This window comes from Arachis ipaensis, chromosome B8 (genome assembly GCF_059453495.1).
Source record: "Arachis ipaensis isolate K30076 ecotype BB chromosome B8, ASM5945349v1, whole genome shotgun sequence".
NCBI classification, from domain to species: Eukaryota; Viridiplantae; Streptophyta; class Magnoliopsida; order Fabales; family Fabaceae; genus Arachis; species Arachis ipaensis.
The window spans coordinates 111,722,434-111,794,522 of record NC_142443.1 but is presented as its reverse complement, the minus strand read 5'-3'; the positions used below and the strand labels follow the sequence as shown (position 1 = coordinate 111,794,522).

The 72,089-nt window shown below is 39.1% G+C and overlaps 2 protein-coding genes and 1 pseudogene across 7 annotated transcripts; 2 read left to right on the top strand and 1 right to left on the bottom strand.

Moving 5' to 3' along the window:
- Positions 1-24,868: 24,868 nt before the first annotated feature.
- On the top strand, positions 24,869-25,765 carry LOC148549272 (uncharacterized; annotated as a pseudogene).
- Positions 25,766-27,408: 1,643 nt separating this feature from the next.
- Positions 27,409-28,497, bottom strand: LOC148549271 (uncharacterized). Its single transcript, XM_088495708.1, has 3 exons — positions 28,051-28,497; positions 27,880-27,954; positions 27,409-27,831 (listed from the first exon to the last, which is right to left on the bottom strand). Exons 1-3 carry the CDS (start codon positions 28,495-28,497, stop codon positions 27,409-27,411), a joined length of 945 nt encoding a protein of 314 aa, XP_088351834.1.
- A 5,102-nt stretch (positions 28,498-33,599) lies between these two features.
- On the top strand, positions 33,600-51,739 carry LOC107612541 (callose synthase 1). Of its 6 annotated transcripts, none has more exons than XM_088497521.1 (44): positions 33,600-33,687; positions 34,123-34,192; positions 34,568-34,784; positions 35,452-35,552; positions 35,820-35,938; positions 36,084-36,177; positions 36,328-36,438; positions 36,809-36,931; positions 37,007-37,099; positions 37,193-37,284; positions 37,773-37,899; positions 39,010-39,147; positions 39,317-39,393; positions 39,475-39,574; positions 39,844-39,966; positions 40,059-40,176; positions 40,971-41,305; positions 41,472-41,524; positions 41,617-41,677; positions 42,178-42,259; positions 42,340-42,389; positions 42,476-42,562; positions 43,298-43,435; positions 43,782-43,876; positions 44,027-44,111; positions 44,203-44,363; positions 44,456-44,579; positions 44,659-44,756; positions 44,835-44,964; positions 45,106-45,257; positions 45,818-45,927; positions 46,471-46,590; positions 46,718-46,786; positions 46,879-47,068; positions 47,151-47,307; positions 47,853-47,972; positions 48,053-48,168; positions 48,277-48,360; positions 48,855-48,967; positions 49,054-49,283; positions 49,355-50,152; positions 50,257-50,307; positions 50,893-51,078; positions 51,238-51,739. In XM_088497521.1, the coding sequence occupies exons 3-44, from the start codon at positions 34,595-34,597 to the stop codon at positions 51,484-51,486; spliced, it is 5,850 nt and encodes a 1,949-aa protein (XP_088353647.1). In that variant the 5' UTR covers positions 33,600-33,687; positions 34,123-34,192; positions 34,568-34,594; the 3' UTR covers positions 51,487-51,739. The 6 variants fall into 6 exon arrangements, with proteins under 6 accessions (XP_088353647.1, XP_088353650.1, XP_088353646.1 ...); XM_088497524.1 differs by having other exon boundaries at positions 33,602-33,687; positions 34,565-34,784; XM_088497520.1 differs by having other exon boundaries at positions 33,608-33,802.
- The last annotated feature ends 20,350 nt before the right edge of the window (positions 51,740-72,089 follow it).

Sequence of the window (72,089 nt, the reverse complement as noted above, 5' to 3'; positions counted from 1 at the left end):
ACCTACAGTTCCATCTTCCCGGTTCAGAATCTAGCAATCCGGATCAGACACAACCGGAGGAGCAGAGGAGGTCGACACCTTGGCAGAGGACACAAGGGGGGATCAACATCATCATCACCCTCGTCATCAGGGACAATCTTGCCATCCCTGACAACATTATCCAGACTGAAGAGGGCAAGGTCGGCCTCGGGAGCAATAACCCGAACTTGCTCCTTCAGGTTCTCGTAAGCAGCAATCACGCTGCCAACGAGATGACCTTGAAGCTCAGAATAATCTTCTCGGACACTCTCCAGCTCCCCCCTCAGGCGCATCACCTCCCGATAGGACGTAATGTAACTATCCTTATGCATCATAGCCGTATCCTCGGCCAGCCTCACAGAAGCCGCCAGGGAAAGGGAACTCGTCTTCTCAGTCTCCAAATCCTTCTCCAACTTGGCAACCTTTACCTTAAGCTCCTCTTTAAGGCCCTTCATCCGATCGAACTCTTGCTTTTCCTCCTCCATAAATTCTTTGGTGGCATGGAGAGGAAGATTCTGGGCAGTTCGGTACAGAGCAGCTCCCATATACGCCATCTTAATGCTGTTTTAGGTCATGAATTCCAGATGGCGAAGGATGGACACATCATCCATGGGAAGGGAACCATAGGGACCAATTTGCTGATCCACGAACTCAATTGCATTAAAGTCAGGAGCATCAAGGTTAAAAAGCTCAGCTGTTTTCTGTTTCTTATTGGGAGGAGCGCCAGAAGGAGCGGCAGAAGTTGGGTGAGGGTCAGCCAGACGAACTCGGGGAGTGGGGATAACCTTCCTCGCCCCAGGAGAACTCGGCATGGACAGCTTCACATGCACTTGGGAAGATCCCTCCCTGGTCGCCTTGGCCAAGATGTTTTTAGCAGTAGTCGCCTTCTGTGTTCTTTTAAAAGCCTTCATGGCTTCATTATTCTTCATTGCCTCTGCAAAGAAATACAACAGTAAGAAATTAAGCTGCAAGTCGGAAAGGCATTTATGAGCAATATAAATAGATAATAAAGGGAAAATCAGGAACGCAAAATACCCAGCTCAGTTTGAAGAAGAGAGGGATTGGTTAAAAATTTTTTTGTATCGAGATGGAGAGTTTGACCCCAGTGTTCTTCCAAGACAGTCACGAAAGCCCGCTCAGCTTCATCCAACATTTTCCACGTGTATCGGGACACTCTCACATCTTTTTACCATTCTAAGGGAAAGGCGGGCTCATCATTTTCATCCAGAAAAAAGGGCCGAGCTCCTTCAACAGCTCGGACCTTGAAAAAGTAGTTTCTAAAATCACAAAACGATTCGTCAAACATGGAAAAGACCTTCTTTCCCTGGGAAGATCGAAAGGAGACCCAAGCCGCCTTCTTTTTCACTACCCCAGGTTTCGTCAAAACGAATAAATAGAAGAAGAGAGATTGCGAGGCGGGAACACCAAAACCATTGCACAACAATTGAAAAATTTTTATGAAGCCCCAGGAATTAGGGTGAAGTTGAGAGGGAGCAACATTACAAGACCATAACAGGTTGGTCTCAAATTCAGTAAAGGGAAGGGTGATACCCAGCTGACCAAAAAAGAAGTCATAAGCATAGGAAAAAGGGCGATTTCTAACAACCCGAGTAGAGAAACAAACTCTCTCTTCAGAAGAGGAAGGGACAAGTTCATAATTCTTCTCATCGCCAGCATTACTACAGACCCTATGAAACTGCCTAAGCTGCGCACAAAACTCGGAATCAGCCAAAGAGACACACATAAGAACCATTGAGTCCACCCAATCGGCCATCCCCTCGGGAACCTGGGAAGACATCTCTACAATGTTATGGCGAGAAAACATGAGGCCAACTAAATCCTACAATAAGAAAAGAAGATTGGATTACTAAAAAATATCTCGGATGAGGGGCAAAACAACTTGACAGACGAACAAACAGAAAAGGAAAACCCCAAGACTCAAACCAAAGTCCTGGGGCATCCTTTGGAGGCAGCAACAAAGCAAGGTTTCAGGAAATTTCTACAGTTTACATCCCGGCACTCATCAAACAAAGAAAATAAAGGTTTCAAATAAAAACACAAAGACATCTAAGTCACTACCTTTCTACAGTCTATCAGCAAAAAGCATTGTCAAACATCAAAAACGCCAGAAAATCATCAAAGACGCAACCTTTTTTAGAATCAAGCAAAAACCATTGAAGGCGCAAGCAGAAATGGCGACAACATGCAAAAGCCCTAAAAAAGATTCAGGCAACAAGAAAAGCAAAAGATTCGCACAAAAAACGAAGAAATCCCAGAACACGCAACAATCAGGCACAGTGAAAGCAGAAAAGATCCAAACTTTCTCAAAATCAGACATAAAAAGTGACAGACGAAGAAAAATCGAACCTGGAGAATAGAAGAAAACCTCGAAAGAAATCTGAAGAGCAGAAGCAACAAAGCCACCCCTCGAAGCGGGAAACTGCGAAGATGGAAGGAGAAATCTGGAAATCGCCCCTCTTCCCCAGAAAGCAGTAAGCAGAACAGACGCCGCGGGAAAAAACTACGAACTTCAGGCAAAAAACAGAAAATGAGAGAGTAAAGGGAGAAGTTACGAAGAAGAGCGAAGAAGAGAAACCGTTTTTTGAGAAATTCAAAATAAAAACCAAGAGAAAACGGGGCAATTAATACCAATTAAATGAAGGTATTAAACCCTCTCACGTTCCCAAGAACAAAGCGCTGATATAAAAGCACGCATTTTTAGAGGAAAATGTTCTACATTTAAAAGATTCTACAAAAGGAAGAAATCGACAAAATGCTTGAGTTTGGCTTCGTCAGAGAAGGACCGAAGTCAAAGACTCGACCTCAACAAAAAGACCGAGCTCAAGCAGGGGCACTGTTCATACCCTGGGTCGAGATACCCGACCTAGGATGATTGGCGACAAAGCGACCGACCTCTTCAGGTAAGGCTACCCGACCTCTTCTCAAAGAGGTCGGCCAAACCAACAGGAGAACCCAATAAAGGCCCAAATAGAGGAACACGACCCAAATCCACAGGCCGTACGAGCCTATGGAGATAAGGGCGGTTCCCTTGAAGATAAGTTGACCTCAACTCAAAGGATAAAGATAAGATAAGATAACTAACTTATCTTATCTAAAAAGGTCACTCCACACCATTATAAATACACTGGAGCACCCAGGTATAACTCATACTCTGATTCTACATAAAACCTGCTTAATACCCGTGCTAACTTAAGCATCGAAGTCTCTTGCAGGTACCCCCACCCTCCGGTGGCCAAGGATCAACAGTGCAGCAAGTCCAATAAGTCGGACACAACAGCTCCGGCCGCCACCAGCCAGCCAGACACGCCATCTCCGACCAGTATAGAAGATCTCATCCGAGATCGACCTCCAGTTTCAGGTAACCCTCGGAACAGCTTCCGACATGCCCGGGATAGACCCCGAGCTCATGTCCCATAGGCTCTCGGTATATCCGGGGTCACGACCTGTACAGCAGCGAAGGCGTAAGCTCGGCCCAGAACGAGCTCAAGCGGTGGAAGAGCAGGTACAAGCTCTCCTGGAAGCTGACTTCATCAGAGAAGTCAAATATCCAACATGGCTTGCAAATGCAGTGCTAGTCAAGAAGAAAAACAACAAGTGGAGGATGTGCGTCGACTATACCAAAGACCCATATCCACTTCCAAGCATTGACACTCTAGTAGACTCCAGCTCGGGGTATCAATACTTGTCGTTTATGGATGCCTACTCGGGAGACAACCAAATCCCGATGTACAAACCGGACCAGGAAAAGACATCATTCATCACGCCCAAAGCGAATTATTGCTACGTGGTCATGCCCTTTGGATTAAAAAACGCAGGGGCCACATACCAAAGGCTGATAAACAAGGTGTTCGCTCCCCACCTCGGGAACTTAATGGAGGTCTACGTAGACGACATGCTGGTGAAAACTCGGGAAGAAGCCAACCTCTTAACAGACCTCTCGCAAGTTTTTAACACCATAAGGTCGCATGGGATGAGGCTAAATCTCGCAAAATGCACCTTCGCGGTGGAGGCTGGAAAATTTCTAGGATTTATGCTAACCCAAAGAGGGATCGAATTAAATCCCGACAAGTGCAAAGCCATCCTAGAAATGAAAAGCCTGACTTGCTTAAGAGAGGTTCAACAACTAAATGGCCGACTTGCAGCCCTCTCCAGGTTCTTGGCAAGGTCAGCATTAAGATCTCTTCCACTGTTCTCTCTACTAAGAAAGGGATGCCAGTTTGAATGGATTCCAGAATACGAAGAAGCGTTCCAGGAGTTCAAAAGGTTCTTGAGCCAACCTCCAATCCTAACCCGACCTCTAGTTGGGGAAGAGCTCATCCTATATTTGTCTGTAGCAGACAAAGCTGTCGCATCAGCCCTGATACGAGAGGATGAGGTCGGACAGCATCCAGTGTACTTCACCAGCAAAGTTCTACAGGGCCCCGAACTAAGGTACCACAAACTAGAGAAGTTTGCTTATTCCTTAGTAATAGCCTCACGGAGGTTACGGCCTTACTTACAAGCCCACACAATAAGAGTCCGAACGAATCAACCTATGAAGCAAATCCTCCAAAAGACGGATGTTGCAGGGAGAATGGTTCAGTGGGCGATAGAGCTCTCCGAGTTCAACTTGAAGTACGAAACTCGAACAACAATTAAAGTCCAATGCCTCACCGACTTCATAGCGGAGTACGCGGGAGACCAAGAGGAAAAGCTAACTACGTGGGAACTATACGTAGATGGATCCTCAAACAAGACAGGAAGCGGTGCAGGTATAATACTAGCCAATGAAGGGGGAACACAGATAGAGGTTTTCCTTAAATTTGAATTTCCAGCTTCTAATAATCAGGCGGAATATGAAGCCCTGATTACAGGATTAAAGCTATCAGAAGAGGTCGGTGCAACCAAAGTGCTGATATTCAGTGACTCTCAAGTGTTGACCTCCCAAATAAATGGAGAGTATCAGGCCAAAGACCCGAATATGAAGATATACTTGGAAAAAACTCTGGAGCACCTCGGGCGCTTTGCAGGAACCGAGGTCAGACACATAACTCAGGATCTTAACAGCAGAGCAGACGCCCTCTCCAAGTTAGCAAGTACCAAACCGGGAGGAAATAATAGAAGCTTAATCCAAGAAACTCTCCAAGAACCCTCCGTGGTGAAAACAGAAGACAAACAAGATGTTCTTGAAGTAACCGGGCTAAACCTCGGATGAATGAATCCCTTGGTCAAATACCTAAAATTCGACATCCTCCCTAAAGAGGAAAAAGAGGCCAAGAAAATCCAGAGGGAAGCACAATACTACACTCTGGTAAAAAATATCCTCTATAAAAGAGGAATATCAACACAACTACTGAAGTGCGTACCGACCTCAAGGACATCTGAAGTACTAGAGGAGGTTCATAATGGGATCTGCAGAAACCACCTCGGAGCCAGGTCACTTGCCAGAAAGATAATTCGAGCTGGATTCTACTGGCCGACCTTGCAAAAGGATGCCACAGAATTTGTGAAGAAGTGCCAGCCATGCCAGATGCATGCAAATTTCCACGTGGCTCCCCCCGAGGAGCTCATCAGTATAACTTCTCCATGGCCCTTTGCAAAATGGGGCATAGACCTGTTAGGACCTTTTCCCCAGGCCCCAGAACAAGTCAAATACTTGATTGTGGAAATAGACTACTTCACAAAGTGGATAGAAGCAGAACCATTAGCCACCATCACAGCCCAGAGAAGTCGGAGGTTCCTCTATAAAAACATTATCACAAGGCATGGGATACCTCATTCCATCACCACAGATAACGGGACCCAATTCACCGACTCTACCTTCAGAAGCCTGGTAACCAGTATGAAGATAAAACACCAATTCACCTCGGTGGAACATCCACAAGCAAATGGACAAGCCGAAGCAACCAACAAAGTCATACTGGCAGGACTAAAAAAAAGGCTACAAGATGCAAAAGGAGCCTGGGCTGAAGAGCTCCCATAAGTGTCATGGGCTTGCCGAACAACGCCTCAATTGGCCACAAGGGAAACACCCTTCTGACTTGTCTATGGTGTAGAAGCCATGATACCAGTAGAAATCGACGAGCAAAGTCCAAGGGTAATCTTCCATGACGAAGTCAAAAACATACAGGGGCACAAAGAGGAGCTTGAACTGCTCCCCGAAGTTCGAGAGCAAGCCCAGATAAGAGAAGCAGCATTGAAGCAGAGGATGACTACCAGATACAACAAAAAAGTCATTCGAAGAAGTTTCACCCCAGACGACTTGATCTTAATCAGAAACGACATTAGAGTCAACAAATCTGGGGAAGGAAAACTCGCTGCTAATTGGAAAGGACCATACAAAATTAGTGAGGTCTTAGGAAAAGGTTATTATAAGGTGACCAACTTAAATGGCACCGACTTACCAAGGTCGTGGCATGCTTGTAATATGAAAAGGTACTATAGTTAAAGGCGAACTCTACTCCCTGATGTACTCTTTTCCCAACTTCATGATTTTTTCCAAAATAAAAGGGTTTTTTCTGAAGGAGGATTTTTAACAAGGCATCACAGTAGAGACTAAGGGACAATAGACAGTTAAAGACCCTTAGTAGCAGTAAAGTACCTTCACAAATAAATAAAGATCTTTTACAATATCTCTTATAAATTCCTTCTTGCTTTCTTTCTTTCTACGAAACGCGCCGACTTAAGCTCGACAAAGCGTGAAAATCCCATGAACCGACCTAGATGGTCGTCAGGATAAAACAACGAGGTACAAGTCGGTGTAAAGAGGTTATAAAAGTCGATCGTGGTAAAACTCGGAAATTATCTGACTTACAAGTCGGAAAAACCGAGAAACAAAGAAATGCATCGCAAAAATAACCTAAGTCATAGGAACTCAATAAATCAAAAAATTGAGTATAAGGAATACCAAAAAGAGATGGAAAACCTATTAAAAGCGCCAAAGCAAAAGACTGTCCCAAGTTCTTAAAGAAAAAGAAACTTAAAAGGAGGGACAGTCAGCCAAGAAAAAGGGGTTTTCAAAATAAGGATCAAAAGGGTTTTTCAAAACCTAAAAACAAAAAAGCATGCACATAAAAAGACAAAGAAAGGTAACTTAAACCCTTATCCAAAAAAGGGTATTTCTAAATATTTTGTTTACGACCTTAAAAGGCTAAGAAAAATGTCAACAGACCATCACCACCACATAAAAACAAATAAGTTTAAAAAATTGGGGGACCCACAGGCCAGGCCCCATATAGCCACAACAAATTTTTTCAGCTAGGAAGGTCGTCACCACCAGAGTCAAGAAGATTAGTCGGAGCACCACCAGAGTCAGGGAGAGTGGTCGGAACGCCATCAGGGCCAGGAAGAGAAGTGTCCATAGGAGAAGAAGTAGAAGTTTCCGGAGCCTTCGAGGAACTCGGAGCATCCTTTGATCGCGGAGGGGACTCCATTATCCTTTGCCCCTGAGTCTTTAGATCAGACTCGGTGACATAGCGGGGAGAGGGAGGAGAAACGATAGCTCCGTCGACCAAAATTTTATCCGGATCCAAAGGAGAGAGATCCAGGTCGGGAGCAAGAACCCTGACGAATGGATTTTTGATGGTTTAGAATTTCACAAATGAATTCTCGTTGCAAGTATAGTTCCTAAACCAAACAATAATCCTTTCTTACAAAAAGTTGTTTGTCACAAGTAACAAACCCCTAAAATTTATTAAACCGAAGTATTCAAACCTCGGGTCGTTCTCCCTAGGAATTGTAATGAAGTGTCTTGTTATTGGTTATGAGTTATTTTGGGGTTTTGGATAAGAAGCATGAAAAGTAAATGGCAATGAAAATAAACTAACAACTAAAAAAGGCTCTTGGTAAGGTGTGAGAACTAGAAGTCCTATCCTAGTTATCCTTCTCAATTGTGATGAGAATTGTTCATTGCTACCACTTAGTTAACCCTTGCTAATTAAAAGAAAGTCAAGTGGATGAATTGTCTTGAGCCACAAGTCCTAGCCAACTCCCAAGGAAAGACTAGCTTTAGTGCACTCCAAACCAATTAGCAATCTCTCCAATTATCAATCAACAAAGGAATTAGATAACTCAAGTGTCACTAATTACTCTACCTAGGCCAAGAGGAACAAAATCTACACTAAAACTAAAAGAGACATTTCAACAAACACATAAAGTGCAATAGACGTAAACATTATTAATTGCAAGAATTAAAGGAATCTACAACTACAAAAACAAGAGATCAACAATAGAAAAGCAAGGAAGACACATTTATTATGAATTACCTCTTATTGAATTGGTAGAATGTAGAAAGAACAATACTAGAGATCTACAACAAAATATAAGAACAACATAAAGGAAATTACAACAAAAGAGTAGAAGAAGATTGAATGTAGCAACAAAGAATTGAGAGATAGAAGTGGAAGAAAGCAAAGATTAAAACCTAGATCTAAGAACTAAACCTAATCCTAATTCTAGAGAGAAGTGAGAGCTTCTCTCTCTAAAACCCTAAACTAAAGTGATTAGTTAGTTGGAAGTGATGGTTATCACAATGATGATGCCTTCCCCTTAATCCTTCATCCTTTTATTCCTTTCCCTTAGCAATTTGGCGCCAAAAATGGGTTCAGAAACCCTCTCAAATCGCCAGGCACGTGTTGCATTAGTGAGGTCATGTGCCCTCATCGACGCGTGCGCGCACGGTACGCGTGCGCGTCCCTGGCTAATTCTGCGATGTGCGCGCGAGCGCCTTGTGCGCGTGCACGTGCATGACTGACTTTGCTTCTTTGACTTTTTATGCTTCTCTCCACTTGTATGCTTCCTTCCTTGCTTCCTTTGATCCATGCCTAGCCTATTTCAATCCTGGAATTACTAGCAAACACATCAAGGCATCTTATGGAATCAAAGAGGAACTAGAATTCATCAAAATAAGGCTTAAAAAGCATGTTTTTACACTTAAGCACAAATATGGGAGAGATAACAAAATCATGCTAATTCCTAGGCTAAATGTGACAAAAGGTTATCAAAATACTCTAAATTCAATGCAAAACAAACCGTCAAATTGGGGTTTGTCAACCTCCCCACACTTAAGCCTTAGCATGTCCTCATGCTAAAATAAGAAGGAACTAAGGGTTATGACATTTATTGAATGCAACTAAACTATATGAGTCCTATCTAAATGCAACTATCTAAAGCAATTGGAAATGCTTAGTTCAAACGAATCAATTCCCAAGAGAGCATGTGTAAGCACAAGAGCTAAGTAATAAGGACTAAGTCCAAACCACAATTGTATTGAATTGTCAAAAGAGTTCAACTTGCAAGATTATAGATAATATGGGTGGACACATGTGATTGAACTTTTGAACCCTCACCGGATGTGTATCCGCTCTATTCACTCAAGTGTTTAAGGGTTAATTCACTCAATTCTCTTCTAATCGTGTTTTCCAAAATTTGGTTTTCTTCTAACAATCAACATTTATTCAATGCATGCATACATTCATCATGAGGTCTTTCATTTAGGTTGTAATGGGGTCAGGGTCAAGGTAGGATCATTTATGGTCAAGTGGACTAGGATTTGAATCTTTGATTAGCATAGACTTTTCCACCTAACCTATTTAATGACCTATACAAATGCGAGCTATTCTAACTACCCATTCTTCACTTTTTCACATACTCATGCATTTTCTTTTTCATTTCACAACACTTATGCATTGACTCTTATTGAGCTTCACTTTGGGGCATTTTGTCCCCCTTTATTGCTTTTCTCTTTTCTTTCTTTTTTTTTTTCTTTTTCTATATACATCTTCTTTTTTTTTTCTTTTCTTTTCATTTTTTTTTCTTTCCTTTATATATATATTTTTTTCTTTTTCTTCTTTCAAACTAAATACAAGAACATCAATGCATAAGGTCTCTACATTTGATCAATACATGAATATGTGCCCAATTCCTAAACATAAAAGTGTATTGCCCCTTTTTATCCCATCCAATGTTCCCAAGCCTCACCAACTTGAATAATACACACTCTCACTAGCCTCGGCTAATCAAAGATCCAAACAAGGGCTTTTCATTGGTTTTCCGCCTTGGGCTTGTAATGAGCTAAAATAAGAATGAGTTGGTTAAGCATAGGCTCAAAATTGGCTAACAATGGAGAATAAAAGGTTGGCTATTTGGGTAAGTGGCAAATGAAATAATGGCCTCAATCATATAAATGCACAAACACAAGAAATAAACGGATATATAGAATCAAGCAAATTAAGGATCACAATCATGGGAAGAGAACAAATTCACACAAGAATGGAAAATAAGTGGTTATAAAATGTAACCACATCAATAGGCTCAAGTCTCACAAGCTTGTGTTCTCAATTCAATACATGCTTCACAAGGTATGAAATTCAAGCAAGTTTCAAAAATTCTTTTTCAATCAATTGGGTTAATGCCCTATATTTAAACTCCTTGAAAAATATCAATGTTTGACTAAGTATTGTTGTGATTGAAAAGTTCAAAAATTTTCTTAGTTCACCCTTTCCTTTTTCACTTAGAACCAATATATTATGCAAAAAGGGTGCCTAAGTTTCACTTAAAACATGATTTCTGATCACAACCGCAAACTAAAAACAAAGATAAACAAAATGTATAAAGAGGAATCCAACTAAAAGTACGGAATCTAGCATCCAAAACATCTAAAAATATCCAAAAGCATCAAAATATCTAAAATCCAAGATAAGCAATAAAAGTATCCAAAGCAAACTAGAAATGGCATCAAAATATATACAAAGAGGTGCAAAATAGGATAACTAGGCTGAAAAGTTCACCGGTTCCCAGATAATGCTACCGGTGCCCTCCCCACACTTAAAATCAAGCATCGTCCTCGATGCTAAACCGGAGGATCAGTGGGAGGTACAACGATAGGCTCTGGCTCTGACTGTGGCTGTGGGACCGGCTGAGTCTCCTGTGTCTGAGGTGGCTCTGTAGTGTCAGGGGCATCCTACTGAACCGGCGCCTCTGCGTCCTCCTCCTGATGATCCAGCTCATCGGAGGCCGGAGAATCGAGAAGCGGAGGTAGCTCAGCGCCCAGAGAGATAAGTGTCTGGTCCATCCGATCCAAACGGCGTCTGACATGGTGGCGCTCTCGCTCTAAGAACCGGAAGAGACGCTGGACCAGGAGATAGGTAGGCTCAGGTGCTGCGGGAGGGTCTGTAGATGGTGAAGGAGCTGCGGGTGTAGAAGATGATGGGCCAGCTGTAGGGGCTGGTGGTGAAGGTGTCCCTACGACAGCTCTAGCCCGAGAGCGGCGTCTAGCAGGTGGCTTCTCGTGCACCCAAACACCCCAGGGGATAGTAACCTCCCTGTCATCTGCATCAGCTGGTGGTGGTCGCACATCATCATCTGACCATGGGACATCAGCTAAGGCTGCCATACTCATGACCAATGTAGGAAATGGAAGTAGGCCACGAATATGCGCCCGCCACATGCACTGTCGGATAAGTCTAGGGAAGGAGACATCCTTCCCCTCCATAACACACCCGATCAGCAGAAGCATCTCCATGGGGACCTCAGAAAAGTGGGTGGTAGGCAGGACGTAGTGGGCGAATATCATCTGCCAAGTCCTGGCCTCCCTAGTTAAATGAGTGAATAGCATCCCCTTTGGCTTGGTGTTGCCCGCATCCATAACCCATGAAGCATCCGGTATCCCAATCACACACCGAAGCGCCTCATAATCAAAAGTCATGGTATGGATGGCTATCTCAGCCTGATGATGGGCACACAGGTCATGCGGAATGTGTCGGCAGTGTAATGCCTCCCCAATGGCGGTCTCGGTGACCATAATCTCTCTACCCCGCACCTGAACTGAATCCAAGGTCGGACGGAAAAAATTGCAGTAGAATTCCTTCACCCAAGATATATTGATGTCACCCAAATCCCGGTCAACAAAGTCAATACCTAACTCAAGGATCCGACCGTTAATGCGCCGTCTCACATCATTAGGTAGGAGCAACTTCTTCTCAATATTTAGCTTCGTGGTTCGATATCTAGAGAACCGAAGCTCACAGTAGAGATTGGGGAATTTGTCTGGATTGGTAGAAGGCAACTGCTGATTCTCTTTATCCTCGTCATGCAATGGATTCTTAGCATAGTTCTTGTAGATGGAAGGAATGGAGGGGGTAGAGTGTTTTCTCTTCTTAGAGGCGGTGGCTATGGCTTTGCCTTTATCTGACATCCTGAAAAATGTGATAGAATATATAAAACAATTAGCATGTAACAAAGAAAACATGGTCAGGTCATAAATGACAAAGAACAATCATGATGTTGCAATGAATATGCAAAAGTGAACAAGTAAACCAAAAAAAATGCAAGCTTCACTAAAGTCAACAACTCATATTCACAAGGCAACAATATCATCATATAGTTGAAGGAATTTGTTAAAGATGGTTAAAGGTGAGTGGAAGTGGAATGGTTAAAGAAGTTAGTAAGTTAGAAAAGTAGGTTAGTGATATGATATTTATGCGTAATGAAAAGAAAAGTTGTGGTTTATGTTCACCATGAATGTGCAAATCCGGGAGGTCAAAAAGGAAACGGAAATTTGCCCAAAACTGAAATAAAGATCAAGATGAAACTAATTTCCTTGAAAATCGGGCAGCATTCCGGCTAAAAATTGGACGTTCCCGGATAGCAACATAGCATGAGCAGTAAGAAGACAATATCAATTAAGCACAGCAGCAGTGAAATACAACCCAGCAACACAAATGGCATACGCAGCAGAATAGATCAGTTTCATATAGCAACATAGAGTCAAACAATGCCTAAATCCACTACTCAGCCCAGATTCTCTAACCACCTAAATCAAACTAAGCTAACTAACTAATCTAATTCTAACTACACTAACGGAATTAACAAAAAAAATAGCGAAACAAAGTAAAACAGAGGAGAGGAGGAACCTAGTTGCAGAGATTGAACCGAGGGAAAAGGAGGGAAGAAAAATGAAGTGAGGCGGTGGGGGAACTGGCCGGAGCAGCGCGGCTGTGGGGTTGCACCGGCGGCGATGGTGGTCGCGGCGGTTGGGACAGAGGCAGAGAGGGACGGAGACAGAGAGGAGGTCCGAGGAGGAAGAGAGAAGGGGAGGGAGAAGAGGGGAAGGCAGTGATGGTGGCGCGGTGGCGGAGATGGTGGCGTGGTGGTGGAGAAAGAGAGGAGTGAGAGAGAGAGGGAGAGGACGGGTGGTGGTGAGAGGGGAAGAGAAGTTGAGGGCGAGTGGCCGGCGGTGATGATGGCGCGGCGGCGGCCAGTGCTGCTGCTGCGATGGCAGTTGGAGGAGAGAAGAAGAAGAAGATGGAGGCTGGGGAAATGGGGTGCGCGACTGCGCAGTGTGCTTCGCGAGCTAGGGTTATCCCTATTTTTGAATCGGCGCGCGCGCGCACCTTGCGCGTCCGCGTCCGTTGAAAAAAACGTGGGTCCTACGCATGCGTGTACAACGCGCTTGAGCGGGGGTGAGCAAAATAGGGAAGGGCGCGTGCGCGTACCGTGCGCGCATGCGTGCATGGAGTTGGGCTAGGGGCTTAGAGTTGGCCCAACTCAGGCCTAACTCTCTAGAGAATGGCCTGAGAGTCGCGCCACTAGATTTGCGCGCACGCGGCAAGTACGCGTCCGCGTGCATTGAGGGGAATGGAGAACCACGCGTGAGCGTACAGTGCGCGCTAACGTGGGGTGGCATATTAGGCAGGGGCGCGTGCGCATACCTTGCGCGCACGCGTGCATGAGATTGGGCCTGAGGCTTAGAATGGGCTTGAGGCACGCCCAACTCTCTGGTCCATGGCCCAGTTTGGTGGCACCACGCAAGGATGCGCGCGCGGCAAGTGCGCGTTCGCGTACTTTGACGAGTTGTGAAATGGCGCGCCGGCGCGATGCATGCGCTCGCGCAGGTCTAGTTGGGCCTGGGGCCTAGAGCTAGCCCAGAAATGGCTTAACTCTCTGGGGTTCGGCTCAATCAATTGCAGCAGCAAATCGGCGCGGACGCGGCAGGTACGCGTCCGCGTGGGTCAATGTTAGGCTCAAGGAACAATGTTTGCCCAAGGGAGGCCCAACTCTCTGGAGTGTGGCTCGTGGTGCATGCGCGTCGGGACGCGTACGCGTACGTTGTGCGCGCGTCCACGCCCCCCCTTTTTTTTTCAGAAAAAAAAAATTTACTGGGTGCTCCCCTTAGTGTTCACAACTCTTATTCACTCAACCATCATGCAATTCACAAAAATGCAATTGTTGATATTATTCATCTACTACTAAACACAACATGCATGTGACTAAGCTAACAATTAAGTTGTACAAACAAATTATGTGAAATATCTACCTACAATGGTAACTCAAATCACTTATTAGGCAAATTCAAAAGAGAATGGAAAGAGTTTACCATGGTGGGGTGTCTCCCACCTAGCACTTTTAGTTTAAGTCCTTAAGTTGGACATTTTGAGATGCTTATTGTCATGGTGGCTTATGTTTGTACTCATCCTTGAATCTCTAAGGATTTTTGCTCCTCAATTGGTTGACAGAATTTCCAACCATATTCATCAAGCTCGGGCACAGTTCTACCCAGGATACGAGTCCCCATAGTTGGTCTTCACATAGCGAACCGGGATCCCATATCTTGTCTTCACACCCATCCGTTAGTTGAGTTTCATGGTTTTGTCGGATGAGCGGTTGACATAAAGGTAATTGACACATAGAATTCTCTTTACTCCACCAATGCTTCCTCCTAGATCCATATAAAGCAATTCTTGTCCCAACATCATCTCTATGCCTTGAGGCCTTGGCCTTGATAAGCTTAACACCTGTTTTCCAACCACTACACAACTCGTTTTTACGTTTAATTCCACAAAGAGTTCTAAGTTGACCATCATTTTCAAGAAAACCATATTCAAGTGAGAGATTAAAGCTTAGAGATAGAGATTTTACCCACTTAAATGTTGTATTAGATGGTAACTTGGGAAGGGAGACTTCCCCACACTTAGACAATGCATCCTTGTGCTCTTCTTTGTGTATTTCCACCTCTTTACGAGCTTCCTTGATTCCAACCTTTCCTCTTTTATCACATAGCTTGGTGTTGTCTTCAAGAACTTTGATTGCTTGCCTAATGGGAGGTGGTTCAATTTTGGATAGAAATTCATTGATGAATAAATCCATTTTTTGGTTAACCTCTTCATATTCTTCAATTTCGATATACACCATGCCAACGTTTTCCTCTTGGTAGCTCTCTTTCTCATTGCTCACCAAGGGTATGGGGGGTTGTGCACACTCTTTTATACTTTCAACTCCATGTCCAATGGGAGAGGATTCCATTGTAGAGAGAAATTCATCCATGATTGAATCCATCTCTTGATAAGCCTCTTCCAAGTCTCCAACGATGATATGTCTTGGAGATTGCGCGCCCTCCTCAACATCAATATCAAGCTTCTTGGAAGAGTTCTCCATGATGCTACATTCCCATGGACTTTCAACATCTCCGAGATCTTCAACCACTTCTCCCCTTTCTTCAATGATCATAGGCTTCTCCAATTGTTCCAACACAAAATTTGACTCCTCCTTTTCCACCGAATTTTCCAATTTCTCCTTCATGCTTTGCTCTTCTTTTGACTTTTCACGTGTGGTTACGGAAGTACCTTGAGTATTCAAGTATTGGTGGGCTAAAGTGTGCACCACCTTGGTCAAATTGGTCACAAACTCAAGTGTATCCCGCTTCATGGCTTCTTGTCCTTGGAGTAACAAAGTGAGAGGATCGTCTATTGGGGCTTGGGGTGAATAGGAAGGTTCATTATTTTGGAGAGAGGGTTCATAGTAGGAAGGTGGTTCTTCTTGGTAAGGGTATGGAGATGGTGAGGGTTGAGGTGGTTCATGGTAGTAATCTTGATAAGGTTGTGGTGGTTCTAAAGGTTCTTGCTCACAAGGGTCATAAGAATATGGTGTGGATGATTGGTTATATGATGGATATGGATCATAGGGTGGTGTTTGGTGATGAAAGGCTTGCGAGAATGGTTGAGGTTCATGTTGAGGGTGAGAGTCATAGGCATATGGTGGCGGTGCTTGGAAGTCACAAGGTGATTCACCATAGCCATTGGGTTGATATGCATCATAGAATGGCTCTTCTTCATAGTGCATTGGTGGAGGTTGTTGCCAAGAGGATTGATCATAAGCATATGGCTCCTCCCACCTTTGGTTGTCCCATCCTTGACACACATCTTCATTGTAGCTCCCATCACCTACAACATAGTTGTAATCACACTCATAGCCAAAATGAGAATTCATGGTAAAAAGATAAAATAAAAACAAAAGCTAAGAGAAAACAAAAGAAACAAAATTCTACAACTAGCAAATAAAGCAAAAAGCAAGATATTCACACTATTCACATATGTACAATAACCAATAACATAACACCATTGCAAATCCCCGGCAACGGCGCCATTTTGACGAATGGATTTTTGATGGTTTAGAATTTCACAAATGAATTCTCGTTGCAAGTATAGTTCCTAAACCAAACAATAATCCTTTCATACAAAAAGTTGTTTGTCACAAGTAACAAACCCCTAAAATTTATAAACCGAAGTATTCAAACCTCGGGTCGTTCTCCCTAGGAATTGTAATGAAGTGTCTTGTTATTGGTTATGAGTTATTTTGGGGTTTTGGATAAGAAGCATAAAAAGTAAATGGCAATGAAAATAAACTAACAACTAAAAAAGGCTCTTGGTAAGGTGTGAGAACTAGAAGTCCTATCCTAGTTATCCTTCTCAATTGTGATGAGAATTGTTCATTGCTACCACTTAGTTAACCCTTGCTAATTAAAAGAAAGTCAAGTGGATGAATTGTCTTGAGCCACAAGTCCTAGCCAACTCCCAAGGAAAGACTAGCTTTAGTGCACTCCAAACCAATTAGCAATCTCTCCAATTATCAATCAACAAAGGAATTAGATAACTCAAGTGTCACTAATTACTCTACCTAGGCCAAGAGGAACAAAATCTACACTAAAACTAAAAGAGACATTTCAACAAACACATAAAGTGCAATAGACGTAAACATTATTAATTGCAAGAATTAAAGGAATCTACAACTACAAAAACAAGAGATCAACAATAGAAAAGCAAGGAAGACACATTTATTATGAATTACCTCTTATTGAATTGGTAGAATGTAGAAAGAACAATACTAGAGATCTACAACAAAATATAAGAACAACATAAAGGAAATTACAACAAAAGAGTAGAAGAAGATTGAATGTAGCAACAAAGAATTGAGAGATAGAAGTGGAAGAAAGCAAAGATTAAAACCTAGATCTAAGAACTAAACCTAATCCTAATTCTAGAGAGAAGTGAGAGCTTCTCTCTCTAAAACCCTAAACTAAAGTGATTAGTTAGTTGGAAGTGATGGTTATCACAATGATGATGCCTTCCCCTTAATCCTTCATCCTTTTATTCCTTTCCCTTAGCAATTTGGCGCCAAAAATGGGTTCAGAAACCCTCTCAAATCGCCAGGCACGTGTTGCATTAGTGAGGTCATGTGCCCTCATCGACGCGTGCGCGCACGGTACGCGTGCGCGTCCCTGGCTAATTCTGCGATGTGCGCGCGAGCGCCTTGTGCGTGTGCGCGTGCATGGCTGACTTTGCTTCTTTGACTTTTTATGCTTCTCTCCACTTGTATGCTTCCTTCCTTGCTTCCTTTGATCCATGCCTAGCCTATTTCAATCCTGGAATTACTAGCAAACACATCAAGGCATCTTATGGAATCAAAGAGGAACTAGAATTCATCAAAATAAGGCTTAAAAAGCATGTTTTTACACTTAAGCACAAATATGGGAGAGATAACAAAATCATGCTAATTCCTAGGCTAAATGTGACAAAAGGTTATCAAAATACTCTAAATTCAATGCAAAACAAACCGTCAAATTGGGGTTTGTCAAACCCCGACCTGTTCCTTAAAAATCCTCCATGCTTCTTCAGCCCCGTCAGCAATGGAGTCCTCCAACTCTGTATAGGCCTCCCGAGCCCTCATCAAATCCTTCTTCACCTCCACAAGATCCTCGAACAGACTCGAGTAACTCTCCTGCGCCTTCTCCCTCAGGCCCTCCGTCATGGAACACTGGGCCTGTAGCTTCCTCTCCCTCTCCTGGAGACCATTCCTCTCTTCCTTCAACTTGGCGACCTCCTCCCTCAACGCCTTCTCCTGCCCTTGATATAAGAGAAGCCTCCCCTCCAGCTCTTCAACCCTCGAGGATGAACCCAGAGAGCTAAAAGGAGTCTTCTCAAAAATATCAAGGAACTTTGTGCACACCCCCGCGGCGCTGATACTCTCTTGAGCCAGAATGGTAAGGTGGTTTCGTACAGAAGCATCATCCATACCTATACGGGTATGAGGATAGATATACTTCTGAACGAACTGACGCGCATCCACCTTGACCTCACCTTCAAAAGAAGAGCTAGACTCCAAGGTCTTGCGCTTCTTCTTTTCTGGCTCAGGGGAAGATCGGGGAGGAGGGGACGGCAGAGAAGAAGCCGAGGAAGAAATGACAATGGGTTGGGTAGGGGTCCCCAAATTCCGAGAAGAGGGGGAAGGGGAAGGAAGGGAAGAGCTAGTTACCCTGGCGCCACCAACTCTGGCGCGGGATCTTGCCTTGGCCTCCTGAACTCTCTAGTAAGACTCCCTGGAATTCTTCTTCGCCATCTTTGTAAAAAACAATTAGGTAGCTAAAATCAGCAAAACAAGTCGGAAGAAACAAGTCAGAAAATATAAACAAACAAAAAGCTACCTAGTTGTGTTTGGACAAAGGTCGGAGACCCCTGGAGAAACTTTTTTGTATCCAGATAGGAGGCCCTCCCTCACACTTCTCGGAGGAACCCCACAATGGCTGCCTCCATTTCATCCAAGTCATCCAAACTATATTTCTCACAGGGGGAGGCCTCTAACCAGTACAGAGGAAAGCGAGGAGAAGAATTCTCATCCAGGAAAAAGGGGTGGTGACCCTCTACAGCTTGAACTTTGAAAAAATAATTTTTGAAATCGTGAAAGGATTCATCAAAAAGGGTGAAGACTCTCCGACCTTGTATAGCTCGGAAAGACACCCACTGATGTTTGTTATTTTGCCCACTAAAGGGCTTAGTCATGTGAAAGAGGAAAAAGAAAATCCTCAAAGAAGTCGGAAAGTCTAAAGCATGGCTGATAAATTGGTAAATTTTCAGAAAACCCTAAGAATTAGGATGAAGCTGGGTAGGAGCAACCCGGCAATGACATAAAACAGCAATCTCAAAATCGGAAAAAGGAAGAAAAATGCCCAGGCGAGTAATCATGCTCTCATACATATAGAAAAAATGAGGGGCTGCCTCAGAAGCCCTCCCAAAACAAACCCGGTCTTCCGGACCAGGGGCAATCAGCTCATATTTCGGCTCATTCTCATCAGAGGTGCAAAGCCTATGATGAGTGCGAAGGTTGGTGATGAAGTCGGTATCAACAAAAGGTTCCTCCCCCAGAACCGTGACATCCAACCACTGAGCAAGGGTTTCTATAGAAGACATTTTTCCTAGAAAAGGTTAGTGAAACCTACAAAGGAAAAAGAAAAAAGGATAAAAAACAAGGTCTCTAAGGGGCCTAGAATCAAACAAAACAGAATCACTAGAAGCCTACAAGCCAACCCTCTTCTCTAAAAATAAAAACACGCAAATAAAAGCATTTTATAAAAAGAGAGTAGAGGAAAACTAATATTTGCTTGAAAAAGGATAGGGACAGAGAAAGATGAATTTTCTCGAACAAGAGCTTCTTCCGAACAGAGGAGAGGAAGTGTGAAAGTTTTCAGAAACGAAGCGAGGAAAGAGAGGGAAAGTATTTATAAAAACGTCGGGGGCATAATGGTAAAAACAGAAGCCGTCATTTAAAGAGAGGCATCGTTCCCAATGTAACTGATCCCCGCGTATGAATACACAAATCCCTAACGGACGCGATGTTTGATTTGACGCGACTGTTGAGAATTTTTAAAACACGTCGGTTCTGAAACATCACGTCGGTTCCTTATTAGGTCGGTTACGGTCCTGAGTTAAATACTCGACCCCAACTCTTAAAAGAAATTGGGCTCGAGTAGGGGCACTGTTCATACCCTGGCCCAACGCTAAGGCCCAGGTCCAAACGAAAGGCCCAACCCAAAGGATTGAGCCTCATCCTACACCGACCTCTCCCTATAGAAGTCGGTCCTTACCGCGACTTGCTCTAAAGAAGTCGGGAACGAAGATTAGCTGGCAGATAGGCACTCATTCAAACGAGTAACTGCCCCTAAAATCTCTCAACCCACTTCCAAGAGCCATATCTCAACTTCCCTAATATAAAGGGACGGTTATCCACCTTAAAAGGTGGAACTACTCCAACGGTGGTTATTGGCTCACCATTATAAATACACTGACACCCCTCAGGTATCTCTAAGTCCCAATACTTTCTAAACCTGCTTACTCCCTTGCTGACTTAAGCATCGGAGTGTCTTTGCAGGTACCACCCCCCGCTCATTCATACTCACAAGTCGGACGGAGGCCCAGAAGCGTGATCCATTGCGAAGGCTTCCCTCCTCAGACGATCGGGCCAACCCAACGAGTCCAACCCATTAATCTCCGGTTACCCATCGTAACACCTACCAACATCCGAGCATATCAATTTTGGCTCATCAGAGACACAGAGATACAAAATCGTGTTTAAAAGACATTGTGTTCATAAATATTGAATTAATATATTGTTTATCTATCATAACAGAAAAAACACAAAAATATTAATAAAAAATATAATTTATTTTTTATTTATTTTTATTAATTTTTTATAATTATATTTTTAAATTTAAAAAAAGAAAAAAATTAAATTGTTATAATTTATTTTAATTTATCATTAAATAAAATATAAAAATATTAATTTTTTATATTTTTATTTTATTCTTAATATTTTATCCTATTTTATTCTAAAATAGTAAAATCAAATGCAGTATTAGGGTCATTGGTCAATGATTTTTTATTTGTAGTTGCGGGAAAGTACCGTCAAAGTGTGATTGCAACATGCTATGGAGTGGCAATTGACAAATAACAATGGTCCCATATTATTATCCTGAGATTAAAAATGAAAAGGGAAAAGAAACCGCCATAAGGTAACAGAGTGGAACAAGTATATTTAGAACATTGAACAAGATAGGATCTGACATTGGACTAGAGATAAGATATTCAAAAAAATATCATATTAGTGTCCCACAATTTTTTAAGTTTCGAGATGCATGTTGATTTGATATAAAAATAGTAACTCACATAAAAATACTTTTATGAAAAAATAATAATTAAAATGTTGATTATTATATTAAATAATGTAAATAAATAATTAAATTATTTAATAATTTTAACTATTATTTTTATTAAAATATTTTTATATAAATAATCACTATTGATATATGTTAATATGTCTTTGTCACGGAGACACTAAACAATCGGAACCAAAAATAGAACACGACACGTTGAAAATGGTGACTTTTCATATCCTCGGCCAAGTCACGGAGCAAAAGGTGGCTACGAAAGTCATTTGAAAATAGGCACGAAAGTACGCCTCTTGGAAAAACAATAGATTAAGCGTTAGTGAGATAGAACTGTGTATCCCCTATCTATATCCAAATTATATGAATTTTTACACATAAATAGTTAAAGTTGTATTTTAAATTTTACTGGTTAGTTAAAGGACTTTTTTTAAGATTTTACTCAAATAACTCAATTTTTTAATCTTTTAACATCAGTTGCGTTCATTTCTATTTAATTCTTTTCATGCTTTCTCATTTTTACTTATTTGAAGATGATGAAGGAGATCGTGATGGTAATGGTGCTGCGAACGAAGAAGCAGAAAGAGTACGAGTTAGAGTTAGAAGAAAACAGGTTGCAACGAAAGAAGAAGAAAAATGTGAAGATGATTTCTCTGCCATTGTAGAAGATTATTGCTTGATGATTTAGACAAGTTGTAAAGTAAAAATTTAGGGATGGTTGGGATTGGAGGTTGCAGACTTACAATGGCAGTGAAGCGGTAACCATGACGATATTAGTGATGAAGAGACGAAGGTGAAAATCATGGGTGGTACTGTGGTAGAGAGAGAGAGAGAGAGAGAGAGTATTAAGTATGAAATGAAAACACAATAAACTAAAAAAATATATTGATTATATTTTGATAAAAAATTTAAAAATAAGGGCATAACTAAGACTTATTAAAATACTAAGGATAAGATTAAAATAAAATAAATTTTAAAATATTTTTAAAAATTTTAAAATATAAAATATACTTTATCTTAACAAATTTAGTTAAATTTATCTATAAAATTAAATGGTTTTCATCTAATATTTTTAATGATAATAATAGGAAAAAAAAACCTAATTAAGCCAAGGGAGAAAAGTTGATACGCAAATAAGCCAAATACAAATCGGATACACCATTCAACCAAAGCAAACTTTAATGTAATTCGAATCAAGTAAATTCGAATTGCATTCTTTAATAATTCGAATTGAGAAGGCTCGAATTATTCCCAGCCATGATATCCAAGTAATTCGAAACAACTTGCATCGAATTAAAGAAACATATTTCGAATTATATCAATTCGAATTACTAGGAAGACGTTAAGAAGAAGAAGTTCGAATCGATTTGATTCGAATTACTCACGAATCGAAAGAAAAAGTAATTTGAAATGACTTGATTCGAATTACTCACATTTCGAAAGTAAAGGTAATTCGAGACTAGTTGATTCGAATTACAAGTGAGTGCCCTATTTCATTCGAATCAGTTTTCCATTCTCATACCCACCAAATCTCAGAGAAAACGACCCAAAACCAGACCGAAAAAGTCTGGAACGGCATACTTAGGCGATGGGGGACGATCCGGGAAGGCTGTATCGACTGGATGGAGTCGCTCATATAGCCGGGGTGATCAACGACGAGGTTGGTGGTTTATGTTGGTGGTTTATGATGGTGGTTTATGATATTCGTTTATGTTAGTGGTTTATAAAAGCGGCATTTCAAGTGGTTTATGATAGCGGTTTTGCATGCGGTTTTATTGGCGGTTTATGTTAGTGGTTTGGGTTAGTTGTATGGCATGCGGTTTATGTAAGTGGATTTGCCCGTGGTATTTGTAAGTGGATTTGTCCGTGGTTTAATGAGTGGTTTAATGAGTGGTTTAATGAGTGGTTTTGCCCGTAATTTTCTTTAGTGGATTTGCATGTGATTTATTTTTCTGATTTTTTGGATGCCGTTTACTACATTTTGCTTTTGCATGTGGAATTTAGAAGCGGTATATGTTTGGGGTTTTTGTTTGCAATTTCCGTACTGGACTGATATATCTCCTATTGCATGTGTTATTTGTTACTTGTTTACGTCGTGAATTTTATCCGTTAGTGGTATTGTAAATCGTTCTAATTATGTGGTCCATGTAATGCGCAGTCCCGGCGTTGCATATCGAGCATGCGGCGGCAGCAGGGGATGCGACTTGATGAGAGGTACGTTCCGTACTTGCAGATGGCCAGACTATACCATCTTGCGAGACTGAACGACAGATGGTTCTGATTGGACGAGCCCCTTGTCAGTGCATTCGTGGAGCGGTGGCGTCCGGAGACGCACACGTTCCACATGCCGTTCGAAGAGTGCACCATCACACTTCAGGACGTCGCGTACCAGTTGGGGTTACCAGTGGACGGACATTACGTCAGTGGTTGCCTGACAGACTTCCACGTATACATACAGGGTGGCCAGCCAGCTTGGCAGTGGTTCCATGAGTTGCTTGGTTTGTTACCTCCCGCGAACCAAATACAAAAGTTCGCAGTGAACTGCACCTGGTTCCAGGAGACTTTTGGAGAGTGCCCCGAGGGGGCAGATGAGGAGACGGTGAGGCGCTTTGCCCGTGCCTATATCATGATGTTGTTGGGCACGCAGCTGTTTGCCGATAAGTCCGGCAATCATATTCACATCATATGGTTACCGTTTGTCGCTAGGCTGGAGGAGATGGGTGGCTATAGCTGGGGGTCGGCGGCACTAGCATGGTTGTACCACTGCATGTGTCGAGTGGCCAACAGACATGTCGTAAAGTTAGCTGGGCCGTTACAGTTACTTCAGTCTTGGATCTTTTGGCGGTTTCCTGGTTTTAGGCCTGCTGGTTATGATGCGTTTAGCTGGCCCCTTGCCGAGAGGTACCATTATCGTATTGTACTATTTATCATTATTTTATTTATTTTCAATTTCGCATGCAATTTTATGCCTTTTAGAATCACTCCTGAATGTTGTACCATGTTAAATTTCCTACGCAGGTGGTCAGGTTACAATCCTGGGATTAGCGAGAAGGGGCCTCGGGTGCAGATGGCTCGACTAAGGATCGACTTGTTACAGGCTCGGATGTAAGTACGCTAAGCTCATACGTGTAGTTACTGCTTCTTTCAGTTTATATGGTTTAACGAATTGGTCAAATGGATTTGATTTGCTTTTTTCAGTTTATATGGATGCCCTACAGCACACCCGAGATCCTCCAGGTTGTCCATCCGGAGGTCTTGGAGCCTCGGCATACGATGTTATGGCGGTGAGTGACCTCTCTTATATATTTTGCAGTGGTTGAGTGGCATTAGGTTGACAGAGTGTTACCGCAGTTTGGCGGCGTACAGCCTCCCCCGCATCCTGCCCTGAACATCGACTTCTTGATGTCGAAGGACGGGAGAGAAGGTGACCGTTGGTTCCCGTCCTATTTACAGCATTGGCATCTTCACTGGGAGTCACGTGCGGATCACGTGTTACGGTTCGACGTTGTTGCCGACCCGGGGCCCTCACATGAGTTCTTGGCCTGGTGGCATCAGCATGGAAAGAGGTTCTTGTCACCTGAGATGTACTTGGGGAATCCGAGAGGTATTCCTATTCCAGTTGAGGTGACACAGAGGGGTGCCGGCCGAGTTCCTGATATGGACCGAGTTGACGACGTTCCTGACAGGCGTCGGGTTGAGAAGAGAGCTCGAGTCGGGACACGTCGTAGCCAGCGTGAGTGGAGATGGCTGGACCAGGCTATGGAGGAGGGTGATGAGGCCGGTAGAGGCGGTGGTCGACGACGAGGGCGTGGAGGCAGGAGGAGGGGGGCTGCTCCTAGGCAAAATATGCCTGATCGTGGTGATGGTGCCGCTGGAGGAGGGGCTCCAGTGGGGGGTCATATGCCCGCTCATGGCGGACATAGTAGAGAGTGGTATGGATCCGACATGGGAGATCCATCTAGCCGTGCTGAGACTGGGCTTGGAGAGGGGCCGCTCGGAAATTACTTCGTTGGTGTTCCCGCTGACGAGCAGACACCTCAGGAGAATACGCCATGGGTGATTCCGGGATCCATGTTTTCAGAGTTTCTTGCTGGTGATGGGATTGACGCGGATTTTGGTGGAGACCAGTTTCTAGATGAGATCACCACCATCATGCAGGAGGATGAGGCTGCCTGTCGACGGGGACAGACGACGGGGACACAGGCAACGTTAGATGTGGATCTGAATGAGCCTCCTTCTGTGCCTCCTGTTCAGAGTTTCGCCTTGGGTGGGACCCCAGCATCCGCACATACTGCTGGGTCACATTCAGTAGCCGGCCCGTCTTCGTCTAGAACCCTACATCTCCAGTCTAGGGCGCCTGCATAGCCACCCCCGGATGACGAGGAGGATGAGATCGAGGATGAGGAGCCCCTTATCCGGAGAGGTCAGAGGACACGGGTTCCACGTCGTTGCTTCACGGGGTCGCACCTCTTTAGATGATATGTGTATCGTGGTGTGTGTTATTTGATTATCAGTGTTGTATGTTATATTACTTGGTTGACTTATTTCGCCTTCAGTGTTCTTTTGTATCAACTGTTAGTTTATCAGTTCAAATATCAGTGACTATGAAAACTTGTCTTCTTTGCTTATCTAAGTTATTTCCAAAATTAGTTAGACATTTAAAATACATGCATTTAACCAACAACATTGTTTCATCACTTAACACCGACAACTAAGCAAACCAAGAACATATATTTCTAAAAAAAAAGTTCAGATGATGAAACTAATACAACTAGGAACACAAAACTAGACATTCTTTTTATTTTATCACTGTATGGGTGGGTCACCCGGCCTGTGGACAGCTCCGACGGGTGTGTCCGGGTTGCCGACAGAGACCACATCTCTTGGGCCGATTTGGATCTGCCTCATCCATATTGGTCCGTATCCGAGTGGACCTCGGACGACCATCCCTTGCACGCCTCTTGTTCGGGTCCAGTATAACGGTCGGTCCGGCATATGGTGGCCAGAAACCCTCCGGAATGGGAGGTGAGAATCCCATCTGATACACACTGAAGACCGAACGAAGACGATACACCTGGTGGACGTTCGGCTGCCAAGTAATCCGTGAGTAGGCGCAGCATGCCAATGTGTGCGGACACGGGTAATGAAGTGCCTGAAAGTATCCACAGTCACATGTCTGAGAACTAAGTGAGACCCTGTAGCTACCCAGTGAGAACGAACAGTCGGAGTCGTCTCTACTACGGTGTACTCAAAGTTATCCCTGTCATATACAGTCACGGTGAAGCACCTGGCGGTCTTCAGATTGGCCTCGATACACTTTACAAGTTGTTGACTGAATTGTTGTCCGGTACCCAGCTGGGCCTCGGCCTCCCTCCCCTTGTGGACAAATAGTTCCGCCAACCGTCCGTATGTGGCCTTCACCAGGGAGCACACAGGGAGGTTCTTGACACCCTTCAGGATTGAGTTCACACACTCGGATATATTGATCGTCATGTGCTCAAATCTGCACCCCTCATCACAATACTGTGTCCACAATGAATACTCAATCCGGTTCGCCCAGTCACACATCGCCGGATTCTCAGAGCGCAGAATGTCAAACCAGTAATCAAACTCGACCTCGGTCTTAGCATATGCGGCGTTGACAAGAAGCCTCCTGGCGTCTTTGCCCTTGAAGGTGAGGGCGAAATTTGCAGCTACGTGTCGAATGCAGAATGCCCGGTATGCAGCCGGAGGTAGCCATCCACCGTCAGGAGCCTCAAGTGCGGCCTTGATGCCGTTATGCCTGTCCAAAATAACTAGTATCCCTGGCTGCAGGGTCACATGCTGACGCAGGTGCGAGAGAAAGAAGGACCATGACTCAGCATTCTCACCCTCGACTAGTGCAAATGCAACAGGGAGTATATTTGAGTTCCCGTCCTGCGCAATCGCGACAAGCAACGTTCCCCCATACTTCCCATATAGATGGATGCCGTCAATACTCACCAACGGCTTGCAATGATGGAATGCCTCGACACAAGGTGGGAACGTCCAGAACAGCCTGTGAAAGTAAGCCTGAGACTCGTCCAGCTGTCCCCCAACTCGAACAGGGCTAGTCCTCAGCACTGCAATAGTTTCAGGCATGGTCAACTGGACTCCCAACACCCACCTGGGAAGCTCGTTGTACGACTCATCCCAGTCACCATAGATGACGACAACAGCCTTCTGCTTCGCAAGCCAGACCCTCCTGTACGTCGGCCTGAACCCAAAGTGTGCGCCGTGGCATTTAGGAGCACCTTGATGTTGACAGATGCATCCGCCCTAACCATGGGCATAATGAATGGCGCTATCACATGATAATCCAAACTCCTGTGGTCGCTGGAGATAGAGGTGGCGAGACACGTATGAGGTCCGTTGTAGCGTTTGACTTCCCAAATGTCCTTGCGCTGCCGGAGACTCAACCGAATCAACCATGTGCACTCATTTCCAAACTTAGTACACTTGGCCACATACCGGCAATAGTCAGACTCAACTACCTTGTACTGTACCCTTCGGCGGATACTGTAAGTCTTCACACTCAACAGGGCCTCATCTTTATCCTGAAATTGTTGTCCAACCTGGAACTCTGTCATACCCGCAGACCCTTCCGCATCTCTAGCGCCAAATCCAGCAGGCTGCCCAGCAACCCCCTCCTGGCGCATGGCATCCAAGTCCAAAGATGAAAAATGTGGAGGGTACTGCTGTGTGCCAGAGCTAGAACCACCTGCAGCCCCTCCCGGTTCACTCGCTCCGATATCATCGCCACTGTCATCAGCAATCATATCCGGCTCAACATCATCGTCCTCTGGATCATCAAAGAATGCGTCACCAACACCAGTCGGTGCAGCACACTGTACTGAGGTCGGAAGATATTCCCCTGTTCCAACCTCGTCGCCGACATTGCCGCTGAGATCAACAGCGAACGAAGGGGAGGCGACAGGCTGAGTGGGCAGCTCGTACGCAGGGACGGAGGAAGAAGCAACGGTAGGTCTCGAGCTAGAACCGGCCACCGTGGCTAAAGTGTTTGTATTCCGGTTCGAACCCCCTGAATTGGATACCATGTCAACCAACTTTGCCAACAGCTCTGGTGTCCTCACCTCGGGGAACTGCCGGCGACAGTGAAACATGACCTGCATGTCGTCATCACTGCCGATCGTGAAACAGTCATACTTCACGGTATCTTGTAGCACGGTCATTGGAATGCGATAGAAAAACTTCTTAACCCTTTTCACACCTTCCAGTCCAAGTTTCAGCAGTACAGAGCTAACAATATCATCATAACTCGTGGTAGGCCTCACGATAATACAGAGAGGATCCTTATCGGTGAACTTCACACCGGACCGAGTTTTTCTCTTAATCGATCCTCTGTGGTGAACCAACACTAGAAAACTATCCTCACTAGCCATATCAACCCTCTAATGAGAGCAACTCACGTTCACCTCATATATATACAGATCTCCTTCACTGTAATTCGAATCAACATCATTCGCACTATATATATGTAATTCGAATCAAGATGATTCGAACTTCCTCCAGCATCACTTTTGCTTAGTAATTCGAATTGATATAATTCGAATTGTGCTTGTTTAATTCGATGCAAGTTGTTTCGAATTACATGAATGGCATGTTTGGGAATAATTCGATTTCAGTCAATTCGAATTATTAACGAATGTAATTCGAGATTACTTGATTCGAATTACATTAAAGTTTGCTTTGATTGAATGGTATATCGAATTCGTATTTAACTGATTTGCGTATCAAAATTCCTCCCTTGGCTTAAATAGGTTTTTTACCCATAATAATATATCAAAATCAAGGTTCTATGGCTGTGTATTCCGTATTTTCGTGCGGGGAAAAAAAATTAAATCTATATTCTTATTCACACTTGACACTTCCACATATTACTTACAATTTATTGAGATATTTATAAATAAAAATAATTAAATGAGTCCTGCGGTCCTGCACTCCTGCCTTTTCAAGAGCTCCTACTCATTGAATCGTTTCCTTTTGAATAGAGCCAATAGATAGCTAAACAATGTAATTCGTTTAAGATAAGAACGTACTGCTTCATGTTTTTCCAATTTTTTATTCTTGGCATGTACCTTCTTTCTATATATTCAATATTCAATCCAATTGTAACAGCTCCTCTCTCTCTCTATTATTTAAGTATTGTTTTACAATGCTCCCTTTCCACAGAAATAATAAATCTCCTCACTTTTTACTTTTTTAGACCATTAACAAAGAATTTTCCGGCGAATAAATTATAATTTAAATAATATAAAATTTTTATATTTATTTAAAAAATTGTGAATTCGAATTTCTATATCTTTTGATAAAAAAAAAAGATTTTATGACTAATTACAAAATAATCATCTTTATAGATATAAAAATTCAGTATACAATTAATTACTATAAAAGATACATATATTTAATATTTATGAATAAATTTGATTATACTATTTTGAAAAAATTGATTATTTTGTTACTATAAATTTAATTATTATAATAATTTATTATTTTCCTTAAATATTTAGTTACTATATTTAATATTTATGTAATATTTTTTATTGCAAAATATTCTTCGTTTGCAAGAGTTACAGATGAAATTTTTTTCCATTTAATTAAAAATTTTACGAGAGAACTACTAAACCACATCTTTTTTATATATTTATTTAATAAAAAGATAAATTATTAAAATAATATTTAAAACTTTATATCGTTAATAAAAATAAGGAAAATGATTCTAAAAAACTGTTTAATTATTAAAAGATACCTACTTTTATTAAAATCATTAAAAAAAATTAATTAATAAAATCTTTATAAAGAAAGACTTAATTTTTTAATTAAAAAATTAAATCAAATATACTCTTAGATTATTTTTTTCATTTATTTCTCTCTTAAAGATATATTTTTCTCTTTAATTGAATGTTTTTTTCCCATCTTTTTTCTTTTTTAATTATGTTTTTATGCATCAAATCAATTTTTGAGCTCTACTTTGCTTTCTATTTAAATTTTATTATAAATAACTTTGTCATCTTATTTTATACCTTTATTTTGTACTCTCAAACTCTAAATAGGGTTAAATACTGAAATCGTCCCTAAGGTAAGGGGCGAAAATTAAATTCGTCTCCGACCTTTTTTCATTATTAAAATCATCCTCAATGTTCAAAAACGCTTTAAAATCATCCTTCCCCAAATTCTTAGACCAAAATACCCTCATTATCATCATTCTTCTCTTCACCTTTCTCACCCCACCACCTCCACTGCCACCAACATTACCACCACAAACACCACCACCAACACCAACCAACACCAACACCAAGAACATCAAGCAACAGCAACAACATAATACCATCAACACCACCACCACCACCACCACCACCACTACCACCACCACCACCACCACAAACACCACAAACACCACCAACCAACACCAACACCAACACCAAGAACCCCAAACAACAGCAACAACACAAAACAACACCAAACTAAAAAGCAGAAACAGAAAGCAAAAAAACAAGAAAGCAAGAAAGCAGATGCAGATGGCGGAGGCGGAGGCGGCGAGGCGGCGAGGTTGCGAGGCGGAGGCGGAGGCGGCGAGGAACGGCGCGAAGGCACGGCGGTCTCCCTCCCTTGTGCGCACTCTGTTCCTGATGGCAATGTGGCGTGGTGCGGCGCGATAGACGGTGGCTGTGGCAAGGCGACGATCCTGAGTAACGCAGTGGTGACTAGCGCGATGGCGGCGATAGGACGCGGCTCCTCCAACGGCGGCGATCTCCTCCCCCCTTCCCCTTCCCACTCGTCCTCCCCCACACCCCCTTCCCCCACCCCCACCCCGCGTCCTTTCCCCTTCCCCCCACCCCTACCCCGCGAGCTTTCCCTTTTCCCCCCTTCGCCGGCGTCGTCCCCCCTCCCCCCTTCTCCTTCCCCTCTTTCTTTTCCCTTCTCCCCTACCCCCTCGCCCTTCCCCTTTTCCCTTCTCCCCTCTCCCCTGCCCCCTCCCCTCACAGAAGAAGAAAATAAATTCGCGGATCTAATGCCACCGAGCAACGACAACTCGCGGATAGCTTGGAACTTGAGGCCCTCCCTCCCCTCTCCCCCGAATTCTCTTTTTCCCCACCCCTCTCTCTTTCTCACCCCCCTTTCCCCCTTCCCCCTTCCCCCGATTCTCTTTCTCCCTCAGCCTTTCTTTTTTTTTTTATAATTTTTTTAATAAAGGGTAATTTGGTAATAAAAAAATAAAATTGGTAAAAAGGACGATTTTATAATATTTTGTAACGTTGAGGATGATTTTAATAACAAAAAAAGGTCGGGGACGATTTTGATTTTCACCCCAGACCTTAGGGATGATTTCAGTACTTAACCCAACTCTAATACGACAACCGCAGAATAAAAACTAAAATAAAAGAAAGCGAATATATATTTTTATTTTATTTTTATTATTTTTGAGAATTATAAAATAACTTAATTCAATTATAATATATCAATCACTGACGAATCCAGAAAATTTTGGTAGTGGGGGCAAATTTATATAACATGATAATAATTTTTATAATAAAAATAATATGTGTATATAAAAAATTAAATATTAAATTATCTATTAACTATTATATATTTATGTATAAATACATGTATTATTTAACTTATTTTCAAGGTGTATTTTATATTTTATACAGATAATTATTTTTTATGTACATATAGCATAAGTATTGTTATAATTATATTTTGTTATTGTAAAATATGATTAGCCTTCAAAATATCTAATATACAAATTAAAACACTAAAATAGTACTTTAAATAATAATATATAATTTAAAATTCTATTCTTTTAGGTTTTATACTTTTAAAAAATTAAGTAATTTTTCTCTTAACACTACCATCAAAATTTCTCTCTTTCTATATATATTACTAACCAATTATTTAAAAATTCACTTTCCAATACAATTAGAAGCTGGCTCTTATTGATATTCATAGTTAAAAAAGTTCTTTCAATTAATATAGTTGTTACGCAAAAATTAAAGCTAATTTGAAAAAAAGATAAATAATATTCTTTTGAGTTGATTTTTAAAAAAGAATACTAATTCCATTTAAATCTGAGAATTGATCATTCTAACGAATATCTAATATAAAATTTTTAAATTGATGATTAAGTACCAAAAGTTGAGTAAAATATTATTGTGGGATCAAATTTAATAATCTAACGGAGAGAAATAAATATTATTATCATATACTACTAAAAAAAATTCTAAATTATAGTGGGGGCGCTTGCCCCATACCACTACACTTAGATCCGTCCCTGATGTCAATTCTGTAAAGTTTTTATATCGATCGTGGTGGTTAAATTCTATAATCAAATTCAATTTTACAACATTAATAATGAAGAAAAAAATTACACTATATAACAACAATATCAAAATTAACTCTTTACAAAAAAAGTGATAAAATTTACTTAAAAACATAATAATAATAATAAAATTTATATTCATAATAAAATGAACTATAGTTTATATATGCATTTTAAGTTTAAAAAAATAATAAATTTTTTTCTCTATTTATTATTCTTATGTTGTTGTGTTGGATTTTGGGAGTATAGTAAAATAATGAAGTTATTTACTAATAGTGAACTAGTGGTAACAAATTTTTGTTATAAATAAAAGTATATTAATAAAGATTTGAGTATATATAATAGACAATTAGATAGAATATATCTTTATAAGAAAAAATTTAAAGATATACCTATTTTTTTTTAAAAATTTAAATTCTCTAAATTTTAAATTTTCACTTTAGAGAATAAAGTATGATCTTTTATCTTTAAATGATTTCTTTCTCATATTTTCTTAGTCCCATTTATAAAATAAATAGTAAAAAATTATATTTTTTTTCGTAAAATTCAAAATTTAGAGAATCCAAATTCTTCTTAAAAAGGTTTTGGTCTTTTTTTACATATTACAAAATTTAATCCTCTTTAATAATTTTAATACTAAATTTTTTTAATAATTAAATTTCGATAATAATATTTTAGAGTAATTTTTCTAAAAATAACTTCTAAAAAATACAAATAATAAATAAGTCTCAAATAAATTTAAAAATATAACAAAAATAATTAAATATTAAATATATTCTCTAATTTTTTGTCTATTTTTTAAATAATGATTTAAACGTTAAAAAAATTAGTAAGAAGAAGAAACTAGAGGGGCAGAACCCTCAAGTGAGTGACGCGGCGTTTTCTAATTGGACAGGCTTTACCCGCTAAAAAATGCAAGCATTGACTTGAATGAAAATCATCCCGTCTTCGCTGTGTTGCACGCACATGACACTTCCCTTCGCTTCCCTTCCCTCACTTACTTACCATTACTCTCTTTCTTTCTCTCATTTGTGAATTATAGGTACCAATCATTCATCCCATCTTAGTTTCCCAACAACTGCTACTACTACTACTACTACTACTATTACACTACTATTACTACTCTCTCACTTCTCTTTCTTCTTTCATATCCTTTTGTAAGCTTCTTCATCACTTCACTTTTATGTATTTCTTTTCCACTTTCTTGCAAAAGCATCCTTTTTGACTCACTCACACTTCTCAAGAGCCTTTCCGCCTCCCCCCTCTTTTTTATTTATTTATCAAAACTTTATTTTATCATACCGTGTTTCGGATCAATTTTGGTGAACTTCATCTTCATATTCTTAGTCTCTACCGTTTGCTTGCTGATTCATGCAAAAGTAGAATTTTTTATTTTTAATTATTAATTAAATAGTTTATTCCGCTGATTTCGGAAACTGAACGAAAAAAATTCTTCCGTGGTTGCTGTGTCTTGCAGATGCTGAACAGAATTCATAGACGCCAAAATCCGTGATTGATCGAGTTCTATAATACATGGTTTATATTAGGTGTGTTTAATATGCAGATTTTTTTCTTCTTCTAGCTGTGTTTGCTGATCATAGCATCGGGGGTCTGGGGAAATTATATATATTTTATATATATATAATTTTTTCGTTGCTTAATTATGAAGGTGAACTTACCCTTTATACTGACCATATGAATAGTAAAGTCAAATTTTCCTTCCCATCTAGTTGACCAAATCTTAATATCTTATCACAGAGGGAGTGAGAGTGAAGTAAAAAATTGGACCTCTGATTGATGCTAAAAAACAAAATTAAAATATTTGTCTGTGTTTCGCACAGCTGTATTTAACATTGATTCATCTACATAACTGTGAAGGGCGAATTTCATATTTTAATGCTTGTCGTCTATGGTGATAGCAGCTAGAAGTGATAAATTGAGACATCAAGATGTCTTACAGCAGAAGGGGGTCTGATCCGCCACCGCAGAGGCGGATACTGCGGACTCAGACTGCTGGGAATTTGGGGGCAGACCCAATCTTGGACAGTGAAGTGGTGCCTTCCTCACTAGTTGAGATAGCTCCCATTCTTCGTGTTGCTAATGAAGTAGAGGCTAGCAACCCAAGGGTTGCTTATCTCTGTAAGTTTCTTTTGTATTGTGTTTTCTTTGTATATCTACGAGTGGACTTTATTTGACATAGTGCCATTTTTTGGTTGGTTCGATTTTGGATAAATTCTTATTCTGTTATAATGTGAAAGCAAAAGGCCAATGCTTTAGAAGTTAGCTGCTTTAGAAATGCTTGACAACATTCAGATTTCACTGATAATATGTGAGATAGGAAGGAAATGTGATTTTAGGCTACTTGATTGGTTGGCTCACTTGAATTTTGACTTCATCAGAATTGTTACTTAGTGTTGTATTAAGAATGGCTTTGTGTATTTTTCTAGCGTGGTTGGTTTGTAGAGTTTTCGGGAGGAAAACATTTTGGTATGTCCTGATCCAATCTTTCCAAGAATGCTTGATGTTATTTAAATTGTTTAAATAAATGCATTGCTTTTAAGAATTTCAACGATTATTAATTTGTAAAAGATTACCAAGTGAAGCTATCTGCTATGTAGTTTCATCTTTCCACCTTTGCTTTTGTTAGGTCAACTGGTAACTGCTCCTCATGTAGCTCACAATTTGTATGAGACTGCTGTCATGAGTTTTTCTTTTAATTTTCCTGAATTTGTCACACAGCATTGAGATTCTTTCTGAACTTTAATGTTATGTTCTTCACCTAATGTCTGTATCCTTTTGGTGTTAGGTCGATTTTATGCCTTTGAAAAGGCTCATAGATTAGATCCCACATCTAGCGGCCGTGGTGTTCGACAGTTCAAAACTGCTCTTCTTCAACGTCTAGAAAGGGTAAACCTCTTATTTGATCATTTAAGAATATCCATGTTTGGTCTCATTCTTCACTATTTTAAACCATTTTAGTATCATTTCCTTTGCCAACCACTAAATTTGACAGTTAAGAGAATTGGCAAGGCTCTTTATTGATCTCTTATTCAAGTATGTTAATGAACCAGCAAAAGGCCAAACGAAGAAAATATGTTTCTGTTGTCATTGTTGCATAGATCTGAAATTATTTCTCTAGAAATCTAAAGATATGTATTTTTTCAATTCTTTCAGGAAAATGACACAACATTGCAAGGAAGAGTTAAGAGTGATGCTCGGGAAATGCAAAACTTTTATCAGCATTATTACAAAAAGTATATTCAAGCGTTACAGAATGCTGCTGACAAGGACCGGTCAGTTTACAGTCTATTCTCATTGACTTGGTCTCTTTATCACACAATCATATGTGAATACTCGTAATTTTTTCTCGGTATATAATTTCTTCGTTTTATCCAAAATAAATAATTAATTAACCATTAACTTCATATACTTCTCCAGTGCCCAACTCACAAAAGCATACCAAACTGCTGCTGTTTTATTTGAGGTCTTGAAGGCAGTTAATCAGACAGAGGCAGTTGATGTAGCTGAAGAGGTAAACTCTTTGTCCTCCTTTCTGTGTTATTCCAGTCTCTCAGTCATTGAATGTAATGTACAAATAAAGAAAATAATGCATGTATATTCCTTGTTTAGTACTTTAATTTTACCTTGATTTATATTCTTGTTTTTTTATTTTGTATTGTAGATTTTGGAGGCTCATACTAAGGTCGAGGAAAACAAGCAGTTATATGCCCCATATAATATTCTGCCTCTTGATCCTGAAAGTGGGAAAGAAGCTATAATGAGATATCCTGAGGTTTGTTCTTTCTTATGTTCTAATTCCTTTTTATTTGGACTTAAATGTATAATTTTGAAGGTTTCAATGGGGATAAGTAGAAATAGGAAACTCCTGTTGAAGAACTAGGAAACAGAAAAAATATGCCTTATAAATTATAATCATCAATTTTTTCACTTGTTGGCATAAACTGTATTATTACCTGCACATTAACAAGTTAAGAGTAAAAAACCCAGTAATTATATAACAAAGCATTAGATGGTTAAAAGTTTTCTCATCCTTTTACACACCCAGAAAAACATACCATTACACGAGTAGCTGCTGAGTAACTGCTATTAGAATTTCTTTCAAATTGTTGATTAAATTGTTTAATGTATTTTTCCTTTAACAGATTCAAGCAGCTGTGTCTGCACTCCGTAATATAAGGGGTTTGCCTTGGCCAAAGGGTCATGGGGACAAGAACAAATTAAATCAAGACATCCTTGACTGGCTTCAGCTTATGTTTGGTTTCCAGGTAGTGATTAAATAGATCTTTCCTAACCATTTGAATTTTTATTTCATTCAAGGATTATCATGTACCCTAATGCAGAAAGGCAACGTGGAAAATCAAAGGGAACACTTGATTCTTTTGCTCGCCAATGTACATATAAGACAAGTTCCAAGACCTGATCAACCACCAAAGGTTTATTTTAATATATTTCCATGTGTTGGAGTTTTCTTTTTTTTTTTTTTCGAAAAAAAACAAAAAACTCATTTGCTGCACTTTCCTATTTAGTTGGATGATCGCGCCTTAACAGAAGTGATGAAGAAACTCTTTAGAAACTACAAAAAGTGGTGCAAGTATTTGGGTCGCAAAAGTAGCCTTTGGTAAGGCTCGCATCTCTTAGTTGAATAATTACTTCGAATGCAAGTTTTGTCAAGTATCAGGTTTAACCATATGGTCTTAAATGCATCTTGATGAAGTGGCTACATGTCAACTGGCTTTTGAGGCAACCTCCTCTTGACTCATCTTGTGTTGCCATAAATAAAGTGATCTTAGTTCTGTATCTCCTAAGGTTATCTACACAATTTTTATTTACTTTTTTTTGGTCAGTGAGAGATTAGGGATTTTGTATCTACACACATATGGCTATGTATAATTGTGTAAAAGGTGAGTTTATTACTCAATGCATTATTTGGAGGAAGTTTCTGTTTGGGTTTTTATCCTTTCCTTTGTTTGATATCAGATTGTATTAGTTCATCTCCTTTGATTTTCCAACCCATTTCCTCCAACCACCTGATTTATGCACTATTGTCTGTCCTAAAATAATGTAGTTTACTATCTTTTGACGTAGTTTGGTTTCTATGGCTATTAGGTTACCAACTATTCAACAGGAGGTGCAACAGCGCAAATTACTGTACATGGGTCTATATCTTCTTATATGGGGTGAAGCTGCAAACTTGAGGTTTATGCCAGAATGCCTTTGTTATATCTATCATCATGTAAGTGTAAATCAAAATTTTGCCTCTCGTTTAGGGTCAAGTGCTTATACATTAGCCAAAAAAAAAAAAAAAGAAGAAAAATATCAATTAAAATTAAAACTTTAAAAATGTAAACAATATATTCTTGTGCTTCTACTAAATAAATATTTTAGTTGAGACGGTTCATGCAACAGGATATGTTATTAGAATCTTAAGGATCAAGTAATTTAGAGTTTCAGTGACTAGAGTTCAGTGACTGCCCCTATTCTTTAAAATAAATACGTTGAATTTCTTCATAAGATAGATGAACCTATGTATTGTTCAGTCCAAAGTGCTGTTGTGTGAGGGAATCTCTTAAGATATGGAATAGCTAATAATCCACTACGATTACACACACAAAGACACACACATACATATATATGAGTTTAGTTTTGATGCATCGATACAGTCCAATCATATTTGTTCTTTTCATTGTCAGAGTGATACATAACTTCTCTTCTCTTCTCTGCCTATTGATTCCTCCTTCCACCGACCGACCCGCCTGCTGCTAATAATTTTAAGATTTAGGGTAGTTGGCTCCTTGACGTGGATTTGTTAATAGTTTCTTTGACTAGTGTTACAAGTTCAGTCCTTATTACTTACATAACATTTGAGGAGAAGTTAAGCTGGTTTCTGACCTTTCACTCTGGAGTTTCTTCAAATTAATATTAAATTTACCTTTGCATATGGTCCATCTGGTCTTAGCAGCATATTTTGTATCTTGTGAGGGCGTCTCATCTTCTACTATACTTTCTTCTCCATCTTAGTACAATTTTCCTATCAAAAAATAAAATAAAATAAAATAAAATAAAATAAAAAAAAATAAAAAAGAAAGAAAATCCTTTCTAAGACATATATGACCTGTTTTTGCTTTTAAGGTAGTTATCTCCTTCACAGTACTTTTACAAATGGAATGACAAAGAATAATGAAAGTCCAAGATTTGTTTATATTATTATTGATGGGTTGCTAGTACATCTTAATTTCATTGTTATATCTGTTGTTGTAATCCTACTTTTCTGATGTTATTTAATCTGAATGTGAAAATAATTACTAAAAGAACTTATAAATCTTTTTCTTCTTGATTTAATTAGATGGCATTTGAGTTGTATGGCATACTGGCTGGGAGTGTTAGTCAACTTACGGGTGAGCCTGTAAAGCCTGCATATGGTGGTGACAATGAGGCTTTTCTGATGAAAGTAGTAAAACCAATATATGATACAATAGCAAAGGTGTGCTTTATTTTTACGAGCCGATGAACTGTTTGGTTTTCTTTCAACGTTTGGTTGCGTTCTGTTATGTGTAGTTTTTATTATTATTATTATTATTTGTATGGAAAAACTTAATCACCCTCACCCCCCCCCCCCCCCCCGGGCGGCAAAAACCATTTGTTTTTTCCAGGAAGCTTTGAGGAGTAATACAGGAAAAGCAAAGCATTCTCAGTGGAGAAATTATGATGATTTGAATGAATATTTTTGGTATTTACTTAATTTTTTACCCATGTTCCTTCAGCTTGTGAAGATTTTCATGATTGAAGTGATCACCATCCTGACTTGTAGGTCAATTGATTGTTTCCGGCTAGGCTGGCCAATGCGGATTGACTCTGAATTCTTCTATGTATCTCCACTCCCTGAGAAACGCTCAGCTAACAAAGATGAGGTTCAACATATTATATGACTTGTTCTTTCTAAGCTTGTGATGTTAATCTTTTTGCATTTCCTGTCATAGATTTGTGTCTTCCACTAGAACTTGTAGAACTTGACTGCATAAGTATTGAACTTTATCATTATTGGAGCTCTTGCCACCTTTCATTTTTTATTAGATGTGACCATAGTCATTGTTCATCATTGCAGTTGTTGCCTCTAAGACGCGTTAGCAACCTCTTTCCATTTCTTTTCCTAACTATTTTTTCCTGATTTTGAAACCAGGAAACTGGAAATATTGCCAGAGGTCGATGGATTGGGAAAACTAATTTTGTTGAAATACGCTCATATTGGCATGTGTTTAGAAGTTTTGATAGAATGTGGAGCTTTTATATACTCTGTTTACAGGTAATAAACATTTGACTTTTACTTTACAACATTTACCCCATTCTGCATCCATTCAATCTAAGGAGATGTGTTAAATATGCTTTTTGAATAAGGCAATGATAATCATCGCTTGGAATGGCTCGGGTGATTTAAGCTCCATATTTGATGGTGAAGTTTTCAAGAAAATTCTCAGCATCTTTATAACTGCTGCAATATTGAAACTTGCTCAAGGTAGATAAACCAACCACCTATCTATTTCCTTGTGATTTCTCATATCCCTTCTTTTTTAATGGTTAATAAAAAAGAAACTAAAATAAATAAAATAACCAAAGTTGAGTTTTCCTCTCTTCCCCAATTCATATCTGTTAGAAAATTGAAATCGAAGTTATAATATCTTAGAATATCAAGGACTGCTAGATATAATCTCTTAGCATTAGTTTTCAATATTTTCTGTTATTACATGATGGCATGTGATTTATCGAAAAGATTGCCATAACAACATCACCTAAAAAATTTAAAGGAACATTAGCATTTGATAAAAGGGTGTTAGCTGTATCAAGAATGTGAGAGTGCTCTTTTTTTTGCAACTTCAATTTGTTTGGGACTGTTTGGGCAGGATGATTGATGATTCATGCCATGTAGAGCCATAAGTTTATTAAAAGATGCTGAAACATTATTTTGCATCATCACGCTGTAAAATGCAGTTGAAGGTCCAAACTGAGTATGCATCTCTATCACTTTGCAAAAATATTGAAAAAAGAAAAAAAATTTTAATTAACTCAGAACAGTCTCTCACTGAAAAGAATCCAAGTACACCTTGAAAAATCAAGAATAAAAGTCCCTTGTAGCATCAATAGAATTATAACAAGATATTGAAGTCCCTTGATCTCTTTAGGCTTTTGATTTTATTTCAACATGTAACATCTCATCTAAGAAGTTACCTTGCCTTCTAAAATTGTCATTCTTTTTATTGGATATTTAATGATCAAAGTTGAATAATTATGATGTCTTTTATACTTTTCCAGCGATTCTTGATGTAGTCCTGAGTTGGAAAGCAAGGAAAGTCATGTCACTTCATGTCAAGCTGCGATATATATGTAAAGTTATTTCAGCTGCTGCATGGGTAGTAGTTTTGCCAGTCACTTATGCTTTTAGTTGGAAAAATCCATCTGGTTTTGCACAGACCATCAAGAATTGGTTTGGCAATGGTTCAGGATCGCCTTCATTGTTCATTTTGGCTATCTTCCTTTATTTATCTCCAAATATTCTCTCTGCACTGTTATTCGTGTTCCCATTCATTCGCCGTTATTTGGAGAGGTCTAACAATGGCATTGTGAAACTCATGATGTGGTGGTCCCAGGTAAGCCAATATATATTTTATTTTGTGTGCATATGTATATATAGTTTATGTTCTTTATTATGAATAATAGCTTCGTATCATTCTCAACAAATTCCATTCACAAGTGGCAATGTTATATCTCCTGTTAGTGTTTCTATCTCTTACTCCTCTTCTTAACAATTGGCAGCCTCGGTTATTTGTTGGAAGAGGAATGCAAGAGGGACCAATTCAACTCATGAAGTGAGACAGTGAACTTAATTTAATGTCTTGAATTATTTACAATCATTTTGACCTCTCTGACTAATTAAAGTATAATTGTTGTAATTTTATAGGTACACTATATTTTGGATTCTCCTTATTCTATCTAAACTAGCATTTAGTTACTACATGGAGGTAACGATCTGATCCAGAAGTATAGCATTTTTATATTGATAATTAGAATGATGAATAGAGCTTTAAAATCTGTAATCCACTACCTGAATGGAGTAGGATTATTTCTGAAGAATAGATTTTTTTTTATCATTTTATATTTACTTTCTTATCCTATTTACCATTCTTTTCAATAAGTTCCATGTACTCTTGCATGGAGGAGGTTTATAGAGTGATTGTTGAAAAATACATCTTTTAGTGTTAAATATTTCCTTTCTGATTTTGTTTTCTTCTTCTCGTTCCTCCTTATTTTGCTTTTTCCCTCACAAGTTCCATCTCCTAACTGTTAATTTCACCGGTTTTAGCATGTCTATAGTATACTATGTCTGTTAACATATGTGTACATCCATAAATGAATCAGTTCAGGAACAAATGTCAATTTGTGGTTATCTAAGGAGGTTTACTAGAGAGCAACCCTGCATTCGGGTGTTTGTTATAAACCTGACTCTTGCTTTCAACTGCAGATTAAGCCTCTTGTGGGTCCAACAAAGGTCATCATGCAGGCCCACGTATCACTTTATAAGTGGCATGAGTTCTTCCCCCATGGTAAGACTCTGGGAATAAAAGAAAATGAACAGTTTTGGTTCATATAATGGAATTTTGAAATCATTTTCTACTTTGTGCAGCCAAAAGCAATATTGGTGTAGTGATTGCTATATGGTCTCCGATCATTCTTGTAAGTCCATCTTTATATCATGTCTCAATGTCTCACCATTTTGTATTAAAGATATGTATATTAGTCAATTAGGTGCCCCTTTGCAGGTCTACTTTATGGATACACAGATTTGGTATGCTATCTTCTCTACAATAGTAGGAGGCATATATGGTGCATTTCGCCGTCTTGGAGAGGTATGTGTATTAAGCAATCCACTTCACTATAAATTTAATTTGTTATCTTGCTATGAAATTGAATTCCACCTAGTGGGATAAGGCTTTGTTGTATTTCCCCGCTAAATGGGAGTATTTTATGCACTGGGTCTCTAATATATGCTTTCAAAAGACAAATTTTTATAACTTATAGCTATATGTGACTCATCAAATCAAATATATAAAGTCACAATTAGACTTGAAATATGATATTTTTTTGGAAATATTTATTTACATTCTTTAATAACTACATGTGCTTGTATTATGGTTTTTCATATCTAACAACATTTTAAAACATTTTTGTTTGGAGCTTCTCTTCATTGATGATAACTCTAGGTTGACTGCTCACTTATAGTAAAATGAACACCAAATGTTTTATGGTTTATAAGTAACATAAATTTGGAGGTAATAGCTATGGAAATTTGCAAATTTGATGGCAACTGGTTAGATAGGAAATCCAAACTCAATGGAATTATTTCTTGGTTGAAATTGTAAAATATAATTGATTATAAGGAAAGATTCAAGGGTTGATGTTCAAATATGCATTGGATTCTTATGTTTTTCTTCATTTTATGTGCTTGCTACTGTCTGAATTATGAAAACTAGATTCGTCAAACTATGTTTAAGGAAACCATGGAGGTTTTTCTGCTACATTGGCTGCACAACTATGGACTTCCAGACCTATTTTTTTCCTTATTTTTTTCATTCCAATTTCAGATACGAACATTGGAACTCCTGCGGTCTCGTTTTGAATCAATTCCGGGTGCTTTTAATGCTTGCTTGATTCCTGTGGAGAAAAGTGAGAAAACCAAGAGAAAGAGTCTATGGGCCACTTTTTTCCGCAAATTTGAACAGGTTTTTCAACTTTTCTGCTTTCTAAGAATTGGTACCCTACTATGAAATTGTTTGAGCTGCGAGAGAATGTTTTATATGTATGTCTAAATTACCTTTCTTCCTGTTGCATTATAGAGGTATTGGAGTAGAAAGAATGGTAGGATGATTAGGAGTTTTCTGCTATATGGTGTATTTGGATTTGTTTTACGATAAATTTTAAAGTTGATATCTTGTGAGTGTTGAATAACAGGTTTTCTAAGAGTGTTTCATTGAGGAATATGTTACTACACTTATTTTCTCCTTTGTACTGAGTTTTTGTTTTAGATTCTGATGTTCTCATTATGTATTTGTTTCCTTTCTAAATCAGGTCTCTTCCAATAAAGAAAAGGAGGCTGCAAGGTTTGCACAGTTATGGAATAAAATTATTACTAGTTTGAGGGAGGAGGACCTGATTGATAACAGGTAGTATGATGATTTAGCACTGCTTATTACCTCCTTCATCCCACGTCTTTAGTGAATATTTATTATATATAGTTCAGATTTTCATGTTTTCATTAAAGCCCATATGTTTGTTTCTAAAAAAGTTATATATATATATATATATATATATAGGGAAATGGACCTCCTGCTCGTACCATATTGGGCTGACCGTGATTTAAACCTTATCCAGTGGCCTCCTTTCTTACTTGCTAGCAAGGTTCAACTACTTATGTCAATTATTCTGTGTTTGTATTAGAATAATCAATTTCATGCTTAAATCTATATGTATGTCCATATATATTGAACAGATCCCAATAGCAGTGTCGATGGCCAAAGACAGTTTTGGGAAAGGACAAGAGCTGGAAAAGAGATTGACTCGGGACAAGTACATGAAATCTGCTGTTCTTGAATGCTATGCTTCTTTTAGGAATATTATTAACTTCTTGGTTTTAGCAGAACGTGAGAAATTGTAAGTTCCTGGTATTTGAAGTTTACATGGGAAGAGAGGCTTGACATAGTTTCATATGCTGACTTTATTACATTATGCTTTCACTAATGCAGGGTCATTAATAATATATTTGTAATAGTTGATGAGCACATAAAGAATGGAGATCTTCTGACTGAACTGAATATGAGTGCTCTTCCCAGTCTATATGATCGATTTATTAAACTGATTGAATTATTGGTAATTGTTATGAATAAAATTCTATGTCTTATGTTAGACTGAATGTGGAGTTTAACTGAACTTCGCTTTATTTCTTCAGTCAGATAACAAACAGGAGGACAAGGATCAGGTTGTGATTCTTTTGCTTGACATGCTAGAGATTGTGACCAGAGACATAATGGAAGGAGAAGTTGAGGGGTAAGTGATTCGGGAATTTTTGTTTCACTTGATTTCAATTAGTATTAAGAATTAGAATTGATTAGCATTCACTTGTAGTTTGCTAGATTCAAGCCATGGTGGGTCTTTTGGAAAGGATGAAAGGATGACACCCCTTGATCAACAATATCAGGTTTTTGGTAGACTTGCTTTTCCTGTCAAAACAGAAACTGAAGCTTGGAAAGAGAAAGTAAGTGTTACATTTATAGGTTGTCATTTCTATGAAAATTAAGAATGTGCACTTAAATTCACTAGTTTATCTGAATATCTCGATATATTTCCCCTATATGATGATGTGATGTATCTGTTTGTGCTCTTTTGTTCTTCATAGATAAAAAGGCTTCATTTATTGCTCACTGTAAAGGAGTCTGCTATGGATGTACCATCCAACCTGGATGCTAGGAGGCGTATATCTTTCTTCTCTAATTCATTGTTTATGGATATGCCACCTGCTCCCAAAGTTCGGAATATGCTGTCCTTCTCGTAAGCTCAATTCATGTTGAAATTGCATAAGATATTTTTATGATCGAGTTAATTATACTCCACTTCCTTGATCCGTGTCAAAGTAATTCTGAACTCCAAATTTGGGTCATTTCACTCCAGCCTAATATTTTAACTTTGATCAACTTTTAACCTAACACAGACATGGTTAAGTACCTTAGAAAATGAAAGAAAAACCCAAACAGACAAACAAATAAAAAAACAACTAGGTTATTTTAGTTATCAGTAAGTTCTATATTACGGAGAAGTAACTTTTTGCTATGGAAATGAACATGATATATGAGAATATTTCTTGTACTCTCACAAATAAATAGCATACTGTATATATTGATTACAAGAGGCTGTACACCGTTTTCCTTTTCTTTCATGTTGTGTCTTCTAACACAATTTCTTTGTAAGGGCATTGTCTCCATTTAATTTCATAATATATGTTAGTCATAGATTATCAAAGTATGTTATTGATAAATTTGGGGGATGGCATAACAGTATTGGATACAATATCTATTATAACTTATTGATGACTCTATTTCTTGATTTTGTAGTGTCTTGACACCATACTATGATGAAGCTGTTCTTTTTTCCATAGACGAGCTAGAAGAGCCAAATGAAGATGGAGTGTCTATCCTATTTTACTTGCAAAAGATATTTCCAGGTTTTCCAGTTATCTTTATCAAATGAATTTCTTGATCTAAACACTTTAGTCATTATTGTTTGGATTGAACAATTTTAATTAGTTAGTTCATATATCTAAGATAGTGGTTTATGAAATAGCTTAGGACACTTATGCTAGTCTTGTTACTGGGTGAAAAAGTTAAAGGTGCAGATAATACGTTTTGTGCATATATTCCCTTTATGTTGATTGTTGAATGCAATTAAGTGAATTTGAATCACAATCTATTTTCTTTCATTTTTAAGTTTTGATCAGAGTAGGTTCCAGGCACCTTTGGTTCACTCTCTAATCACTGTATGTGCACTGCTCAGTGATAAAATCTCGTTCATCCATCATCATGATGGATCAGAGTTTGGAACAAAATGGAAGAAAAAAATGACCATATATTTCTTTGTTGATAGTAAATGTAAAAGACATAAATTTAAAGTAGCGTTGTACCTCATTGCTGAAAACAGCTGTCCATCCTTGCCATTACCTTGTACAATGCCATAATATACTTCTGATTGTGATCATTCTTCACTTCAGATGAATGGAAAAACTTTCTTGAACGAGTTGAATGTAAGAGTGAAGAACAAGTCAGAGGAGAGTTAGAAGAAGAACTCCGTTTATGGGCATCATATAGAGGCCAAACATTGACCAAAACTGGTAAAAAATGCTTTCTCTCCCACCACCAATGTTTATTTGTGTATAAATATGCAATTTGATACTCTTTTTGGCATTATACAATTTTGAATATCCTTCAATTTCACTTTTTCACTATCAATGAATGAAGTCCGAGGGATGATGTATATCCGACAAGCTTTGGAGCTACAGGCTTTTCTTGATATGGCAAAAGATGACGGTAAGTGGAGATAAACTCAATGTTTATATTAGTGTATCACTAGCTTATCTATTATAAAGCATGGCCTAAATCACCATTCAATCGTTTAACAGATCTCATGAAAGGTTACAAGGCAGCTGAACTAGAGAGTAAGGAAAATCCACACACTGAGCGATCGTTGTGGACTCAATGTCAATCATTAGCTGACATGAAGTTCGCATATGTGGTTTCATGTCAACAATATGGTATTCACAAGCGATCTGGTGATCCTAGGGCAAAAGAAATTTTAAAGCTCATGACCAAGTTTGTAACTCAAACCGAGCTCCTGCCTTGTTATAGCTTGAGCTAGCACTGTCCTGTTACAATTGCTACTTTGTTATTGTAGGTACCCATCTCTTAGAATTGCTTATGTTGATGAGGTTGAAGAGCCTAGCAAAGATAAAACCAAAAAGAATGAAAAGGTTTATTATTCAGCTCTTGTGAAAGCTGCTTTACCAGCAAAGTCAATTGGTTCGTCTGAAACAGTTCAAAGTTTAGATCAGGTATTGTTCTTAGACAATTCCTTAAAGAGAAATGACTTATTCTTTTAATAGATCATTCTAACCACTAGGAAATAATTGATTGTTTTTCAAGATTTCAAGACACTGAATGTATTTTCTTTTTACTTTATTTAGGATTTAGAAGGATGCTTCGGAATAGTCTTAGGATGTTATATGATTACTCTTCTTGAAATTATGATAACTGAACCCCACTTTTGCAAATGATGAAACTGCTTATGTTGCTGTAAATCCTACTTCGGAAAGATCAATATTAAATATGAAACCATAATAAATTCATGCATACATGAGTCACCACAATTTCTAATAAAAAAGCATCAGGCACTTCCTAAGGTATCTTTCTTGGAGCCTTGGAGGAGGAACTGGTATTTGTTCTAGTTTCCAGACTATTTTCTAATGAAAATTGTCAAATAAGTTCTATATGTATAGGTTTTTCCTGGTCACTAATGTTATTAAATTAGAAATATCAAGGGTCAATGATATATTCTATGCAGTTATAACGATTCCAACATTTTACTTGTCTTTTGTAGGTAATCTACAAAATAAAGCTTCCAGGACCTGCTATATTGGGTGAGGGGAAACCAGAGAATCAGAACCATGCCATCATTTTCACACGTGGGGAAGGCTTGCAAACAATAGACATGAATCAGGTCCTACATTATTTATATGTGAATGAAACGGGAAAATTAGGTTTAAAAATAGTTAGATAGCTAAACTATTCATGTTACAGGATAATTATATGGAAGAAGCTTTCAAAATGAGGAATTTGTTGCAAGAATTTCTCAAAAACCATGGTGTGAGACAGCCAACAATACTTGGGCTTAGGGAACATATATTTACTGGCAGGTATGATCTATTACCAATTTCTGCATGGTTTTTTAGTATTATTTCCATTACAAGCTGAAATATACATATGAAGACTGTTCACATTTATCTTCCTTTTGTTTGTTGCAGTGTTTCATCCCTTGCTTGGTTTATGTCCAATCAGGAGAATAGTTTTGTGACAATTGGGCAAAGATTGCTGGCAAACCCCCTGAAGTAAGTCCCCCTCCTCCCCACAAAAGATTTCTCCTCACCATGGAAAGATAGCATGAGCGAAAGCCAGTGAGCATTGGCAAGGAGAACTTTGACATATGTTTAAACAACCTAGTTAGTTCCAGATAAATAGTTGCAACATGTTGAGGGTGAGGGGGGAGTGAATGAGTTCGGAAAAAGAGGAGGGTGACAGAAAAATGAAAAGTTTCAAGAGTGCAATGATTTAACCATATAATACCGAGATAAGACTTTTTAGCAGTAACAGACAGTCCCATAACTGCATTACCACAATAAACTGAAAAATGACCAGAATATAAAAGTTGAAGTTCTCTTTTATTGTGGTATATCCTTTTTTATTTTTATTATTTATTTGTGGGATGGTTGGTGTACGTGCTGTTTACTATTCAGGTTGAGGTGTTCAGTCTTCATGTTAAGCTCGACTGTGTATCCACTATTTGTTGAAGTTTTCAATGATTTTTTTTTAACCTTTCATCCAGGGTACGGTTCCATTATGGCCATCCAGATGTATTTGATAGACTTTTCCACCTGACAAGAGGGGGCATAAGCAAGGCCTCCAAGGTCATAAACTTGAGCGAAGATATATTTGCAGGCATGTATTTTAAATTCTGCATGTGTATCGTGTTTTCTTTTTCTTCCAGAGAAGTATTAATATTATAAGTTTTCCATCTTCTACAGGTTTCAATTCTACATTGCGTGAAGGCAACGTCACTCATCATGAGTACATACAAGTTGGTAAAGGAAGAGACGTGGGTCTCAACCAGATATCAATGTTTGAGGCAAAGATAGCTAATGGGAATGGGGAGCAGACAATGAGTAGGGACATATATAGGCTTGGGCACCGCTTTGATTTCTTCCGAATGTTATCTTGTTATTTCACCACTATTGGCTTCTATTTCAGTACCCTGGTATACTTGAAACCTACCTTGTGAATTTATGACTATGATCAATTTATAAGTACTAAATTTGCTTTTTATAGGTTACTGTCCTCACCGTTTATGTTTTCCTTTATGGCCGCCTCTATCTTGCCCTTAGTGGACTTGAAGAAGGGCTGAACAATAAAAGAATCATTCGAGATAACAGAGCCCTTCAAGCAGCTCTTACTTCACAATCTGTTGTGCAAATTGGATTTTTGTTGGCCTTACCTATGGTGATGGAAATTGGTTTGGAGAGGGGCTTTCGTCAAGCATTAAGTGAATTTGTACTCATGCAAATTCAGTTGGCTCCTGTATTTTTCACATTTTCACTTGGAACAAAAACACACTATTATGGAAGGACATTGCTTCATGGAGGTGCACAGTACCGAGGCACTGGTCGTGGTTTTGTGGTGTTTCATGCTAAGTTTGCTGATAACTATAGACTCTATTCCCGCAGCCATTTTGTTAAAGGGATTGAGTTGATGATTCTGCTTGTGGTGTACCATATATTTGGCAAGTCTTACAGAGGCACAGTGACCTATGTTTTAATTACCCTAACCATATGGTTCATGGTAGCGACATGGCTTTTTGCTCCCTTCCTTTTCAACCCCTCAGGCTTTGAGTGGCAAAAGATAATTGATGATTGGACTGATTGGCATAAATGGATAAGCAACCGTGGAGGTATTGGTGTACCTCCTGAGAAAAGTTGGGAATCCTGGTGGGAAAAGGAACATGAGCATCTCCACCACTCTGGAATGCGTGGTATTATTACCGAGATTATACTATCTCTTCGCTTTTTCCTATATCAATACGGGCTTGTATATCACCTCTCAATCACTAACACGACTCAAAGTGTTCTGGTAAGTGCTTTTCGCAAATGGCTCCCTTTAGGAATGCTTACTTGGCTGCTCATGGTTCTTGCAACTAGGATATCAATTTAATCATAATTACTTTTGGCTTACAGGTTTACGGTTTGTCATGGTTGATAATCTTTGTAATCTTGGGTCTAATGAAGGTAAGGGCTTAAATTATTGTATTTTATATCCTTAAATACTGGCATAATCCTTTGTTCAGGAAATCCTACAGAATACACATTGGAGGAAAAAGAAATTCTGTTTTTAAGCATATTCATGAATTTTAAGCATTATTTTACATGGAAAATCACTAACTAAATAGCAACTTTTGAGCCTTGTCCAACTAAGTAAGATCAACTACATGGGTTAGCCGATTCGTAGTGAACACAACAATTAATTAAACAGAGCCAAAATTCAGGATATAGAATTTTCAAATACCTCACAAGTAAATGTCGAGTTACAGAGTTCTTATGTTATTTCAGTTAAATATTTTGAACATCACAACAGTAACAACTCATAATGTTATTCTCTCAGTTCTCTTTTCAGTGATGGCCATGTAGACATATTGTTGATTGTTTCTGCTTGCATAATGGTTGACATAATTTTGATGTTGTATAAGCTAAAGATGTAGAGCAGTGCTAATCTAGCAAACACTATAGCTTCTTACATCCCTTTTTGCATTTTTCTTGCAAACTGTTCACTGTCATATTAAACCGTTCTATACAATGATGCTGCCATTTTTGCAGGGTGTATCTGTTGGCAGGCGCCGCCTCAGCGCAGACTTCCAGCTTTTGTTTCGGTTGATTAAGGGCTCCATTTTCTTAACATTCCTTGCCACCTTCATAATATTGATAGCAGTGGCAAAAATGACAATCAAGGACATAGTAGTCTGCATTCTAGCTGTAATGCCAACAGGCTGGGGATTGCTGCTGGTCAGTTTTCACATTCTTTCTGTGGCATTTGTGTTTCGTGGAATCCTCTATAAAATTGAATTTTCATTGCTGATGATATATGTAGTTCTGATCATGTATAGTTAATTAGTTATCCTTGTCCTTCCATTCTCATTGCATTTTCTTTTCTCTCTTTCACAGATAGCACAAGCTTGTAAGCCAGCCATTCAACATGCTGCTTTTTGGGGTTCTGTCCGGGCGCTTGCTCGTGGATATGAAATAATAATGGGTTTGCTTCTCTTCACACCAGTTGCTTTCTTGGCATGGTTCCCATTTGTTTCAGAGTTTCAAACAAGAATGCTCTTCAACCAAGCCTTCAGTCGAGGTCTACAGATTTCGCGTATTCTTGGTAGACAAAGAAGGGATCGGGCTGCCAACAACAAAGAGTGATTATAGTTGTACAGAGTTTAATTTTTATCAATATCATTGTAAAAATATTTACATAAATCAATCACATGTTATATGGTTGTTATATGATTGGTAGGGTATGACTTCAAAGATAAGTATTCTAATGTGAGAATAGCTAAGTATATGATTTAGATAGATGTCTTACAATGATAAGCATTCATAGAAATAGAACATATGTACACTTGTATCCTCACTTGTAGTTTTGTAAATGTTGTGTTACAACAAATTCCCAAAACTGTTTTATTATGTATTACATGTTATTGAATTTATATATGCAAAATCGGAAAACCCTCTTCAACGAGTAATGAATTTGACAACAATTAACTATCCTCGGGACGTAAAAGTATAAAATACGTTGTTTAAAATGTCATTTTTACCTTTTATACAATGAAGAATAAAAAAATACGTTCTTTGATTTTTCCTTCTAAATTTTATTCATTTTCTTTCTCCTCCTCCCTCTTCTTCCTCGGCGTTTGCCTCTTCCTCATCTGTTCCGCTAGTGCCATTACAAGAGAGATGTTATTGGAATTTATGGTTTTAATGATGATTTTAGATGCAAAGAGTCCATTGGAAGTAAAGTAGATCGTGGTTTGCCTCAAAATATATTGCAAAATATTTGAAGCCTGAGTCAAGCTAGGTAAGGAAACCTAGTTCACTGTATATTTTTGCTCTAAAATTTATTATTCGTGACTTATTTTCGTTTTTCATGGAATGAATTTAATTTTGATGTATTGTCAATGTAAAATAGTTTTACAAGTGCATCCAATTACATAACGTTATATCAGTAAAAATAACTACTTTTTACATTGACTGCGTGAATGGTCATCCAAGAGAGCATCTAGGATGTGATCGTACGACTATGTAAATAAAAATTAAACTCTAAAACGCTTTACACTGTCAGTATATCAAAATTAAACTCTTTCATAAAATTAGCTTGAGATTTTAGTGTCGGCATGATATTCAGTGTATGTGTAGCTTGTTGGGTTGTAAGGGAGATACCCTTCCAGTTAAATACCTTGAAATCTCCTTAAAAGCAAATTCGAGGTTGGTGAAGACCTAGAAGCTTATAATAGACAACGTGGAGGAGAAGCTCAGTCTGTGGAGAGCGCTAAACAAAGCTGGAAAGTTGGTGCTGATCAAATCAGTATTAAATAGTTTGCCAGTGTATTATTTGAGTTTGTTCAAGATGCTGAAAGTTGTTGCTGAGAAATTGATTTCATTGCAGAGAAGATTCTTGTGGAGTAGGTAGGATGGTAGAAATGGTATGGCATTAGTAAGATAGGAAGTGGTGCAGGTTCCTAAGAAACTAGGCGGGTTAGGAGTTGGAGATACTATGGTTCATAACATAGCTCTGCTGTTTAAGTGGTGGCGGCGGTTTGCAAAGGAAGAGTACCCATTGTAGAAGAAGGTGGTATATGAAAAACTTGACGGAGAAAAATCGTCGGTTAGGAATTTTCACAAAATAATTCCGTTGAAGTATAGATCCAAACCAACAATCTATCCTCAATTAAAAACAACCAAAAAAAGGTATAAGATGCTCACGCATCACAACACCAAACGTAAACAGTTTCTTGTCCTCAAGCAACCAAAAACAAGATAGGATCAAGTAGAAGAGAAAAATACATCAGGTTAGAGTTGTCAATGAAGCTCATGTCCGATTACTGAATGGAGCTATTAACACTTTATTTCTGAATAGCTTTGGCATCGCACTTTCCTTTGAGGTTCAGAAATATTGTGGTGTGCGAAATTCAGAACTCCGCACAACTTAACCGGCAAGTGCACTGGGTCATCCAAGTAATACCTCAGGTGAGTGAGCGTCGATCTCACGAGGATTGTTGGATTGAGCAAGCAGTGGTTATCCTGCAGATCTTAATCAAGTGAATAGAAAGTTGATTGGTTGTTGTTGAATGCACATAAAATAAATAAGAAAGCAATAAAAAAATACCGAAGAAACGATAGTGAGAAATCAATTAAGGCTTTGGAGATGCCTTATCTTTCTGGATTAACTTTTCTTGTTGTCTATTCCAATAATGAATGATTCATTCCATGGCAAACTGTAAGTGATTAATGCCACGCCAATGGTCATTAATCTCCTCTGATTCACATCAAACGCCATGCCAATGGTCATTCAATTTGAACGAGGGTGAAGCTCTAGCAATTCAATCTCTAGTGATCCTACTCAAAATGCCACAAACAATATCAGATCTTCCGGATTGGAGAATGAAGCTTTATGATTCTAGTTTATACCACAAAGGCTCTAATCACCCCAGATCCTGGCTGAACAGATGTTCTCATGTCCCCAACGGGATTGTGGATTAGCCGTCTAGGAGATGTAATCTCAAGCTTATATTTCAATGCTATCCCTCCCGAGACTCGCATGAACTCATGTAGAAAAAGGGGTCATACAGATTCATAAAGACGAAGAACGAGAATGCATCTTAGAATGGAATTAAACATATATTGAAATAGAAACAGCAATATTATTAATCCATAAGAATTAGTAGAGCTCCTAACCTTAACTTAGGATGTTTAGTTACTCATCCTTTAAAGTGTAATTCGAATAAGTGGAAAAAGATGAGGTAGAAGATCCTAACATGGGTGATCTTCTCCTATATATAGTAATCTAATAACTAAGAAGTACAAAATATGATAGACTAGGCTACAGGTGCGAAAATCCACTCCTGGGCCCACTTTTGTTGAGTGTTTTGGGCTAAGCTTGGCGTCTAGCTTGAGGAATGGGCATTGAATGCCCATTAGGGTGTTGTTTGCACACTGCCTTGCTCCCTTTGGGGCGTTGAATGCCAGGTTTGGGCGTTCAACGCTGGGCATTCTCCCTTTGGGGCGTTGAACGCCAGAAAGGGGTGATTTGGGCGTTCAATGCCCAATATGGGCAGTCTCCTTCAAAAAAAAGTATAAATCATTACATATTGCTAGAAAGCTCTCGAAGTTAGCTTTCCAACGCCGTTAATAACACGTCATTTGGATCTTTGTAACTCCTGAAATGCTCATTTGAATGCATGGAGATCAGAATCTGACAGCATCTGCTACGCTTTCCTTGCCTCTGAATCGGACTTTGTCAAGACTCATCAATTTCAGCCAGAAATTACATGAAATTATAAAAAACTCACAAACTCAAAGTAGAATAAAAAAATATAAATTTTACACTAAAACCTATTAAAACATAATAAAACTCAACAAAACATAAAAAAATACTAGGAAAATAGTGCCAAAAAGCGTATAAAATATCCGCTCATTTGAACACCAAACTTAAACTGTTGCTTGTCTCCAAGCAACCAAAAATAAAGTAGGATTGAAAAGAAGAGAAAGATATAATAAGTCTCAAAGTTTCTAATGAAGCTCAGTTCTAATTGATGAGTGGGGCTAGTAGTTATTCACTTTTGAACCGTTTTGGCATCTTACTTTCCTTTGTAGCTCAGAAGTATTGACATCCTTAGGAACTCAGAATCCAAATGATATTATTGATTTTCCTAGTTTAGTTCTTCTTGATTCTTGAAAACAGCTTCTTTTTTAGCCTGGTTGTGACCGTAAGCATTTTTTTTCCTGTATTACCACCGGATACATAAACGCCACAGACACTTAACTGGGGGAACCCTTAGATTCGACTTTAGATTTGCTTAAAGTCCCAAACATTGGTGTCCAGAGTTCTTAGGCACACTCTTTTGCTTTTTGGGATCATGACTTTAACTACTTAGTCTCAAGATTTTCACTTGACACCTTCACACCACAAGCATTTAATTAGGGGAAGCAAGGCCACCACATCAAAATAATTCGACTACTCTTATTATATAACTTAAGCTTATGTATCTCACTATTCTTTTTCAAATTAAATTTTTCTTTTAAGCATGGTGAGATATACATTGGATATTTTATAGCTTAAGACAAAACAAGTAAAGAACAAACTACTAAAGATGATCATGCAACAAGAAACAAACAATGGAAAACAGAAATTAACATAAGCAAGGGAATGGAACGTGACCACCTCAGTGACAGCGGCTACTGCTTCCTCTAGTGAATCCAATGGAGCGTTCAAGCTCCTCTATATCTCATCCTTGCCTTTCTTGCTCCTCCCTCATAGTTCTTTGATCTTCTCTTATCTCATAGAGGATGGTAGATTGCTCTTGGTGTTCTAACCTCAGCTAATCCACGTTTGAACTCAGCTCTCCTAGAAAAGTGTTCAGTTTCTCCCAATAGTCTTGGGAAGAAAAATACATCCCTTGAGGAATCTCAAAAATTTCTGGTGGAGGTGGTTGCACATGCTCTTGCTGTGGTCCATGTGTAGGCTCTCTAGTATGCTCTATCCTTCTCTTCGTGATGGGCTTGTCTTCCTCAATGGGGATGTCTCCTTTTATGACAATTCCAGCTGAATTGCATAAGTGACATATGAGGTGAGGGAATGCTAACCTCGCTTGGGTGGAGGGCTTGTCCGCCACCTTGTACAATTCTTGAGATATCACCTCATGTACTTCCACCTCATTTCCAAGCATGATGCAATGGTTCATTATTGCCCGGTCTATGGTAACCTCAGAGCAGTTACTTGTTGGGATTATAGAGTGTTGGATGAACTCCAACCATCCTCTTGCCACGGGCTTGAGGTCAAGCCTTCCTAGTTGGTAAGGCTTACCTTGCGCATCCCTCCTCCATTGTGCTCCTTCCACACAAATTTCTGCAAGGACTTGATCCAACCTTTGGTCGGTGTTGACCCTTCTTGTGTAAGAATGTGGGTCTCCTACCATTTGTGGTAGTTTGAGAACCAATCTTACACTTTCTGGACTAAAATCCAAGAGTATTTCTCAGACCATGGTGCGCCAATTTTTGAGGCTTGGGTTCACACTAGTATCGTGCTTTTTGGTGACCCACGCATTGGTGTAGAACTCTTGCACCATTAAGATTCTAACTTTCGAGATAGGATTAATTAGAACTTCCCAATCTCTTCTCCAAATCTCTTGTTGGATTTTCAGATACTCATCCATTTTTAGCCTAAAGGGGACCTCGGGGATCACCCTTTTGTGTTTCACCACATCATAGAAGTGGTCTTGATGGGCTTTGGTAAAGAATCTCTCCATTTACCAAGGTTCGGAAGTGGAACCGAGATCTTTTCCTTTCCTCTTTCTAGAGGATTCTCCGACTTTGGGTCCCATACATAAGAATCGTAGAAGTCAAAAAGCAAAGATTTTGCAACACCAAACTTAAGAGTTTTGCTCATCCTCGAGCAAAGAAAAATGAAAGGGAAGAAAAGAGGAGAAGTAGGAAGAAAGTGATGGAGATAGGCCCCCCTACTTGGCGTTCAACGCCAGGAATGGGCGTTTGAACGCCCAATGGGGGTATTGGCTACTCCATGTGGGGCGTTGAACGCCCAACCTTGCTCCCTGGCTGGCGTTCAACGCCTAGACTTGCTCCATGTATGGCGTTGAATGCCCAAAGGAGTCCTCCTCTGGCGTTCAACGCCAGTGCTATCTCCCTTTAGGGCATTGAACGCCCAGAATGGTCCCATTCTGGCGTTCAACGCTAGCTCCTTGCTCATTTATGGGCGTTGAACGCCCATTTTCCTCCTTGTCTGGCATTCAACGCCAGCAAGGGGATCTCCCCAGGGTGTTTTGTTTCCACCTCTGAATGTCTCTGTTTCTGTTATAGGCCCTGTGCATGATCATAAACATCTAAAGCAATGGGAAACTGTGAATTTAAGCTTAACTAAAAATAAAACGAAGAAAAACTAAAAGTAATTTAATTATGGTTGGGTTGCCTCCCAACAAGTGCTTCTTTAATGTCACTAGCTTGACGGGAAGCTCCTTTACGGAGATAGATAGGGGCTCAGAACTTCACCCCTTACAGTGAATCTCTTTCCTTTACTTTCATGGATGAGCTCCACATGCTCTAAAGACAGGATTCTGTTCACAGTGTGTGGAACGGCTGGACTGTCAGTGAAGACAACTCTCATGCTAGGTGAGAGGCCATTAGTGGGGATCTTCCTGTCCCTCCAGCCTTTAGGTACCTTCTTCTTAGTACTCTCATTCCCAATGCTTGACGATGGTTGCCCAAAACCAAACTTAGAATTGGTGTCTGGGGGCACTATATAGCTCTGCACTGAGAGAGAAGGTTCGAACACTATGTGCTGCACCATGGTACCTTTCTTGTCAGAGGGAGAGTGAGGTTTGTGCATCTTGAACAAAATACAGTCGTCATGCAACTGTAGGACTAGCTCTCCCTTTTCCACATCAACTAAGGCCTTAGCAGTGGCTAGGAAAGGTCTTCCAGGAAATGATGGATTCATCTTTGTCCTCTCTAGTGTCTAGGATTATAAAATCTGCAGGGATGTACAGGTCTTCAACCTTTACGAGGACATCTTCCACCATGCTATATGCTCTTTTTAGAGACCTGTCTGCCATTTCCAATGAGATCTTGGCAGCTTGCACCTCAAAGATTCCTAGCCTTTTCATTACAGAGAGAGGCATGAGGTTTATGCTCGATCCAAGGTCACATAATGCTTTCTCGAAGGTGATTGCCCCTATAAGTACAGGGAATCAGGAAGATTCTGGGATCTGGTAGCTTTTGTGGTACCTTCTTCTGAACCAGAGCATTGAGCTCCTTGGTTAGCATTGGAGGTTCCCTCTCCAATACCTCTGCCCCAAAGAATTTGGCATTTAGTTTAATGAGGATTGCCAGGTACCGAGCAATTTGCTCTTCCCTAGTCTCTTCTTCCTCATCAGAAGAGGAGTACTCTTCAGACTCCACAAAATGCAATAGGGCATTCAGGGGAACTTCTATGGTCTCTTCATGAGCTCTGATTTCCTTCAGTTCCTCAACAGGATGGTCTTCAGTGGGCGTTGGATGCCCATCTTCTCCTGCTTTAGCATTCAACGCCAGTGACTGCTGATTGGGTGTTGAACGCCTAGCTATTTCAAATAAAAATAGGGATATTATAGTAATTAGAAATAAATTCTAATCCATTAATAATAATGTATAAAAATATTATTTGCTCATCAATTTCATAAATTATTTTCAATAAAATGTCCCCACCAAATAATTAGAAATAATATACTTATTTTTTTCATTTTCCAAAATAGTAATATCAATATTCTAAAATATTAATTATTTAGTCCAAAATCATATAAAAATCCTTTTTATTTCACAACTACCAACTATGTGATTCAAATATAGAAAATAATCCAATAATTGTAAAATTGGATAATAACCATAACTTATCTCAAATTTAATAAATCAAAACTTGCCTTAATTATCTTTAATAAAATAATTTCTGAAATTAAGGCTATAAATAACTATATGATTTGAGACTTGATCATAATAAGACTTTTTAAAGATTCTGGGTTTTACAGAAGGGGTAGAGGTCTTAGAGTGCTTTCTCTTTTTTGAAGTGGTGGCTATAGCTTTTCCTTTGTCTGACATCCTGAAAAATAGAGATGATATAATATAAGCAGCTAGCCAAGCAGATATAAAGCACTCAAAGCAACGCATATTCATGAAGTGAATAAAGAAAAGAGAATTCTTGGGATGCAAGCAACAAAATTTCAAAATTCAAACCAAGTCACAAACCAAGAAATCAAACCACAATTGTACAATACTTGTTCATTGAGCCTAAGAAACGCCATATCTAAAAAGAATAATCAAAAGAGTTAAGTTGAAAACCAAAAGAGGTTAGTTGGTTAAACAAGTTAGAGTTAGAAATCAGTTGAAAATCAGTGATATGGTGGTTACTGGCTCAATTCAAAAGGCATGTACAAAATAAGAATGTAAGCATACTCACAATCATGAAATGCATCAAGTTATTGATGATGAAATATAACATTGCCAGAAAGCAACCAATATGAAAACAAGTCATCAATTAATGTAGAGATCACCAGAGTTGTATGAATTGGTGTTGGTAAAATCAGAACTTTAGTGAACAATGCACATACATGAAATTCAAACACCAAATTTCAATGAGGCATGAAGGTCACAAGGTTGAGATAAGAGTTGAAAATTTGATGCGCCATGTGACTAAAGGTAATTGGGCATAGAGAAAATGAATCATATTAGCCACATAGGTGGAAGAAATCATCAATCTTGTGAAAGCAAGCAAATGGGGCTCAATTCCAAATGAAAACCGAGTTTGTGGTCAATCTGAAAATTTACTCAAACTATGCAATGTATATGAGTAAATCAACATTGTAAGCAGCAAGGAATATGATAAACATGACCAAAACTTGTTCTTGAGGAGTTTCCAAAACCATTTAGCAAACAAGATCCTATCGACGCAGAATTTTGTCAAATAGAAGCTCGTTGCCTCAATCAAATAATGTTAATTCAAGAATTATGGTTAGGAAAAATCCGGCAGCATTTTAGTAGTACATTGGCTATTTTTCAAATTTAAATAGTCAAATCAGATTCCATATGAATTCATTAAAAATCAAAAGCACAAAAGCCATGTATGAGTTCATATGAATTGAACAAATAGCCAATCTTTCAACAACAATTCATTAGAAAGCAATTTAAACTAAACCAGCATGCTACAAAAGCATTATTTCCTTAAACAATGCACAGAGAAACTGGCTTTCAGCACAACACCAGAATAGCATCATGAACAAAATAAAATAGGAATTCAGCAATAACAGGGTCTTGAAACAAGAATAAAATGGAAAATTGAAGTGGAGCAGTTGACAATTCAATTTGAATTCGAGAAAAACAGAATCACTCCATCAACAATGAACCATTCAATAAGCAAGCAATCTGAATTCCAATATTTCAAACACAAAGCATCATTAAACCAATATGCAGCAGCATTAGGCAAGCCAAACATACAGCACGAGCAAAGCAAGAAAATCAATAGATGGCAACACTTTCAATCATCATCATTATTCAAACAAGCCTAAATCCACTACTCAGCCCAGGTTCTCTAACCACCTAATTAAACTAAACTAACTAACTAACTAAGCTAATTACAGAATTAATATAAAACAGTAAAGGAAGCAGAACAGGGGAAGGCAGAAACCTGGAATGCAGATAATGAACAGCACAGACAGTCGACAAAGAAAGGGAGATAGAGACGAAATGTGACCAGATGAGGGTTGGTGGTCACGGCGGGGGTGATAAACCCCGATTTCGTGGTTTATCTTGTGCTTATTTTAGGAGATTTTACCACCTTTTCCCACATTTATTCAATGAAATAGCATGGTTTTGTAATTCTCCCTTGAATTGTGCTTAAGTGTAAAAACATGCTTTTTAGGCCCTTAAATTGGTGATTTTAATTCACTTTAATTCCATTCGATGCCTTGATGTGTTTGTTGAGTGATTTCAGGATCATAAGGCAAGTATTGGATGGAAGAAATGAGGAGAAAAGCATGCAAAGTGGAGAATGCATGAAGAAACAAAGATTGGGAATGCACCAATGGACGCGCACGCGTACAAGGCGCGCACGCGCAGAAGTGGTTTCACATAGGCACGCGCACGCGTACATGACGCGTCCGCGCGGATGAAGAAGTTGCCAATCGACGCGCATGCATAAATGGCGCGTACGCGCCGATACTCTCATGTGGCCCACTTAAAGGCAAAACGCTGGGGGAGATTTCTGAGCTGCCTAGGCCCAAATCCAACTTGTTTCTGAGTGTATTTCATGCAGAATTGAAGTCCAAGCAAAAGGGAGGAGCAATTAGTTTAGCCAACATGAACCTTTAGTTATTTTTCTAGAGAGAGAAGCTCCCTCTTCTCTCTAGAACTAGGAATTAGGATTAGGTTTAGTTCTTAGATCTAGGTTTAATTCATGCTTTGATTTACTTTTCTTTTGTAATGTCTTCTTCTTCTACATCTCCTCTCTCTAGTTTAGCATTTAATTCTTGTAATTTTCTACTTTTATATTGATGCACCTTTGTTCTTCCATTTTCCTTTAATGCAATTTATGATTCATGTTCCTTTAGTGTTCATTTGATTTGTTGTTGCTTAATTCCTTGCAATTGAGTAGTGTAGATTTACTTTTCTTGCAATTTTACTATGTTTTCCTTTTATGCCTTCCAAGTGTTTGATAAAATACTTGGTTGGATTTTAGAGTAGAATTTTATGCTCTTGGCTTGGGAAGGTAACTTAGGAACTCTTGAGTTACTAATGTCCAAGTGATTGACGATTGGGAGCCATTAACTCTAGATCTCACTAATTGAATTGGTGGAGAACTAGGACTTATGGACTTGGATTGATATAGCTCACTTGACTTTCCTTTACTATTAGTTAGGGGTTAACTTAGTGGGATTGATTCTTGCCAATTCTCATGTTGTGGTTAGTGATAAGGATAGAGATCCTTGACCACCAACCTTTGCCAAGACCCTTTTAGTTGTTCTTTGAATTTCCTTGTCATTTACTTTTTATGTTTCTCATCCAAAAACCCCAAAACATGCTCCATAACCAATAACAAGACACTTTATTGCAATTCCTAGGGAGAACGACCCGAGGTTCTAATACTTCGGTTTATAAATTTAGGGGTTTGTTTTAGTGACAAACAAATTTTTGTATGAAAGGATTAGTGATTGGTTTAGAAACTGTACTTTACAACGAGAATTCATTTGTGAAATTCTAAACCGTCAAAGATTCGTTCATCAAAATGGCGCCGTTGCCGGGGAGTTGCAATGGTGTTGTGTTATTGGTTATTGTATATATGTGAATATTGTGAATATGTTTGCCTTTTGCTTCTTTGTTAGTTCTTGCTAGTTTTAGGCTTTGGTTTCCTTTGTTTCTTATTTGATTTTATTTTCATTTTCTCTTGCTATCATGAATTCTCACTTTGGCTATGAGTTTGGTTCTCACTATGTTGTAGAAAATGAGGACTATAATAAGAATGTGTATCAAGGATGGGATAACCAAAGGTGGGAAGAGCCATATGCATATGATCAATCTTCATGGCAACAACCTCCACCAATGCACTATGAAGAAGAGCCATTCTATGATGCATATCAATCCAATGGCTATGGTGAATCCCCTTGTGACTTTCAAGAACCACCACCATATGCCTATGAGCCATATCCCCAACATAACCCTCAGTCATACTCACAAGCCCCTTCTTACCAACCATCTTCATATGACCCTAATCCATATCCATCCTGCCAACAATCCTATGAGCCATATGAACCACACATAGAGCCAACACTACTCCAACATCAACATTTTCAAGAGCCATCCCCTCCATATTATTACCAAGATGAACTATCTCCAATATATGAAAACTTTCAACCACAAGATAAACTCTACCTTCCACCACAACCTCCTATGGAAGAATACTCATGTCCTTCAATCCAAGAGCCATATGATCCTACTCGTGATATCCAAGCAGAACAAGAGTCAAGGGATTGTCTCAATGAAGCATTGGATCAATTTCAAGCAACCATGGAGTGTGTTGTGCAACAAGTGGAAAGAATGGGAAATATTGAACCACGACAACTCTACCAAAAATAATCACCTTCCTACTATGAATCCTTCCCCCAAATTGATGAACCCTTCGATCCACCCCAACCTCCAATGGATGACATCCTTGATGTTCTTGTTCAAGGACAAGAGGAGATGAAAAGGGATGTGCAACAATTCACGGCCACCTTGGACGAGGTGGTAAACCGGTTAGCATCCCAATGCTTGAATACTCAAAGAACTCCCATGGTTATATGTGGAGAAACAAATGAAGAGCATAACATGAAGGAGAGATTGGTGGAGAATGAGGGAAGTTGCTTCATATTGGAACAATTGGAGGAAGCTACAATTTTTGAAGAAGAGGAAGAAGTGGTTGAAGACTTAGGAGATGCGGAACCACCTTGGGAGTCTAGGATTGAAGAAAACCCCTCCAATATGATTGAATTTGATGCTAAGGAGGAATGTGCACAACCTCCAAGGCATATCCCTTATGAAGAATTGGATGGGATAGAACAAGAATTGAGTCCCCTTGGTGATGAAGATCAAGCATCAAGTCTTAGTGGTGAAGAATCCTTTGAGCATGAAGAACCTTCTCCCGATGAGATGGAAAGCAATGTGGAGGTAAATGTCTCTCACCCTCCCATTTATAATTTGAGTAAGGGAAAAGAGTTAGATAAAATTGTCGAACAAAGGATTGAGATTAAGAGATCTTGTGAGGAGGTGGAGATCCTTAGAAAAAGGAGGATGGGAATTGAATATGCTTTAGCAAGACCCTTGGAATCATCTTTACCTAGGTTGCCATCTACTCCTTCATTTGAGTGGGTGAAATTCATTTCTATTAGCTTTATTATCCCACTTGAATATGGTTTGCTTGAAATGGATGACCAACTTAGGGAGCTTTGTGGGATGAAGCGTAAAAGAAAAATATTTAGTGGTTGGCGTTGTAAGTCTAGGCTCATTATGGTTGAAGCTTCAAGGAGCATGGATTGGTGTAGTGCTCAAGTAGATGGGTCTAGGAAGATCGTTTGGTGCCTTGATGAGAAGACTTTTGACGGTTTAGAATTCACAATAAATTCTCGTTGTAATATAGTTTCTAAACCAACATCAATCCTTTCATACAAAAATTTGTTTGTCACAAGTAACAAACCTCTAAAATCTATAAACCGAAGTATTAAACCTCGGGTCGTTCTCCCTAGGAATTGCAATAAAATGTCCTTGTTATTGGTTATGAAATAGCTTTGGGGGTTTTTGAGTTAAGGAACAAGAAATTTAAATTGCAAAAGAAATAAACTAACAACTATGAAAAGCTCTTGGCAAGGTTATGAGAATTGGAAGTCCTATCCTCATTATCCTCCTCAATTGTGATGAGAATTGTCCATTGCTACCACTTAGTTAACCTCTAACCATGGAGGAAAGTCAAGTGGATGAATCAACTTGATTCCACAAGTCCTAGCCAACTCCCAAGGGAAAGACTAGCTTTAGTGGTATCCAAATCAATTAGCAACTTCTAATTGTCAATCAACAAAGGAGTTAGATAATTTAAGAGTCACTAATTACTCTACCAAAGCCAAGAGACACAAAATCTACACTAAAATCCAACCAAGCATTTCATCAAATACTTGGAAGGCATAAAAGGAAAGCATAGTAAAATTACAAGGAAAGTAAATCTACACTACTCAATTGTAAGGAATTAAACAACAACAACAATTCAATTGAACAATAAAGGAATATGAATCATAAATTGCATTAAAGAGAAATAGAAGAAACAAAAGTGCATGAACATAAAAGTAGAGAATTACAAAAATTAAATGTTAGATTAGAGAGAGGAGATGTAGAAGAAGAAGAAATTGCAAAGAAAAAGTAAATCAAAGCATGAAATTAAACTAGATCTAAGAGTTTCTAATCTAGATCTAACCTACTCCTAATCTCACTTCTCTCTCTAAAACTAACTTTCCCTCCAAAAATTAAACTAAACTCAACTAATGTGTGAAAGTATCTAAAGTATCTTGATTCTCCTTCAATCCTTGGCTTAAATAGCATCAGAAATGAGTTGGATTGGGCCCACAAGGCTTCTAAAATCGCTGGCCACGTGTTGCATTAAGTGAAGCATGTGCCACCATCGGTGCGTCCGCGCACTGTGTGCGCGCTCGTCCCTATGCTCGAATGCAACTATGGCAAATCTTATATCATTTCGAAGCCCCGAATGTTAGCTTTCCAATGCAACTAAAACCACATCATTTGGACCTCTGTAGCTCAAGTTATGGTCGTTTAAGTGCGAAGAGGTCGGCTTGACAGCTTTTGCGATTTCTTCATTTCTTCATGAGTTCTCCATTTTTACATGCTTTTCCTTCATTCCCTTGATCCAATCTTTGCATCCTAAATCTAAAATCACTTAACAAACATATCAAGGCATCTAATGGAATCAAAGGTAAATCAAGATTAAACAATTAAGGACCTAAAAAGTATGTTTTCACTCTTAAGCACAATTAAAGGAGAATTTACAAAATCATGCTATTTCATTGGATAAATGGGAGAAAGGTTGACAAAACCCTCTAAATTCAACACAGGATAAACCCTAAATATGGGGTTTATCAACCTCCCCATACTTAAACCAAGCATGTCCTCATTCTTAAACCAAGAGGAAGCAAAGGATATCAACATTTATTCAATGAGATCTAACTAAATGCACCTATCTATATGCATGCAACTAAATGCAAAATGATTCTACCTACTTGGTTAAAAATAAATCAATCTCCAAGATATACATGCACAAGTAGGGCTAAGGTCCTATGATGACTCATGAATCCTACCAATTCAAGTATAAAAATGAAGTTCAAGTAGACTTGCAAGAAGAATGCTCATGAAAGCCGGGAATCAAGAAATTGAGCATCGAACCCTCACCGGAAGTGTTTGCACTCTAGTCGCTCAAGTGTGTAGGGTCGATTCTCTCAATTCTCCCCTATTCATGCTTTCCAATATTTGTTTTTCTTCTAACAATCAACATATATTCAATGCATGCATACAAGTATCATGAAGTCTTTTCATAGGTTGTAATGGGGCTAGGGTCAAGGTAGGATGCATATATGGTTAAGTGAGCTTGAAATTTGAATCTTTGATAAGCTTAAACTTCCCACCTAACCTATGACATCCTATACAATTTCAAGGCTATCCTAACTACCCATTTTTCTCACTTTTTCACATACTCATGCATTTTCTTTTTTTCTCATTTCACAACACTTATGCATTGACCCTTATTGAGCTTTGCTTTGGGGCATTTTGTCCCCTTTTTTATTGTTTTTCTTCTTTTTCTTTCTTTTTTTATTTTTTTCTTTTCTTTTCTTTTTCACATTTATTATATTTTTTTTTCATTTTCTTTTATATATTTTTTTTCTCATTTTTTTTTTCAAACTATGTACAAGATATCAATGCATAAGCTCTATATATTTTATTAATACATGAGCATGTACCCAATTCCCAATAATTTCAATAAAAATACAAAACTACCCTTTTATTCTCCCAATATCCCAAGATTCCCACACTTGAATGATACACACACACTAGCCTAAGCCAATCAAAGATCCAAATTAAGGACTTTTATTGTTTTTCGCTTTAAGGCTTGTAATGTGCTAAAATTATGAACAAGTGGGTTAAGCGTAGGCTCAAAGTTGCTAACAATGGATGATAAAAGGTAAGGCTTTTTGGGTAAGTGAGCTAAATGAAATGATGGCCTCAATTATATAAATGCATGAATACACAAAATAATGGACATAAAGAATCAAACAAATCAAAGATTACAATCATAGAAAGAGAATAATGCACACAAGAAGGAAAATAAGTGGTTATAAGATGTAACCACACCATTAGGCTCAAATCTCACTTGCTTGTATTCTTAGCTCAAATACCATGTTCCAAAATAAATTCTTTCAAGCAAGTTCAACCAAAAATTTTTTAAATTGGCAGGGTGCCCTAAAAATAATTTCTTGGAAAAGAAATTATCACCCTAACCAAGTAGCCTAATAAGAAAGAAGTAGAAAAATATATACAAATTCTAACTAGCATGCAACCTATCATGTAATGCAACAACTATCTAACAAAGAAAAATAAAAAAAATTGGTGTTGAAAAGGAAATTGTTACCCATGGAGATCGGTCGGACGACCTTCCCACACTTGAAGATTGCACCGTCCTCGGTGCATGTAAAGAAGAGCAATGTGGATGGGTTGTTACAATTGATGAGCTCTTTTAAAAGGTTGTGCGGATGACTTGTTTGTTGCCCCATTTTAAAGCTTTTCCTTTTCCTCCTTTCTTGGTGGCCAACCTAAAAGGAAAGGAAAAAAGAAAATTAATCCTATAACAAAGATATCAAAGCAAGTAGAATGTAGACGGCGGCTAATGCCACATAAGAGTAAGGTTCTCACTACATGGTAGCTACAACATGTGAGTGAGAAAATAATATAGGCAAAGGGAATCTCAACTAATACTTGATGCAAGAGTAAAATCAAAGCATGAAGAGCATATTCAGCATCAAGATCAAATAAGAATTGACACAAACAAGTCAAGAGGCACCAAAATAATGCAAGAAATTCTCAACAATTGAGTAAGAGAATGCAACACCATTATTAAAATAAGAAACTCGAAAAAATAAAGTAAAAACAGGCTATAAAAATAAAATGAAAATGCAAAGAAGGGAAGTATGCGAATGCAATAAACAAAAGAAAATAGAAGATGAGGAAAAAAAAACTCTTTTTTTTTACCGGCGCGGACGCGTTATGCACGCCTACGCGCTGATGTGCATATTGGCCGAAGGGCGCGTACGCGCCTGGTGTGCGCACGTGTGGGTGAGGTTGGGCCAAACGCTTAGCGCTGGCCCAGAGTTAGCACAACTCTCGGGTCATTGGCCTGGGAACCACTTTAGCGAATCGGCGTGCACGCGGCATGTGCGCGGGCGCGCGCATATGCAAAATAAGGACATCGACGCCTAAGCGCGCAGTGCGCACACGCGTACACACAGTTGTGCAATTGGCCTAGCTATTGCGCGAGATTGGCCCAACTCTCTGGAAAAAGTATAGGCCTGAATAATGCGTATGGACGCGCACGCGCACAGCGTGCGTACACGTCCTTGACTCTCCCCCCCTCTTTTTTTTCAAAAATACTATAAGCAGCTAAAAATCTCCCTAACACTACCTACAACTCAAGATCAACTAAAATGCAATATTAACAAAAAATTTCAAGTGCAAATAAACATAACTTGCACTTTAAGTAACTAATAACCAAGATATTAAGACAAAACTACATGAAAAGGAAAACTACCTACAATGACAACTCAAATCACTTATTAATCAAAGCTACAAGAGAGTGGAAAGAGTGTACCATGGTGGGGTGTCTCCCACCTATCACTTTTATTTATTGTCCTTAAGTTGGACTTATGGGGAGCTCCTCATCAAGGTGGCTTGTGCTTGAATTCATCTTGGAACTCCCACCAATGCTTGGTTCTCCATTGTGCCCCAAGATGTCTTATTTGTTGCACCAAGTGTTGATGGAGTTCTTCACAAGCTTGGGGCTCCCAAAGTTGATCCTCGTCTTGTGATCCGGGATCCCACACTTTATTTTCACACCCGTCTTGAAGTTCATCATCATTATTAGTCCATTCGGGTGGTGAGTAAGGTGAATTCTCTATGAAGTGCCCAACAATCCTTCTAGACCCATCTATTTGAGCATTACTCCAACCTTTATATCTCATGTTTGATGCCTCAACTATAATGAGCCTTGATTTGCAACGCCAACCACAAAACCTTTTTTGTTTACGCTTCATCCCACAAAGCTCCCTAAGTTGGCCATCCGTTTCAAGCAAACCATATTCAAGTGGGATAATAAAGCTAATAGAAATGAATTTCGCCCACTCAAATGAAGGAGTAGATGGCAACTTAGGCAAAGACAACTCCAAAGGTCTTGATAAAGCGTATTCAACTCCCATCCTCCTTTTTCTAAGGATTTCCACCTCTTCACAAGACTTCTCAATTATAATCCTTTGTTCAACAATTTTATCTAAACTTTTTCTCCTACTCAAGTCATAAATGGGAGGATGAGAAAAATTTACCTCCACATTGCTTTCCATCTTGTTGGGAAAAGGTTCTTCATGCTCAAAGGATTCTTTACCACTAAGGTTTGATGCTTGATCTTCATCACCAAGGGAACTCAATTCTTGCTCTATCCCATCCAAGTCTTCATAAGGGATATGCCTTGGAGGTTGTGCACATTTCTCCTTAGCCTCAAATTCAATCTTCTTGGAGGGGTTTTCTTCAATTCTAGATTCCCATGGAGGCTCCGCATCTCCTAAGTCTTCAACCAATTCTTCCCTTTCTTCAACAATCATAGCTTCCTCCAATTGTTCCAATACAAAGCAACTTCCCTCGTTCTCCACCAATCTCTCCTTCATGTTATGCTCTTTATTTGTTTCTCCACATGTAGCCATGGGAGTCCCTTGAGTGTTCAAGCATTGGGATGCTAGCCGGTTTACCACCTCATCCAAGGTGGCCGGGAATTGTTGCACATCCCTTTTCATTTCCTCTTGTCCTTGAACAAGAACGTCAAGGATGTCATCCATTGGAGGTTGGGGTGGATGGAAAGGTTCATCAATTTGGGGGAAGGATTCATAGTAGGAAGGTGGTTCTTCTTGGTAGAGTTGTGGTGGTTCAATAATTTCCACTCTTTCCACTTGTTGCACAACACGCTCCATGGTTGCTTGAAGTTGATCCAATGTTTTCTTAAGACGATCCCTTGACTTTTGTTCCTCTTGGATAATATGATTAGAATCATATGGCTCTTGGATTGATGGACATGAATATTCTTTCATGGGAGGTTGTGGTGGGAAGTGGTATTCATCTTGTGGTTGCAAATTTATACACATTGGAGGTGGTTCATCTTGGTAATAGCATGGAGGGGGTGGCTCTTGAAAGTATTGATGTTGGGATGGTGGTGGCTCTATATGTGGTTCATATGGCTCATATGATTGTTGTAATGATGGATATGGATGAGGGTCATATGAAGGTGGTTGGTAAAAAGAGGCTTGTGAGTGTGGTAGGTGGCTATGTTGAGGGTATAGCTCATAGGTGTATGGTGGTGGTTCTTGGAAGTCACAAGGGGACTCACCATAACCATTGGATTGGTATGCATCATAGAATGACTCTTCTTCATAGTGCATAGGTGGAGGTTGTTGCCATGAAGATTGATCATATGCATATGGCTCATCCCACCTTTGGTTATCCCATCCTTGATGCATATCTTCATTGTAGCTCCCATTTCCTACAACATAATTGTAATCACACTCATAGCCAAAGTGAGAATTCATGATATTAAGAGAAAATTAAAATAAAATCAAATAAGAAACAAAGAAAACCAAATCCTAAAACTGGCAAGAACTAACAAAAGCAAACATATTCACACTATTCACATATATACAATAACCAATAACATAACACCATTGCAACTCCCCGGCAACGGTGTAAGACCCAGAACTTTTGAAAAAGGGCTATTATTAGCTAATTTCAAATTCAGTACTTCCACAGCTTTAATTTCAGAAATTTCTTTATTAAAGAAATTTAGAGCAAGTTTTGATTAATTGAATTTGAAATAATTAGGATTTATTATCCAATCTTATAATTATTGGGTTATTTCCTATATTTGCATTATAAAGTTGATAGTTATGAAATAATAAGGATTTTATATGATATGGACTAAATAATCAATATTTTAATATATTGATATTGCTATTTTGGAAAATAGAGAAATTAATTATATTATTTCTAAATTTTGGATTTGGACATTTTATTGAAAATAATTTTTGAAATTGATGAGCAAATAGTATTTTCTATATATAATTAGTATTGGATTTAATTTGGGTTTCAATTATTATATTATTCCCAATTTTATGTGAAATTACCAAAATACCATTAATCCTAAGTTTCAAAAACATGAAACCCTAATCTCTAATCCTAACAGCCACCGAACCTTCCCCCCCAAACACCCAGCAGCGGCAGCACACACACACAAAGCTTCCTTTCTATCTGAAAGAACGAAAAAAAAAAGAAGAATGGGGGTAAGGGGAAGGGGCCGCGGAATAAGGGAGAAGGAGGGGAAGACTCGCGCTGGTGTGCTAGTCTCACCGCCGCCATCGCGCTGTCGTCCTGCTCAGCGCTGCCATCCCATCTTGCCGCGCCGCCGTGCCACGCCTTGAGGGCTGTCACGTAAGGGAAGAGAGAACAGAACGTGCCGCCGCGCCCTGTCGTCGACCCGCGTCTCGCCGTCGCGCCACCGTCCCCATGCTGCCATCATTCGGTCCATCCGCGAGTCGCCGAGCCAGGCTGAGAGAAAGGGAGACGCGTGAAGGAGAGAACGGATCTGAGGCCGAGCTGAGGTCCAACCACCGCATCGGAGTCCTTCTGCGTTGCCGCCGTACGCGCCGTGAAGCCCAGCTGCTGTTGGGAACCTTATCGCCGCTCATGGGGTGCGCCAGTAAGCCTCTGCCGCCGGAAAACATCACTGCTGCTGTGTCGCCGGAGCTTCTGGCCGAGCCTCAACCGCCGGGAACGCCGCTGCCGCCACCGAGCTCCATTGCCGGTAAGGCTTTTAAGTTGAGTTTCCCTTCTGTTGGGTTTCCTGGAACTTCATCGTCGCTGTGTGTGGTTCAGATCACCGCTGCTGCTTGGGGCTGACTGCCGGGGCTACCGCCCAACCGATTCAGAGGGCACTGCGGTTCGGTTCAGCCGTTCTTTCTTAGTTTCAGTAAGTATTCATGTTTCGAGAGCTCTGCGTTAGTGTTCTGTTCCGTGTAATAAAGTAATTGTGATGTTGATGGTTCTAGGAGTTAGAACCCGAGTTTACTTGTGGCGTTGAGGTTGTTTCTACTATTGAGAAAGACACGCGGAACCGGGATTTTGATTGTTGATTTCGGGTTGAGGCGGAAAGGACTCTGTGACGCGTTTGAGTTATGGAATTTGCGTTTTGAGGTAGGGGCGCTTTCCGAAAACTACAGTTTATTATTGGAATTATTACATATGGATACTGATGTGAGATATGGTGTAATTAGTGATTGTATCTGCCTTATGTATTATTTGATTGACTCGAACGATTATGGATGTTGGCTTGGCTGAATTGTTGTGTGGCTTGTGAAATGTAATGTTTGAAGTTGATT

Excerpts from the sequence above, each read along its gene's own strand:
- LOC148549271 (XM_088495708.1), bottom strand. The coding sequence starts at position 28,497 with ATGACCGTGCTACAAGATACCGTGAAGTATGACTGTTTCACGATCGGC. Across the intron at positions 27,955-28,050 it reads ACAGTGGCGATGATATCGGA|GAGGGGGTTGCTGGGCAGCC; the intron begins GCGAGTGAACCG and ends GCCATGCGCCAG. Across the intron at positions 27,832-27,879 it reads CGGGTATGACAGAGTTCCAG|ACTTACAGTATCCGCCGAAG; the intron begins GTTGGACAACAA and ends TTGAGTGTGAAG.
- LOC107612541 (XM_088497521.1), top strand. The coding sequence starts at position 34,595 with ATGTCTTACAGCAGAAGGGGGTCTGATCCGCCACCGCAGAGGCGGATA. Across the intron at positions 36,439-36,808 it reads CTATAATGAGATATCCTGAG|ATTCAAGCAGCTGTGTCTGC; the intron begins GTTTGTTCTTTC and ends TTCCTTTAACAG. Across the intron at positions 46,591-46,717 it reads CCAAACATTGACCAAAACTG|TCCGAGGGATGATGTATATC; the intron begins GTAAAAAATGCT and ends CAATGAATGAAG.